This window comes from Mus caroli, unplaced genomic scaffold, assembly GCF_978045245.1.
Source record: "Mus caroli unplaced genomic scaffold, Mus_caroli_1 scaffold_4, whole genome shotgun sequence".
Classification (NCBI taxonomy): domain Eukaryota; kingdom Metazoa; phylum Chordata; class Mammalia; order Rodentia; family Muridae; genus Mus; species Mus caroli.
In genome coordinates, this window is record NW_028227259.1 from 119,454,961 (window position 1) to 119,524,589 (window position 69,629).

Here is a 69,629-nt window from a genome sequence, read left to right on the forward strand (position 1 = left end):
TACAAGCACACCTGACACCTGAGTTTTATTTATTTTTTAGACATAGTCATTATGTTGCCAGCGGGTTTCAAGCTCTGGGGCTGAAGCCATTCCCACGCTGCAGATCCCTAAGTAACAGGACAGCATGCAGCTAAGTGCATTTATCGTTTATACTTTCCAGTGTCACTCTCGATTTTCAGGGTGTATTTTTCTTGAGACAGACTCTCAAGGAGCCTAGACCAGTCTCCAACTTGTGACTCTCCTGCCAGCACCCTGAAAATGCTGCTGCATCGAGAGGAAGATTCTTAGGTGAAGTGCAAAACTTTTCCAAGGTTTTGCAAGTGCCTTGAAATTGAGAATGAAAATGTGTGTGGGACTTAGACATTTCTCCAAGGAGAGGAGCCATGGCTCCTCTAAGATTCACAATGGCCTGAACCCAAGGATGACAAATACCGGCCTCAGACACCTGACTGTTGAGGTGTGTGTGTGTGTGTGTGTGTGTGTGTGTGTGTGTGTGTTATTCAGTCAAGTGCGTGAAACTGGCCCATCACAGTGTGGTAACTCACTGTCTTCTAAATGCTAAATTCTCCTAAAAACCTTTATTTTTCTTGTCTTACCCCAGCATTTGTAACGAGAGGTCAGTCAGCAAGATTTCCTGGAGGATAGCTTTGGAGTCGGGTCTGAGAAAACCTAAGCTATGACCATTTCCAAGTTAGTCAACTTTGTTTAAGTTGCAAGTTATAAGATTATTTTTTAAATCACATTGTGTGTGTGTGTGTGTGTGCAATGCCACTACACAAGGAGACCAGAGGATAACTTTAAGGAGTTGGTTTTCTCCTTGTGCCATGTGGTACCCAGGCATCAAACTCAGGTGGTCAGGCTTGAGGGCAGGTTCCTCCCACACTGAGCCATCTTGCCAGCTCAGCCTCTAATTCTTCAATGAAGAAAAACAGCTTCCTCATATTCTGTGGCAAGGATTATATTAAAGTCTCTAAAGACCTGCTCCAGGACCAATAAATGATAGTTGCTGCCACTGCATGCTGAGACCTCACCCCGTGCCAAGCATTCTAGACCTGTGAGCCTGCTCGCTACACTGAGGTAAGAATCGTTTCCTCACACACAGAGGAGGAACATGAAGGTCAGAGAAGTGAAGTCCCTCACCTAAAGTCCCACACTAGGAAGTGACAGATCTCAGCCCGGAAACTGTGAACTGCCCACATTTCTAGACGTTCAGACACAGAAGACAATGGTGTCCTTGAAGATTCAAAGCATCCTGAGTCCTGGCACCAGTCCCTAAATAGATTGTTAGATAGATAGATGGAGACACCAGAAGATGATCTATCTGCTCTTCTGTTGGGGAGGCGGTAGTTGCCAGAACCGGAGCATGCTAAGCTAGGGCTGGAACAGTGAGCTACACGCTGGTCTTAGAATGGATCCTTCTAAGGGATTCAGGATCATCTCCTTAGCTGTGAGTACCCTGCACTTGCCTCAGTCCTTGACTGTCCTGATCTTCCCTGGACAGGAATGCCTTTCAGCCTTGGCCACCAGGCTTTCCAAGGACCTGGAAAGCCATCTCAGGTTGCCAAATCAGGTAAAGGAGTGGTTCTCAGCCTTCCTGATGCTGTGGCCCTTTAACACAGCTCCTCATGCTGTGCCGACCCCAACCAGATCATCGTCTCTTTGCTACTAATTTTGCTACTGTTATGAACTGTAATGTAAATACCTGATATGCAGGGTATTTGATACGTGACCCCTGAGAAAGGGCCATTGACCCCTAAAGGGGTGGAGACACACAGCTAACAGCCACCGAGGCAAACGGATTCCTCATTTCCTCACGTAACAGCTATTGCTGTCCTCAGACACACCAGAGGACAGCGGCCTGTCCCGACCTTCACCCACTGCTGGCCCAGAGGCACTGTTCCCAGCCCTCGGCAGCCAGTTCCCTTCAAGCTTGTGAGACATGGAGCCCTTTGTTGGGTCATGAATTCCTTGACCAACCTAACAGCTTACTCCTCCCTCACCTGAAGAAAGTATAAAGTGACCTTGTGGTTCCAGTGTTGATTCAGAGACACTTCCCAGAAAGGACAGGCCTCATGGGAGAGATTGCAATGTCTGGGTATGAGGAATGTGTGTTGGTATGTAGAGGCTGGCACTGGCCTGGGGCTGGCATGGGAGCTGAGCTTCAGAGCTGAGGACTGGGCTGCAGTGCAGGAGGATCGAGGCTAAGACAACTCAGGAGGAATAGCCTCCCCACTAGCCACTAACTAAGCATCAGCCGCGTAAGTGTAAGAGGACGGACCGCTGTTCATGGGGAAGTCGGGCATATGCAGAGATACCTAATAGCCCCTCAGTTCCTGTCAGTGGGCAAAGCAGCCCACAGTAGGTGAAAAGGATGGGCTGAGGACAGCCTTGTGTGTACATCCCAACTTGGCTTCCTCTGCTATTTTCTACAGCAAGCTAGTCTGCCCCTCTGCCTCTCACATTTTTTTGTTTTTGGAGACAGGGTATCTCTGTGTACCCCTAGCTGTCCTTGAACTCAGGAAGTTACCTGCCTCTGCCTCCCAAGTGCTGGGATTAAAGGCCTGTGCCACCACTGCCCAGCTCCCATCGTTCTTTAAAGGAACCATGATGGGAAAGGGAGATTGCCCATTTGGCCATCATGAGGACCTGCGTTCAGATCCTCCAGCACCTTCATAAAATCAGATAGAAGTAAACCCAGCACTGGGGAGGTGGAGCTGTGCAGATCCCTGGAGCCCATTGATCAGCTAATCTAGTAAAATTGATCAACTACAAGTTCAGTGAGAGATTTTTTTTTTTTTTGGTTTTTCGAGACAGGGTTTCTCTGTGTAGCCCTGGCTGTCCTGGAACTCACTCTGTAGACCAGGCTGGCCTCAAACTCAGAAATCCTCCTGCCTCTGCCTCCCAAGTGCTGGGATAAAAGGCATACGCCACCACACCCGGCTTCAGTGAGAGATCTTGTCTCAAAGGCTGGAGAAGGGCCAGGGCTTTAGCTCAGCGGTAGAACACTTGCCTAGCAAGTGCCAGGTCCTGGGTTTGGTCCTCAGCTCAAAAGCAAACCATGTGCACACAAATAGGATTTCATTTCCCTGAGTTTGACTGTGTAGCTCTATCCTGGAACTCACTCTGTAGACCAGGCTGGCCTCGAACTCAGAAGATCCACCTGCCTCTACTGCCCTGGTGCTGGAAGTGAAGTTGTGTGCCTCTCTGCCTGGCTAGGAAAAAAAAAAGTCTTAAAGCCAGGCATGGTGGTAGCATGATAGAAACCCTAGCACTGATGAGGCAGAGAGAGAAGGATCAGGAGTTTAAGGACAGTCTGAGCTATGTGAAACCTTGTCTCCAAAATCACTCTGCAGGGTGTGGACTGAGTGTGAATGTCTCTGGATGTTAGAGATCTCACACTCTGTGCCCCATGAACAGGCTGCAGAGCAGGCAGGCTGCTCCAGTTTAATTTCTGTTGCTGAGGTGAAGTAACAGGTTATCAGAAACAGGGTGTATTCATCTTACAATTCCAGGGAATCAGGCAGAACTTGAAGTGGTCACATCAAATCTACAGTCAAGAGCAGAGAAAAGTGTGTACACATTTGCTTGGGTAACTGGAACTCTGGCCCCTGCCTAAGTTACTGCCCACCACAGCCCCCACAAGAGAAGCATGGTCAGTAGTCACGTGAGCAATGGCTCAAGCTTCTGACCTTCAGGCTAAACTCCTCCCCAGTTACCTAGCTACAGTGAAAACCATAAAAAGGGGCTGTTAGGCCCCCACCTCACTCTCTTACTCTCACTCCTTTGTCCTCTCACTTCTCTCTCCTCTTCCCTTTCTCTTTGTCCTCTCCTCCTCTCTCTTTCTCTCTAGCCTTTCCTTCCTGTCTCTCTCTCCCTCTCCTCTCTCTCTCTCTCTCTCTCTCTCTCTCCCTCCCTCCCTCCATCCCTCCCTCCCTCCCTCCCTCCCTCCCCTCTTTCCCTTGCATTTCTATAATAAAGCTCTAAAATCATAGAGTGTCTCAGCTCCATTAAGACCTGCTGCACACTCTGGTCAGTGTTGGGAACTCCTTCCCTCATCCCTCTCTCCTACAACCCTGGGGCTTTAGCAAGGTAGCTCCAGGGTCCCCAGTCGGGGGCTGCCCCTTTTCCCTCCCCAGCTGTGTGGGTCAGGCATGCCCACCTGAGTGGAAAAGCGTCCAGCAGCTCTGCCTGCGTCTGCCTGCCCAGAGCACAGGAACTCTGGCCGGATGTTAGGCCCCTTTTCCTCCCCCACCTTTCCCCAGGGCCCCCCCTTTATTTTGTTCCCAACAGGTAACTGTTTCAGCTTGAAACCTCACGGCTCAGCTCCAGACCCCTGTGTAGGGAATGGTGTTGCCCAGAGTAGGCTGGGTCTTCTCACTTAAGACAACGCCTAGATCATAATAACTCCAGTACTGAAGATGGAAAGGACCTGTAATCTCCCCTAAGAGCCTGGGGACTCAGATGACCTAATAGATGACCTCAGTATTACTCTGTAATTAGATGCAAAGTGGTCTTTAGTCAACCTAATTATTCTAGGACCCTAAACAAAAGAATAAGTACTTGGAGTTTGATTCCAGCATCTTCATTCTGACTCACTGAAACAATCTGCCTCTAGAATTTAATAGTTCCTAAGACCTTCTATCAGGATGACTGGGATGTGTCTAGAGAGAGCTTGGTACCTGGCACTATCCTCTGTGCTGCAGAAATGCAAGAGACCTGCTGGACATGGTGGCTGGTGCCATCATTGCAGGACCTGGGAAGCCAAGGCAGGAAGGGTATCCATAACTCTGAAGTACACTTAAATCAACAAAGGGGAAATAAGTCAAGTGATAGCGTGTGTTACCGTTGTCGCACGTATGAGGCCCTGGGAAGCAAAAACTCTCTCCTCCAGCCTGTAGTCTAGTAGGAGAATATAGACAATAAAAACATACAGACTTGGAGGTCCTGAGTTCAATTCTCAGCACACACATGGTAGTTCGCAACCATCTATAATGGGGTCTGGTGGCCTCTTCTGGCAGTCAAGCATATGTACAGATAGAGCATATAAAATAAATTTAAAGAAAACAAAACAGACTCAGGGCTGGAGAGAGATCAATGGTTAAAATCACATACTCCTCCTGTAGGAGATGTGGGTTCAGTTCCCGGCACTTTATCAGGTGGCTCATCACCGCCATATCTCCAGCTCTAGGGATACCTTCATAGCCTCTGCCAGCACCTGTACATGCAGCTACCCCTCAACCCAAACAGGCACATAACTCTAAAAAACAAACAGACTTGGATAATAGAAAGTAGAAAGAGTGAGGGTGTGTCTGTAATTCTCGTACTTGGAGAGGTTGAGGCAAGAGATCATGGTCAACTGTCCAGCCTTTGGGGCCAGCCAGCCTGAGCTAACAAAACAAGAGGTAATGAAGGCTTGGACCAGAACAGCAGTGACTATGGGGATGAGAGGCGGTTACACTTTGGCTGTCCTCTGAAGATGGGGCTGGTGGCTGATAAGCTGTGGTGTGTGCAGAATACAAGGGGAACAGACATCAAAAATTCCAGCTGGGCATGCCGGTTCACACCCATAGTCCCAGCTGCTAAAGCCGGCAAGAGGCTCACTCGTGCCCACCATGAGTTTGAGACTAGCCTGGGTACCCTAGTAAAAGCCCATCTCAAAATGGCTTTAGGCTCGTGGCCTCAGCAATAAGGAAGGAAGCAAGATGGGGAGGGTTGGCAGAGGAAACCCTTTTGCTGCGCTAAGTCTCAGATGCTTCCTAGAGCTCCGCAGTAAGTGTCAAGTGTGTAGTTGGAAGTGTGAGTCCTGGGAAGACGTCCATGCTAGAGCTGCAATCTAGGGAGTCACCAGTTTACAGGTGACATTTAAAGCCACGAGCTTGGATGAGGTCACCACCAAGGGAGGGGTCCTTGTAGACAGAGGACATGCTGCTGAGTCAGTAGTCCCTAATAGCTCAGACAAGGCCCCTGAGGAAGCAAGCGAGCGAGCGCACAATATGGCTGAACTTCACTTGGAACCCATCCAAAAGAAACCTCACTCCTTTCTGGTTCCTCCCTGCCTGCCTAAATGCCATCTTATCTAGATGACAGACCTTCAGAGTGGCCCTGCCACTTAGTCCTTCCACTCCTTGAATTCCTGCCAGCGCTTCTGGAAATTGGACCCAGGGCTTCCTGCAGGAAGGCAAGTGTTGAACACTGGGCTCTACTCCCCAGTAACTCAAACTGGCCTGAACTCTGTGAACCCTCCACGTAGAGCAGCACTGATCGAGACAGGGTTTCTCTGAATAGCCCTGGCTATCCTGGAACTCACTTTGTAGACCAGGCTGGCCTCGAACTCAGAAATCCGCTTGCCTCTGCCTCCCGAGTGCTGGGATTAAAGGCGTGCGCCACCACGCCTGGCGATCTTTTAATTCTTTATTTATTCTTGAGATGGTTTCACTAGGTAACTCTGGTTAGTCTCAACTCACCCTACAGACTAGGCTGGCTTTGAACTCAGAGACATTCTCCTGTCTCTGCACATGTTAAGAGGTCAGACAACAGGTTTGATTCTCTTTCTACCATGTCCGGATGAAACTCCAGAAGTCAGGCCTGGTAGCAGGCACCTTTACAGCTGGGGTGTGTGTCTCAGCCTTTAACTCTTTATCTCCCTGCCTCCACCCCCTAACTGCTGCAATTACGCACCCTCGACACCACACCCAGCTCTATGAATTCTTTCCAACATCTCTTAAGCACTTACTCCGTATAAGCTTCCCACCTAGGCATCCAGATCGTGAAGGGACAAGACAGGACAGTTCCTTCAGTAGGGAGGGAGCAGCAACTGAACGTAGGTGTGACCGGATGTGGTCGGGCTCTGAGGGAGGCAGAGAACAGGCCAGAGGAAAGCTCCACCCTGGGAGGTAAGGGAGGTTGCTGTAGGAAGTCCCTCCTGAGAAGCAATCAAAGGCCGCCCTGGGCTGAAGGGGAGTACACAGAGCCTTCAGTACTGAACAGCACACCCCAGGGCCTGAAGGGAAAGGAGGGGGAGGGAGAGCCGAATAATATGAATTAACTCCCGTGGGGCGGGGGTTGAGAGAGATGAAGGCAGAGGGGAGGACATCAGTGAGTCCTGGTATCTCGAGCCTGGATAAGAGATGTGGCCTCCTTCTGGCTGGTGAGATGGCTCAGTGGGTAAGAGCACCCGACTGCTCTTCCGAAGGTCCAGAGTTCAAATCCCAGCAACCACATGGTGGCTCACAACCATCCGTAACGAGATCTGGCACCCTCTTCTGGAGTGTCTGAAGACAGCTACAGTGTACTTACATATAATAAATAAATCTTAAAAAAAAAAAAAAAAGATGTGGCCTCCATCCTGAACTACCAACCATCCTAAGAGGCCACAGCTGTGAGGAGAGGAGACTGTGCCATTAGAGTTCAGGTGGGCAGCCACTATGCCACGGAAGTTTTCTCTCAGTTCATATTTATTTTACTTAATTTTTTTTTTAAAAAACATCTTGCTCATCTGGTGTAAGCTACCCTAATACTGGGTGGCAATAAGGTCTTTAAGACATAGGATGTTTTAGGGGGAGGTGAGCTATTCTATCCTGCAGGGAATTCCTTAAACTCAAAGCTTCAGGAAATCCTTAAAAGGGACCGGATTCATTGGGTCATATGTTTTCCAAGCTGTGAGAGGCGCGGGCAGTGGTGGCGCAGGCCTTTAATCCCAGCACTCGGGAGGCAGAGGCAGAGGCAGAGGCAAGCAAATCTCTGAGTTCAAGACCGGCCCGGTTCACAGAGTGAGTTCCAGGACAGCTAAAGCTACACAGAGAAACCCCATCTTGGAGAAACTAATAAAATAAAAAATAAAAGCTGTAAGGACAGCCGAGATAGATTCTCAGGTGAGCTGAGCTCAGCTGTGTGTAACAGACTGAAAACAACTGGGCTACCTGGAAAAAACAAACAAAAACCTACCCACTGACTTGCCAAGCTGCCCGCAGGGTGTGCATGCACACCGGTGGGTTCCCAGCTTTGACTGGTTGTCCTAGCCCTTGCTGGAAGGGACTTCGGTGGTGCAGCTGTCTGAGTTGGTTCCACTCCTGTAAATACCCCTCACCTGTACTTTTGTGAGTAAAGCTTACTTTACAGTAAAGTAACACCAGGTTGGGCTTTGGTGGAGGTCTTCCTTTGGTCTGGGGTTGGCTCCCAATGGGGTGGCTGCTTGTACCTCCCCAGCAGCAGTGTCACAAACTACCTCCAGCCCGAGGACCCCCCCTGCTTTATCAAGATGGAGTTCGTCTATCTTGAGCATCTGTCTATAGAGTCCCAGTTCTCTCCAAGAGGTAAGAAAGGGGGTACATGAAATTGTCCTGTCAAAGTTGTAGTCTCCTGTGGTACCTTCAAAATGTCATCTGGCCAAACCAAACGTCAGGGTCTCGCCTGAGACAGGAACCGTAGTTAGGAGCGTGAAGTAGAAACCACGGAGGAATACTGCTACCTCATTCTTTTGTTTTGTTTCGAGACAGGGTTTCTCTGTGTAGCCCTGGCTGTCCTGGAACTTACTCTGTAGTCCAGGCTGGCCTCAAACTCAGAAATCTGCCTGCCTCTGCCTCCCGAGTGCTGGGATTAAAGGCAGCTACCTCACTCTTTAACGCTTAGCTAACTTCCATATACAACCCAGGGCTACCTGCCAGGGGAATGACGCCACCAACAGTGGGCAGGATCTTCCTATTCAAGACAACCAAGACATACCTGAGGCTAACAAGGCCCAGTGGTTAAGGGGCATGAACTTGGGTTCGATTCTGTAGCTCACACGTGGCTCTAAGTTCAGTTCCACTACATGATCTTGTGCTCATGTAATGCTTATACACACATTCAGGCACATTTGCATATAAAATTAACAGATACCCCTTTTATTATTTTATATATGTATTGGCGTTTTACCTACATGTATGTCTGTGTGAGGTGATCAGATCCTGGAGTTACAGATGGTTGTGAGTTGCTATGTGGGTGTTGGGAATTGAGCATGGGTCCTCTGAAAGAGCAGTCAGTGCTCTTAACTGCTGAGCCATCTTTCCAACCCAACAAATAGTTTCTTGTTTGTTTGTTTGTTTTGAGACAGGGTTTCTCTGTATAGCCCTGGCTGTCCTGGAACTCACTTTGTAGACCAGGTTGGCCTGGAACTCAGAAATCCACCTGCCTCTGCCTCCCGAGTGCTGGGATTAAAGGTGTGCACCACCATGCCTGGCACAAATAGTTTCTTAAAAGAGGACAATCCCTTAGAGACATGTCCATAGACCAAACTGACAAAATCAAGTTACTCAAGACTTTTTCTTGGACTGTGTCAAGTGGGTAGTTCATGCTAACTAGGACACTAGGCATACAAGGTGCTGGGGGTTAAAGCCAGGGTTCTATGCATGCTAAACAAGCTTTCTACTAACTGAGCCACACTCTCCAAACCCCTAGACCTTTAACAAGGAAAGCAACTGGACATGAGCCAATTAAGATTGTTAAGGGCTGGAGACGTGGCTCAGGGATTAAGAACACTTGCTACTCTTGAAGATGATTGGGGTTCAGTGCTCAGCACCCACATAGTGTCTCAAAACCATTCATCACTTTAGTTCCAGGGAATTTGATGCCCTCTTAGGCACAAGAGACAAACTCAGTACTTAGACATAAATGTTGGCAAAACACACATACAGGAGATCTTAAAACAAAAGAATTTTAAGGATTGTTAAATTATAATTTTTTTCTTTTGAGAATACAATGATATATATATTACCAAGTTTCTGGATGGAAAGGCCAAATGTTGCAAAGAAAAATTTCAGTCTAAAGTTACAGGGTTTTTTGTTTTGTTTGTTTTGGTGGGTTTTTGTTTGTTTGTTTGTTTGTTTGTTTGTTTTATTTTTTTGAGACAGGGTTTCTCTGTGTAGCCTTGGCTGTCCTAGAACTCACTTTGTAGACCAGGCTGGCCTCGAACTCAGAAATCTGCCTGCCTCTGCTTCCCAAGTGCTGGGATTTAAGGTGTGAGCAACCACTGCCTGGCAAGTTACAGGTTTTACACGTGTACAAGAGCATACATGTACATCTCTGCTCGTGTCTGTGTGCAGCTAGTATGTGGAGGTCAGAGGACGACCTTGAGTGTTGTCCCTCGGGCTTTCCCACAGGACTGGATCTTCCACAAGCACACTGGGGCCAGCCAGTGAGCTCCAGGGATCCACTGTGTCTTCTCTCCTCAGACAGGGCTGGCACCTAGGGTTTAAAAGTTTGTAATTATGTGTTCTGTGGATGTGAGTGCAGGCTACCCACAGAGGCTCAGAGGGAGTTGTGAGCTGTCTGATGAGGGTGCTAGGAATCTAATCAGGTCCTCCAGAGAAACAGTAAGCAGTAAGCATTTGGAACCACTGAGTGAGCTCTCCAGCCTCCTCATTTGGCTCACTCTTATGGCTCCAGGACATCATGGGAGGTACTCACTGAGCAATCCTGGCAACCTATAATTCAGAGTGTTTGTTAGTTTGTTTTTGCAGTGTTAGGCATTGAACCCATGGCTTTAGGCGTTGCTGAGTAAGCCCTCTATACCAACCTATGTGTGCACCTCTAATTTAAGATAGGGTCTCATCTAGTCCAGGTTATATCATCTAGGCTGGTTTTAAATCCTGGTCTCTAGCCTCCAATGTGCTGGGATTACAAGCTTATGCCATTAACCCCGGCTTTCTTGCTTTTTAAAGAGACAAGGCTTTGCCTTGAAGTCACCATGGTCCTGTCATAGCCTCCAAAGTGGCAGGAATACTCCCCACCACTACCACTGTGCCCAACTCGCAGTCTGTATATTTAACATAATATCAACAAAATGCAACAGGGAACCCTGTTAGGATAGAGTGTTTCAGAGAGACCAGCGGGCAGAAATACTCAGGGCAGTAAAGGTACAGAGCCTCTGGAGGGTGAGCTTAAAGGGAAATTACAGAGTGGACCACGCAGGTCTGCTTCCCTCTAACCTCACAAAGAGAGCTCAGGTAGATAGGGAAGCGGGAGGCCTGGGAGCCGAGAGAGAAAACAGCCCATGCAGAGGCCCAGAAGGAAGGCCCAGGCTCCAGCAGAGTCATCTGGGGTAGCCGGGAGGGAGGGGCTGGCAAGGAGGGGAAAGCTGCTGGAGGCAACTCCTGAATCCCAAGGCAAAAACGTCTGGAGGTAGATGGGGCCCTCAGCAGGCAGCAGGCCCTCTGTCTCCTCTACTGGGTCTCTAGCAGCTAGCATAGTGCATGAGACGTCCATAAATACAAGGAACATCTTTTCACGTGAGTGTGCGTGTGTGGCCTGGGTCCTTTGGAGGAGCACACCCCTCCCATTGACCAAGCCCTCTCCTAAGGTTTCTTTCAGTTTGGAGTACATCACAGTTATTAATGTGACTACCGACCACCGACAGCACTGAGCTCCTACAGCCTAGACTTTTGGTCGGTCTGATCTTGCTCGCTTTCTGGCTTCTAACAATACTCTCTTGCTATTCCGCTCTCTCCGCAGACTCTCTGAGGCCAGACTCCCGACCGACCGGCTCCTCCCACCTCCACACCTCCAGCCTGGTATCAAGGCCGCTTTACAATCATCCTATTCAGAGACACACAATAAACATTTGTATGGTAAAGGCAACTGATGCTGACTTCTGCAGAGACTCAAGACTTACACATGTATTCTAATCCAGCGCGGTTCTCAGTTACCTTAAACATCGCACCCTAAATTATGTGTGTCTCTTTTTTTTGTTTTTTGTTTTTTGTTTTTTTTTTTTTTTTTGGTTTTTCGAGACAGGGTTTCTCTGTGTAGCCTTGGCTGTCCTGGAACTCACTTTGTAGACCAGGCTGACCTCGAACTCAGAAATCCGCCTGCCTCTGCCTCCCGAGTGCTGGGATTAAAGGCCTGCGCCACCACGCCCGGCTTTTTTTTGTTTTTTTTGTTTTTTTGTTTTTTTTTGAATGTGTCTCTTAAGAAACAACCATTACCCACCTCCACCCCGCAACTGTGTAGCGCCTTAGGGCATCAGGCTATCTCCCGAGTCTCATCCGGAGTCTTCCTTTGTGTCTGTTTTCTTTCTCTCTGGAAAGCCTTTTCCCTCTCCCCTCATTTCCTGCCTGACACCATCTGGTTGTTCTGGTCTCCACTTAGAAGCCACGCCCTCTGGGAAGTCTTTCCCTGACAGCTGCCTGCAGCCCTGCGGCGGAAGACCTGCAGACCTTGTGTTTCTTGTAATGACTACCTGCTCCAGTTGACTTTCTAATGTACTACATGTGAGTTTGGAGACTTCTCGGTGTTACCTCCCTTTGAAATGTTGGATTACCCATGAGGACGATACAGAGCTCAGAACACTTCAGCCATTGGGAAGTTCTAGGCTGGGGATACAGGGATGCAGTTTACTCTGTAGGGGGCTCGCCAAGCAGGTACAAAACATGGGGTTCAATCCCTAGCACCTCATAACCCAGGTGTGGTGACACACACCTGCAATTCCAGCCCTTGGGAGGTGGAGACTCTAGGATCAGGGGGTTCAAATTCAACCTCAAGTATCTATGACGTTGAAGACCGGCCTGAGTTACAAGAGGACCTGTACAGTTATAGCGGAGTCAATGAGGTGGCTCAGCGGGTAAAGGTTCTGGAGGCCCCTGCTGCATAGGCATGGGGTATAAATTCAATCCTTAGAACCCACAAAAAGGCGGAGGGAGGGAGACAAGAGACTGCACAAAGCTGTCCTCTGACTTCCACGTGTGTTTATTTTAAATAATTAAAATAAATAAGGCTGGGCTCAGCGGCAGCACACAGGCTTTTAACCTCAGTACTCCGGGAGGCTGATGTATCCTGTAGGTGAAGCCATAGCTATTTATTGTTTGTATCTGATCTGTCTAATGAGTTCCAGGCCAGCCAGAGTTACATAGTAAGTCTCTGTCTAAAAAGTAAATAAAAGATGCCTGGGGAGATGGGGGGGGGGAGGGTTGGGGAGGGAAGGGAAGGTGACAGAAAGGGGGGGGCACCTTTAATCACATTTGGGAGGCAGAGGCAGATGGATCTTTGTGAGTTTAAGGCCAGCCTGGTATATAGAATAAGTTCCAGGACAGCCAGGACTACACAGAGAAACTGTCTTGAAAAAACTAACTAACAGGCATGGTGACCTATACCTTTAATCCAGGCACTCCTGAGGCAGGAGCTGGTAGGTCTCTGTGAGCTACAAGCCAGGCTGGTCAACATATTGAATTCCAGTCAAGGGTACATAGTGAGGCCCTATCTCAAATAAACCTTAGGTATATTGAGGACCCTATCTGCTTATAACAAATTAGCAAACACAAGGCTCAGGGCTGCTACAAACCTTGCTTTAAATAACCTCATACAAAACCAGGCTCTCTCCCCACCTGTTTGGCCATATGCAAAGAAACTGCAGTTCCTTCCTTTGCTATCCTGTAATAATTGAAAACCATGGTCTCTCTCTCTCTCTCTCTCTCTCTCTCTCTCTCTCTCTCTCTCTCTCTCTGCTGTCTCTTTAGAAAACACCAGAGGAGAATTATGTTCACAACAGACTGCAAACCTTCTTGAATTTTCTCCCCCTTCTGTCTTCTCGTCTTCCCACGCTTGGCACTTGCATTCCTCAAACTGCCGGCTCCCCCCCCCCCCCCCCCGTTCCTAACTCTCTCTAAAATCTCCTAATTTAGCTGCGCTGCAGGCTCTTCCCAGCCTCCCCTGCGTGGCTCATGGCTCACAAGCACACAGCTCTCCAGAAATCAACACTTCCATCCCCCCTACACCTCATTAAACTCCGGGCTTCATGCATGTTTGGCGAGTGCTCTAGCGCAGAGTGAGCGACAGTCATGGACCCATCTCACAAACATACTGGACGGGGTCGTGACGGACAGCAAGCTCCCGGGCTGTCCAGACCAACAACACATTCCAGTGACCCAGCCCACAACTCCAGAGGAGCGCTAGCCGAGACCGAGACCGAGTCAAGTCCCAGTCTCTGGGATGACTCATTTTCCCACCAACTGTCTCCTTATCTCTCGCTCCCCCTCCTGCCTACTGGGAGAAGTTCATGACTGAGAGCTTTCACACAGAAGGAAACATTTTACTGCAATGCCAGAGGGGACTGATGTCACGGGAAAGGGGAGAGAGAGAGAAGAGAAGAGAAGAGGGAGAGGGAGAGGGAGAGGGAGAAAGAGGGAAGAGGGAAGAGGAGGGAAGAGGGAAGAAGGAGAGAGAAGAGGGAGAGAAGAGAAAGAGTTTGAAGATATGCCTTTTGTATTTAATTGGACACTGCCCTACTCTCTGACAGAAAAATTGCTTGCTGCGGGAAGGGCATTCATCATTCACTGAGGTAGGGTCTCCATAGGTACTCAAGGCTGGCCTCAAACACAGCTCCTCTTGCGGCAGGGCAGGTGCTCTGCCAACTTAGCTGCGTCCCGTCCATTTGATTCTGTTTTTTGTTTTTTTCCAGACTAGGTCTCAGTGGGCCTGGAACTGGCTACGTGGTCCGAGTTGGCATCAAACAAGAGATCTTCTCGTCTTGGCATCCTGGGATGCCAACTTGTTGGAGTGCTGGGATTACTTACAGGCCTGTGCCTTGAATCATAACATCCTTATTATCATCACTGTCTTAGGGTTTTACTGCTGTGAACAGACACCATGACCAAGGAAAGTCTTATCAAGGACAACATTTAATTGGAGCTGGGTTACAGGTTCAGAGGTTCAGTCTATTGTTATCATCAAAGCGGGAACATGGCAGCATCCTGGCAGGCATGGTGCAGGAGGAGCTGAGAGTTCTACATCTTCCTCTGAAGGCTGCTAGAAGACTGGCTTCCAGGGAGCTAGGAGGAGGGTCTTAAAGCCCACTCCTACAGAGACATGCCCACTCCAGCAAGGACACGCCCACTCCAACAAGGCCACACCTCCAAACAGTACCACTCTCTGGGCCAAGCATGTTCAAACCATGACAATTATAATATTGCAATGAGTATTTATCAAACTACCCTTTTATTTATTTTTTTTAGTGTGTGTGTGTGATGTGTGCTTGTCACGATGCATATGGTCTGCGGGGGCTTTTAGGGTCCCACTTGAGGTTTAATAATAAAGACACGGAGACATCTATATAGTTTGGAGCTGTTGGCCTGTTTGCTGGGGCAGTCTCTCGGCTTCTCCACGTAACTGAATGCGACTTCTCTGCCCCTGAGTCTCTCCACGTGGTTCTCAGTGTCCTACATCCTTCCCACCAGCTTCTCTCCTCCCGGTCTTCCTGGTCCTCCTGCCCCAGCCTCAGCCACCAGCTCCTTATTCTACAAAAAGCCACATTTATTCATCCTTATTCACCCAGTCTGAACCGACCAGCAACAGGACATCACCTGGTTCATCTCTCTGTGTCGCCCTTTGGCATAGCAGGTTACTCAACCTTTACCGCCATGGCTGCTTGCTTTTTGTTTGTTTGTTTGTTTTGAGACATGGTCTCATGTAGCCTTGGCTAATCTTTTTTTTTTTTTTAAAGATTTATTTATTGATTATATGTAAGTACACTGTAGCTGTCTTCAGACACTCCAGAAAAGGGAGTCAGATCTCGTTATGGATGGTTGTGAGCCATCATGTGGTTGCTGGGATTTGAACTCCGGACCTTCGGAGGAGCAGACGGGTGCTCTTACCCACTGAGCCATCTCACCAGCCCGGCTGCTTGCTTTTTTAACATAATTAATTGCAGGGGATTGTCCTTTGGACAGGTGAGGAAGGACAAGCAATTACTTATAGAAAGCAGGTGATGGGTGAGAGAAATGGTAATACCAAATATCCTGCCAGCACATGGCTCTACCTGCATAGCAATTAACAACTGAAAACACGGGGGCAGACCTACATAGTCATGTGATAAAATGTGTGTGTGTGTGTGTGTAGGGGGTTAGATTACCCCAACATCCAGGGTAGGTCAGGCCAGAAACTGGTGGGGGCTGGTTCTTTCTTTTCACCATGTGAGTCTGGGGAAATAAATTCAAGTTGTTGGAGCGGGCAGCAAGCACCTCCACCCCGAGCCATCTTGGTAGCCTAAGATCCTCTTTTTAAAAAAGTTTATGCCTTTGTACTGTCCATGTGTGTACATGTTTCTATGCATATGCACATGTGTGTGGGTACATGTATGACTGGCTGCTGGGAGCCCTTGGCCCACCTGTCTCGACTCTCCACCCCTACCCCCCTACCCCCTCAGTGGCTTTCACTGTAGCTCTTCACTTAAGGCTCTAGAAGCTGAGCCTGGGTTTTATGCTCGAATGGCAAGCATTTTACCACTTAAGCCAACTCTCCAGAGGCTCCCCTCAGGGGCTCTTAAACATGGGAGGCAGCACCCCAAGGTGGTCTCAAGCGTCTTAACCTTCACTAAACTACTTTACCTGACTGCTTCAGAGCAACTGCCTGGTCAGAAAACACGGCCTAGTTTAAATCCAAAGATGGTGACTAACGAGATCGATAGATGTTTCCCTGTCTACAATCTGTGCCTTAGCAGAGTGTGAACAGGAAGCCGGGATTTGGTCTGATTTGTGTGGGAATCTACAAAAAGTCAGTATCTGGCTTTACAGGAACAAAATCCTCCACCTTTAAGTTCCACACCGGGTCCTAACTGTCTCCTAACAATTTAGCCAATCCTAAGTAGCTTTTCCATCTGGAGTCCTTCCTATCAGCTGACTCCTCTCTCTCCCTAGGATATTACCCAGTTTTCTCCAATAGCAAAACCAGAAATCTTTGCAATACTACATGGAAATGATAATTGAGAAACATATTAATACATCTAAGTATACTCTGAAAAATGTAGTTTAATGCCTTTTTTTTTTGAGACAGTATCTCATTATATAGCCTCGGCTGGCCTTGAACTCACTATGTAGAGCATCCTGCCTCTGTTTCCCAAGTACAGAAATGAAGGGTGTGTGTCACCATGCCCTCTGGAGAAAGCCTTAAAAACATACACTTACATTCAAGATCCCATCTGGCCAGGAGTCTTCCCAGTTTGCCTCTTGGGCCTGATAAGAGCAGTCAGAAGCGTTGTATATCCCAGACGGAAGACGCAGTCATATCTGAGAGGCCATTTATTGCATTTTATTCTACTTATAAAACCGACTACAGGATAATTACAATTTGGTAAACACAGAAAAGTACAAAAATAGAGGATTGTTGCCATCAGCAGATGTCTTACCCAAATATAGGAGAGGCGAATGCAAGGAGGTGGCTCCACAGAGAAAGCAAGGAGGTGGCTCCACAGAGAGAAGGAGGGTCTTACTTTTACGCTGACATCTTAGCATTTAGTTAGGTTTTTGTTTTGTTTTGCTTTTCTGATGTAGGCTGGGTTGCCCTCAAACTCCATGTATTGCTGAAGGTGACCGTCTCCACCCACATCCTTTGAAAAGTTTCTATGCTTTTGGGTGATAAGCAATACCTAGTTATATTTTGTGTTTTTGGGTTTTGTTTTTGTTTTTTCCAGACAGGGTTTCTCTGTGTAGCCCTGGTTGTCCTGGAACTCACTCTGTAGACCAGGCTGGCCTCGAATTCAGAAATCCGCCTGCCTCTGCCTCCTGAGTGCTGGGATTAAAGGTGTGCGCCACCACTACCACCGGCTTTTTTTTTCCCTTGGATATTTTCTTCACTTACATTTCAAATGCTATCCCAAAAGTCCCCTATACACCCCCCCACCCCCGCTTTTTATTTTTTTAAAGACAGTTTTTCTCTGTGCATCCTTGGCTGTCTTGGGATTAGCTCTGCATACTTGGCTGGCCTCAAATTCAGAGTTCCACCTGTCCTTTTTTTTTTTTCTTTCTTTAACTACACAGAATTCAAGGATAAACATAAATATATGTAATTTGAGGCTTTTGGGTTTTTTTGTTTCTAAAGATTTATTATATGTGCATCGGTGTTTTTGCCTATATGTCTGTCTGTGTGAGAATGTCAGTCTCCTGGCACTGGAGTTACAGACAGCTGTGAGCTGCCATGTAGGTACTGGGTATTGAACTCAGGTCCTTTGGAAAAGCAGCCAAGGCTCTTAATCACTGGCGCCATCTCTCCAGCCTCTGGACATATTGTTTTATGGTGTAGCCTTAGGCTGGGATCCAAAATCTTACAGAGAACAAGTGAAACAACCACCGAGGGAACACACACTGCCTAGGGTTACAGCTCTCTATCATCTTGCTAGCTTTGCCTTATATCCCTCCAGGCATCTAGGTTTAAATAGTTTTTCAGGGCAGGATCTCAGTAAGTTGTTGTCAAGGCTAGCCTAGAATTTTTAAGTCTCCTACCTTAGCCTCAGGAGAGTGAGATTTACCAGCATGCATCCCCACTCACTGTTTTGTTTTGTGAGGATGTTCTATAGTTCAGAATGCACAGATAGGCAAACTCTACAGGGATGCTTGTGATTATATGAAATAATACATGTGTATCCTCCACAGATTCTCTTTTCTCTCTCTTTCTTGGAGACAGGGTAGCTGTGAAATTTCAAACCCGGGACGATCCGCTCAGGTGCCTATTTAAGATACCAAAGCAGACCTGGTCTCCAGCTTCTGGCATCCACCAGTCTTTATCTGCTACACGGTTTGGCTCACATACCCCGCCCTCCAGGCCAGGGGCTAGGCTGCCCTTCCCCTAGAGGCTTTTCCTTATATAATCCAGACATCTTGACTACCTACCTCTTTTTACACCTTCTGACCTCCTGGCTGCTGGATCGTTTTCCCCTCTCCTTCCCGCCTCTCCTCACAGGGTCCAGCCTGGTCACGTCCCCTTCTGGACTCTCCTAGACGGCCTTCCTCTGAGTATAGAATGCTCTCCCACATACCTACAATAAACCTTCTTCCCCACTATACCTTTTCTTTCTCTATGTAAACCAGGCTGGCCTTGAACTCATGGAGATAGATCCTCCTCCTCTGTCCGGGTTCGGAGTGTTGGAACGAAAGGTTTGCGCATCCACTCTCCATAAACTCGGACAACCAAGCTTTGGCGACCATCCCAGGCTTACACCTCGGGTCTAAGGGACGACTACAGACCTCAGACCGAGGGCCAGGATAGCCCAGCGCTGGGCAGCCTGAGGGCTTCTGTGGGGTCGGCGTCCTTCTCCTCAGAAGGACAGCCCCACGCTCACCTAGGCTCAGTGACCTCCCAGCTTAGGGGGCGCTCGGTTCCCACCGCCAGGAACCTTCCGCTCGCATCTCTAGGGAGAGACCCCGCCCTCTGCGCAAGCGCACCTCGCGGCGGCGGCGGCTGCCCCTTTAAGATCGCTTTAAAAATCCTCCGACTGCCGCCCCCCTCCCGCCCCCGCTTCCTCACGGCTTCCGCGCCGCGTTCCCACAATGCAGTGCGGCTGAGCGCCTCGGGAGCCCGCGGGGGAGGTTGCGGCGGGGGGCCCCGGGCTGAGGAGGCGGCGGCGGCGGAGGCGGCTGCGACGGGACGTGGGCTGCGGCGGGCCCGCGGCGTCGGCCGGTGCGGATGTCGTCGGGCTGGGCGGACGAGCGCGGCGGCGAGGGCGACGGGCGCATCTACGTGGGCAACCTTCCGTCCGACGTGCGCGAGAAGGACCTCGAGGACCTGTTCTATAAGTACGGCCGCATCCGCGAGATCGAGCTCAAGAACCGGCACGGCCTCGTGCCCTTCGCCTTCGTGCGCTTCGAGGACCCGCGGTGAGGATTTCCCCCGGCGGCTCGTCCCATCTCCGCCGGGCCCGGCCTCCCCTCCCCTCCCCTTCCCCCCCCCCCCAGCGCCTTCCCCTCCCCCAGCGCCTTCCCCTCCCCCTCCCCGCCGTGCCGACCCCTCACGGCGCCCCCCGGCTGGAGGCGGCTTTGCCTGGTGTCACTTCCTTCAATCGGAAGGCTCCAGCCCGCCCGACTTGCCCCCGAGGAGGGTAAAAACCAGCGCGCTCTGCCCAGCCCTCGAGTTTGAGAAAGGCACCCTAACGGGAAGCACCCCGAAATGAGGGAAGACTTCTGTTAAGTCCCCCTCCTCCCGAATCCGGGTTCGGGTCTGGGGGTGGGGGTGGCCCTCGCCGTTACCGGGGAACAGACGGCGTCGGCGGGGACCACAGGTTGCTTTGCGCGGCTGGAAAGCGGGGTGTCTGGGGCCAGTCCCTACTTGGGCGCTCCACCGTGCCTAGTTCTAGTAAAGGGGGATCGGATTAAACCAGCGGGAGAGAGGGGTGGGGGGGTTAGCATCTCTGATTTCATTACCTTCTAACGAGGGAAGTTAATCCCCCGCCAGAAGCCAGAAGTTAATCGTAGCAAGGATGTGGAAAAGCTAGGTTCCCCCAAACCCGCGCCGAAGGATCTTTGATTTTTTTATTATTATTTTTTTTATTTTTTTGTGCAAATGTCGTGAGCCCTGGGTCAGGAAGAGGCCGGAAAGTATGCTTTAGTTTTGAGATCTCTGCGCCGTTGGCGGTCGTCCCCTTGGGAGGGTCAGTAAGGACCTGTTCCCTGTCTTCTCAGCCTCGTTGGGAGGAGAGCTTCATCTCTGCCTATCGACCCGGTGTCTCGCCGGCCTGGGTTGGAGATTACGGATTCACAGTAGAAGTACTCCGGACTTCGATGGTTGAAGACTAACCCAGCTTATCCCCTAAGTGTCTTGCAGTTTGCCTCAAAAATAGACTGAAGCTTTTTTTTTTTCTACTTTTTTTAAAAACAAATGAACGTGAGAAAAATTATGGCTCTAATGAACAGTGCCATTGTGTCTTTAATAGTCAAGTTCTGTGTCAAGTGCCATGCCGCGTGTAGTTAGCGTTTTCAATAGCCCCTGAAGCAGAGGATGCTGACCATATTTCACACAAAATGTGGATTGTTTAATGCAAGAGGTTAGTAAAGGGATAACAATTGGTAGGTGTTTGGAGAGGATCTAGGTAGGATTTGTACCCCGTTACTTGGTGTGACACTATCCTGTTTTTCCTTTAGTCTTAACAGAAGACCTATATTCTGCTCTATTTGGGAAGTTTCAAAGAAAGCACTTAAGATTTGATAACTGTTGGGTAGGCAGTTATAAATTAACTATAATTTCTCAATTAGAGTTATAAAAGCTTCAAGAGGTAACTTATATCCTTTACTTACAAATTCTGCTTTTAATCCTTAATACGCTTGACCCTTCCAGTCCATTGTAATTCACTCCAGCAGTCAAGGTGCCGTGGTCGTGTTCCTTGATGCCTTTTTTTGTGTGTGTGTGTTTTAGACAGGATCTTATACTATAGCTCTGACTGGCCAGAATTCGAACTCACAGAGATCGTTTGCCTCTGGCTCCCGTAGCTGGTGTTAAAGACGTGAGTCACAGAACCTAGACCTCTTATCTTTTTCTTTTCTTTTTTTTAAAATTTAATTTATTTATTATTTATTAAGATGTGTGTGTGTGTGTTACCTGGCTATATTTGCTCCATGTGCATGCCTGTTGCCCAAGGAAGTCAGAAGAGGTGGTTGGCTCCCCTGGGACTGGAGTTACTGATGGTTGGGAACTGTCCTGTGGGTGCTGACGGGCCCTCCTCTCATTAGTCTTTAATTTAATTTTGCAGTGACTTTTTGAGGCAGTCTTTCTTTGTCCACCACGGTGGTCTCAGAACTCCCTGCCTCAGCCTCCCGGATGCCTGGCTTTTGGGAACATTAAAGTGTCTCCTGCTCAGTAAGCTTTGTCTTGTGGAAGACTGTTACGGGGCCTATTGTAGGATGTTTCCAAGCTGTCGGTGGGCGTTCTCAACCTTCCTGCAATACAGTTAGTTCTCCATGTTGTAGTGACCTCCAATCATAGAATTATTTCCCTTGCTACTTCATAGCTAATTTTGCTACTGCTATGGATAGTCATATAGACATAAAGGTTTGCCAGAGGGGTGGTGACAGGTTGAGAATCCCTGCTTTAGAGAATATGCTTGCCATGTTTTGATAAATTTGGTTTATTGACAAAATGAGTTATCTGTCAACAATTATTTTAATCCTACGGATCAGCCTCCCCCCAAAACTGATTTGTGTGTGTATATGCACCCAGTATGTCAGATGCATAGTGGGGGTCATAGGACAAAAGAAACACAGGATCCCCTTGAACTGGAGTTGCAGACTGTTACGAGCTTCTGTGTGGGTGCTGAGGACCGAAGCCCTGTCCCACGGAAGAACAGTGAGCTCTCTTAGCGGTGGAGCCGTCTCCAGTCCCTGAGTCAGCACCGTCCAAGTACTCTGTTTATCTGCATTTCTCATCCCTGGAGAACCATGTGCTTGACAACCGGAGCTGTGCGTTCAGAATAATGAGTTTGTTGTGCTGCCTCCATGCATACATGTCACATCTTGAGCTCATATTCAAACCCCTCCATTAATTGTCAAGTTGGTTTTTGGTTGGTTTGTGTGTATTTTTCAGTTTCTGGGTATATTTTGCACTTTCAGTTTCTTAACATATTTTGCACTTCAGAGTGTGTGCATGCCCTGGCTGAGCCATCTTGCTGTCCCAGCTGTCAATAATGTGAACGGCCCTCCACCTGAGCGCAAGTGTGGCAAGCTTGTGTCTGGTGTCCATCTCCCTGTTCCCTCCGGCTGACTTCCCTCCCCGCTCAGTGACTCTCGCCCTCCATGGAGAAGTCACCCAGCCTGTGGGGCAGCACTGATCTCAGTCTTTGCCTTGCAGAGATGCTGAGGATGCGATCTATGGAAGAAACGGTTACGATTATGGCCAGTGTCGACTCCGTGTGGAGTTCCCCAGGACTTATGGAGGTCGGGGTGGGTGGCCCCGTGGTGCGAGGAATGGGCCTCCTACAAGACGGTCAGATTTCCGAGTTCTTGTTTCAGGTATGTTCTCACCACTTTGCTGAACGAGAGTCTAGCCTTCAAGGAAGTGTGTGGCTTAGTGTTGAGGACTTGGGACATGCTGGCTTCTCAGGAGCCAGTGCACCTGGGCAGCGGAAAGCTCTGCTCTGGTTAGTCAGGGAGGCAGACATTGTACGGATGAAACCGTGCAAGTAATGCAGCCTATGTGGGACGGAAACCTACTGCTCTTTTTGTTCTGAACCGGTCTCTGGGTAGTCTTAAAACTTACTCTGTAGACCAGGCTGTCCTAGAACTCAGAGATCTCCCTGCCTCTGCCTCCTGAGCACTGTGATTAAAGGCGTACGCCACCATGGTCTGAGAAACACGTTTCTTAGAGTGCTTTCTTACTGGTGAGAGGCCAAGATGATGGGAGAGCACTTTGTCTGCAGACCTTTCCTCTGGGAATGTTCCTTCACAGACATCACAGGAGCCAGCTGCACACAACCTAGAATCGTGGGGATTGCATTGGGAGGGATAGAGCTTTTATTTATAACTGGTGTCACCAGATGATGTGCCAAGTGCTCAGCTCAGCTGTGTCTTTAAAATATCAGTGCTGTGCTAAGACCCTGGGCAGGGTCCTCTGCATGTCACAGGGCGGTTGAAGGGCCCTTTTAAAGTGTGACAGTCCCACAATCATAGTCATGTGTACGAGTGATGGAATCTGTCTCCCTGTGTTCCTCTGTAGTTTTTAACCCTAGGACTCCACTCCCTCCTTCAAGTTGTCATACATTATCTTTTTTTCTCTCCATGCTGCTCTGAACTCCTGCTTAGAAAACTATTAGGAAATGGCTGCAGTCCCGAGCTGTGCGCAGCAAACACAGCCTTTGAGAGCAGGAGCACATTTCCCTTTCATGACACCAGGTAGGGTCGTATGACTCCAACTAGCTTTAGCGTGAGTGTTCCTTCCCCACCGTAGTGAGGACTGTGGGTCTCTTAACGAGGTATTCTGTGCTCTGTCAGCCAGTCACGCTGTAAAGAAACAAACACGGACTCTTGTGCTGTTCCCTTGGCTGCACTTGGCTTTTTTCAAAACTCATGTCTTGGGAAAAATAAGTTCAGCAAGAAATACTTGGTACTAATAAGTTTCATAATGGATAAAACCTGGAACTAGGTTTGGGGAGTGTCACATTGATTGTGAAGCACAGAGTGGTAAATTCTCAGAGGTTGGAAGCCTGTGACAGGCAGATTTGTTTGCTTAGTTGAGAGGCTTTGGTCTCTGGACAGTTACCTTAGACCAGCTTCTCACAGTGGCTTACCATATATACTTCAATATAGTTCTCTGGTTCTCTGCCCCATATGCTTTGTGACTTGGGAACCCTTAAGAATTAAGTGATCACAGAGCGTAGACCATCATAGGCATAGCCAGCTCTCGTAGGGCAGTTAGCACAGCTGAGGTTGTGGTCCTCTCTTCCATTCTCTGCCAGGACTTCCTCCATCAGGCAGCTGGCAGGACCTGAAAGATCACATGCGAGAAGCTGGGGATGTCTGTTATGCAGACGTACAGAAGGACGGAATGGGGATGGTTGAATATTTGAGAAAAGAGGACATGGAATATGCTCTGCGTAAACTGGATGACACCAAATTCCGCTCTCACGAGGTGGGTTCATGCCTTCCGTTGAGTCTAATTGACCATCAATAGCAGCGGGTCGTACTTTTTTCATTTGATGATGTCACTCTACCTTAAAGCCTGTCTAGAGTGAACAGAGCCACGGGGGTTGCTCTGCTTATAGCCTCCGTTTGAAACGGAGAGGGCGGGTACCCACCTCCATGTGACAGTGAACGTTGAGAGAGGTGACAGTGCCAGGCACACAGTGAGTGCCGGGGCTGGGCTTTGCTCGTGCCTCTGGGTCTTCACTCTTCCCTTCTGTTTGTTTGGATTTTAGGGTGAGACTTCCTACATCCGAGTGTATCCTGAGAGAAGCACCAGCTATGGCTACTCACGGTCGCGGTCCGGGTCCAGGGGCCGCGACTCGCCATACCAAAGCCGGGGCTCGCCACACTACTTCTCTCCTTTCAGGCCCTACTGAGGGGGTGGGAAGGAAGGGTCTCTTCAGTTTTTTAGATGAGCTGGGCTACTTTGTGCTCAGAGTCTACATTCCAGATTGATTAGAGTCTTAGGACATTTTTTTTCTTTTCTTTTTATTTTTTTTTTATTGTAAGGAACTACATAATTTCGGCTAGAGCCACCATACTAGCAGTGACCTGTTAGGCTGCAGAGAGAAGGTGTGGCTGTGGTTCAGGAACAAGCTGTATATTTCTCACCCTGACTATGGGTCGGAAACCAGTGCTGCATCTTCATGGGCTGCTCTGCTCAGAGACGGCAGTCACGACGACCAAGGGGCCCGTTTTGTTCAGAAATATATTTTAAATGTTTAGTACTTGCGTGCAGTTGTCTTTGATTGAGTATGTAGGTTTCATACTACATACTCAGGTACTGACCAAAGAGAACCATCGTTTGAGTTGTCATGGTAGTTTGTAAGGAGCAGAAACTCATCACTCTGCCAGAGTAATGGTGGCGATTGTAAAAAATCAACACCAAAGGCAGACTCTGGTTTTTTATTTTAATTTTTTATTTTAAAGGTTGGTTTTTATTTACATGTTTATGCCATGTGTGTGTTAGTGCCTACAGAGGCCAGAAAGACAGCATCAACTCCTGTGGAGCTGCAAATGCAGGAGGTCATGGGTCACCTTGAGTTGAGGTGGGTACCAGAGCCCAACTCAGCTCAGGCTGAAGAACAGGAAGTGCTGGAGTTTTGTTTCTTTGGTTTGATGTCTTTCTTTCTTTACATTTTCTTTTCCAGAGAGGGTTTCTCAGAATAATTCTGGCTCTGTAGACCAGGCTGGCCTTGAACTCAGGGATCTGTTGGCCTCTGCCTCCCAAGTGTTGGAATGAAATGAAAGACTCAGAGCCACCACACCTGGGATAGGAAGTTCTCTGAATGACTGAGGGATCTCTGACCCAGATTCGGAGTTCTTACAATTCAGACCTGGCATTGTAAACTGAACTCTCTGTAATAGTAGTTCACTGAGGTGGCTCAGGCCTCCAACCTCTGTGCTTGGGAGGCCGTAGCGGGAAGATAGCTGTGTGCTCAAGGCCAGCCTGATGTACAGAGAGGCCTATCTGAGCAACAAGAAAAGGGTGTGTGGGGGACACAGACATTGCAGATAAAGGGAAGAGAAAGAATGAAGACGGGCCCAGGGCTATTTTTAACGAGTTCTCTTTTCAGAAAGGAACTATTTGGCTGGTGTTCATATTGCATGGTATGTGTCTGGGGGTTGGGTGTTCACGTATACTGTTTGTGTGTGTGTGTTGTTGTATGTATGTTGTTCATGGACACTTGAGTGCAAGGTGGAGGTTGGATAGCTCTCTGAGAAAGAAAGATAGTTCTGAATTAGGAGTTCCAGGCTGTAGTTTACTTTGATACTATTCAAACTTATCCAGAAAACGAGCCCTCTGGTAGGAATAAGGTAGGTACCCAGAAACAGATGGTGATGTGCTGGCTCTGAAGCCAGTGGGAAAGCAACTAAAAAGAACTGGTTTGTCTCTTCATCCCAGGTCATCTGTCTCTTACACCTAAACAGAAGAGTCCGCCTAGATATATTTTGGCAAGGTGGTGTTTTTAGGGCAGAGGAGGGAGGAGGTTGTTTTTCAGACAGAATGAGTCTGAGTATTTGATCCATTCCCTTGGAAGCAGGCTTGTGGTTCTCTGCTAGCTGGGTGTTGTCCAGTTCTGTCTTCGGATCAATTACCAAGAAACTGTAAATCCAGTTTATACTAGATAGAGTTCACAGAAGCAAATGACCACCCTTGTGAGTCCACCATGTTGACAGGGTGCCCCTTCCCCAGAATAGCTACTCTGCTGTGGAAGAAGGAATCTTGTTTACCATGTCTGGCAAGGAAATATTACCTGTTTGAAAAATAAGAAGAACATTAGAGTTGAGCCTGATGTCCAGCTGGCTCTCCTAAACTAACTGGTCACATGGATTTCACGGAGAACTGGAAGTAAGTATTGATGCCGTCCTTCTTCCTAACTCTCAAGCATCAGTTAACGGTTCAGAGTGAAGCCAGATCCGTGCTGTTCAGTGCATACAGGCAAGGAACAGATGCAGGTAAGAGTGAAAGACAGACCAAACCTCTGTCAGGAGCAAGGTCCTGTCTGCAGTGTGATCCCTTGGTACATGTCATGAAATGAAGTAGGAGGAACTACTGGCCCTGCCACTGTAAGGATCTTTAGCCAGCCAAGGCAAACAGCATGGTTAGCATAGAGTTCCGTCCTCCCGCTCACAGGGTTTATTGCTGACTGCCTGGCAGCTCTGAGAACTCATGCACAGGAGACAACAAGTTCTAAACTGTGTACAGTGAGCCTGGAAACGCAAGTTGCTATATTAGGGATTACAAACCATGGCTGACATACTTACAGGTATGTTTCAGCTGGCCTGTGTGGCACTGTTAAGTCTTATTTGAATTGATTGCCAATAAAGCTGAGGAAATGCCAGACAGATGTCATATACTTAATTTCCCAAGCAAATAGGCTTGGGTTACTCTGTATGGAGGAGCCAGTTGTGCCTGTAGACAGGCTTCCAGGCGCAGAGATGTGCAGTCTGCTGTGCATACCCCTTAATCCTGCACTTCTCTTTCAGTGTGACTGGACCCTAAAGGTGAATATGACTCCTGGATACTTGTCATTTACAATGCCACCACTTGTGTGCAGTTTGTCCTTTTGCATTCAGATAGTATTTGTCTCCAGCAAGAATGTCTGAGCCACTCTGGGTATCACATACCTGGGGGGGCCACAAAGTATTCCTCCACAACGTGATTGGAATTCTGTAGTAGTTCTTCAGCACAGCTGCCTTCTGCAACATTGTCAGATCTCAAGTAGAGACATCTGTAAAAAGCAAATGCCAGAGTTTACAGTTTGAGAGACTTGAAGCTTCCAGAGTACAGAGAGACAGGACCCCTAAGGAGGCTGTAGAGGGGCAGAACAGTCTTTGCTGTGGCTGCTGTGCCTAGTTAGGAGTGCTGTAGTAAAAGTAGACCAGAGAGCTGTAGCAGTAGGTCAGAAGTTCAATGAGTGCTGCTTGTATGTGAGGCTCTTAAATTAAATCCCTAACACAGAAGGGAGAGAAGAAAAAAAAAAACAACAAAAACTGCTGCACCACGCAAAGGTGGCTGGTCTTTCTGGGACTTAGGGTTCTGTTGGAGGATCCCTAAGAGCATAGATCTTAAGTCAGCTGACTTCAAGTCCTAATACAACAAGTTACTTATCACCCCTGTATTTTAAGTTTTCTTTATAAACATCAAATGTAATTTAAGTTTTTATTATTTATGTATGTGTATGTCTATGTGGGTATGTGCGCATGAGTACAGGTGCTCATGGAAGCCAAAGGCATCAGATCCTCTGGAGTCAGAGTGAGAGACAGTTGTGACCTGCCTGGCTGGTTTGGGTGCTGGGTACTCTGCATGAACAGTTCTCATTCTTAACCACTGAGCCATCTATTCAGCCTCAAAATGTTTGCTTGACTAAAGAAAACAAAGTGGAGTAGTGGAAAAGGATCCAGCAAAGGTGATGTTTGGTTCTTAGGATGCAAATGAAAGAGATGCAGTTCCCCTCCACACATGCGCTGTGACACTCTCATACCCATCTTCAATAAATGCAGTACAAACAGAAGCATCAGGCAGGTTTGGTGGCACATACTGACATGAGGCTAAGGCTGGTGTACCACAAGTGAAAGGCAGATGACTGCTGAATGAAAATTTCCCAGGAAGACTAATATCTATTCATTGACAGATCCAAGTCTAGCTTGGTGAAGCAATGGATTACTTGTAGGATCACGAACTTTATGAGCAGTTACAACACTGGAAAGAAAAATACCTCTCCCACCAACTGTTAACTGGTGGTAAATCTTGGGGAGGGGTAGGGCCTTTTGAACTCCTTCCTTCAAAACAGTCAAGGAGCCTGAGGTGGGCAAGTCTTTGGATAGTTTGACCTGCTGACAGCTCAGGACAGCAGCAGCCACATCATACTGTTAGTGTTCCACAACAAACACAGATCCTGTCTTACGGTGCGGTGGTGGCGCGTGCCTTTAAACCCAGCACTTGGGAGGCAGAGGCAGGCAGATTTCTTGAGTTCGAGGCCAGCCTGGTCTACAGAGTGAGTTTCAGGACAGCCAGGGCTACACAGAGAAACCCTGTCTTGAAAAAGCAAAGTGAAAAAGGGAAATGCAAACACTGGCGCCACAGTGCTGGGCCAGCGTTCTTGCAGCAACAAGAATCTAAAGTGCTAACAGGCCTGGCTGGGGTTGAGGAAGGGACAGTTTTGTTTGGCTTTGGTAGTGCTGAGGAACCAGCCAAGGACTTCATGCTTACTGGCTTTGGGGCATTCATCTATGAGATTTTTATTTTACATGATTGGAGGTTTCCCCTGTGTGTGTGTACCCATAGAGGCTAGAAGAAGGCATTGGATTCCCTTGTAATTAGAATTACAGAGAATTGTTAGCTACCATGTGGGTGCTGGGAATCGAACCTAGGTCCTCTGGAAAGGCAGTTAGTGCTCCTAACCCCTGAGCCATCTTCTCCAGCCCCAGAAGGTTTTTCAAAAATAGTTTTTAGTTTTAATATGTGAGGGGGTCTGAGTGCCCTTGCCTTGAGAGACCCTGGATCTGGAATTGTGGGTGTCTATGAGCCACCTAACGTGGGTGTTGGGACTCAATCTGGGGGACCTCGTTGCAAGAGCTGCAGCATATGTTCTTAACTAAGTCATCTCCAGCCTCTGTCTGTTTTTTGGGAAACATGGTCTCTTTTAATCATTGACGAAACTCAAAGCTTGCATCAGTCTTGCTGGAGCATCCCAAGTCCTACAATTATGGGTTTGAGCCACCATGGGCAGTTTCAGGCCAGTTGTTTACTAAGTACCTGTCGTCTTTACCAGGATTCTTCACAGTGAGTTTTAATGCTCTTTAAGATATCTATCCATTTCCATAACCTTGGCATCTAGGCTAACATAAGCTGTGCACTTTCCTGTGAGGAATGAAAACATTCTTTCTGTATCCTAGTCCCAATGAGGAATCCTGGTTGAAAAGGGGTTACGAACTACTTATCACCTATGATAACTGTGGACAGCGATTTACCCCAGTAACAGGAAGTTCTTAGCAGCAGAGAGAGGAGGGACTTTGCTTCTGATCTTGAACCGTACAACAGTTGGTTCACTTTGCTTCGGTGACTCCCTGGTTGCTTTGCACTACAACTTGTATCTGCAAAACTTTCCCCTCCCATTTCTGTTTTCACTTTGCTACAGACTTAGAATGAGAGCTTGGTTGACTTATTCCAGACATTAGGGAGCTAGAGTTACAGCTCAAAGGTAGAATACTTCCTTTGCAAAAGGCTTGATGAGGCTGGAGAGATGGCTCAGAGGTTAAGAGCACTGACTCCTCTTCCAGAGGTCCTGAGTTCAATTCCCAGCAACCACATGGTGGCTCAAAACCATCTGTAATGGGATCCGATGCCCTTTTCTGGTGTGTCTGAAGACAGCTACAGTGTACTTACATAAAATAAAAAAAATTTTTAAAAAGAAAAACTTGTTTTTAAAATGTGTGTGTGTGTGTACAGTGCATATATGGAGATCTGGACAACTTGGAAGAGTCGGTTCTCTCCTTCCACCATGTGATGTGGGACTCGGGGTTTGAACTCCGATCATCAGGCTTGGCAGCAGGTGCCTTTATCCACAGAGCCATCTAGTTTTTGTTTTAATAAAGTGTTGAAGTATTTGGCTGCAGTGAGATGTTAGTGAAGCCGGTCTCTGGATTTGCTAAGACGGCAAAAGGGGTATTTAGGAGTTACTACCTGGCCTGTCGCAGCATTACTTGAGAGTTACAGGGTTGAGTCCCAGGTCCTGGCTTTTCCTGTGAAATTCTAAGCCTGCTTCTTGTATGAAATGTCACTCTACCTCAGAAGTCATATAAGATAACTGGACACAAACTCCTAGCCCAAGGCACTGGCACACTAAGGCTTTGTAGATCAACCCAAACAATACATTGTTAATGTGTAGACAGACTTCTACTAGCCAGTCAGGGCTTCGGCTGTAATCATGGCTGTTGCCTAAGACTACTGATCACCTATGGATCACTAGGATGCTTTGAGTTCAGACAAGCATTTAAAACACTCAAGTCACCGGGCGTGGTGGCGCACACCTTTAATCCCAGCACTTGGGAGGCAGAGGCAGGTGGATTTCTGAGTTCGAGGACAGCCTGATCTACAAAGTGAGTTCCAGAACAGCCAGGGCTATGCAGAGAAACCCTGCCTACAAACAAAAAAGTCGGGCTCAAGAGATGGCTCATGAGGGAAGAGCATTTAGCTATTACAGAGGGCCTGGGTTTCGTTCCTTGTACCAACATGGAAGTTCACACTGCCTGAAACTGCTCCGGGAGCTCTCACAGGCAGCCACTTCCAACCTGTGGATTCCTGCACACATAAGGCATAGGCTCACGGGCACATACACTTAAAGATTAAAAGCTCATTCAAGTCTGGCCTGAGATGCTGGGATTCATGAGGCCTATTTTTTTGAAGTCCTACAAATGTCATATTAAAATGACTTGTCCGGTTCATTAACCTAAAACAACATAATTTATGGGAAGAAATTCAGGCCACTGAATGACAAGCTCAAATTTGAGCCACACCATGACAAAAATACTTCTTGTCTTTTTTTGTTTGTTTTTGACTCCTCCCTTTGTAGGAACTGCATTTCTTTAGTTTCTCCTAGAAGACAGGAAATCCTGACTCTTGAAAAAAATTACAATTCTAAAATTTTGTATGTGGCAGAGGTATGTACTATGGTGTGCCTGGGGAGGTCAGAGGAAAACTTGTTAGAGTCAAGTTTCTGCTTCCACCATACGGGTCTTCAGGAACAGACTAAGACCATCGGAATTGGTAGCAATTGCCCTTACCCGCTGAACCACCACCACCACCACCACCACTGCTGATTCTGTAATTCTATTCTCTCCACCAAATAAATTAATGAGATGTTTATTTGAGCATTTCCCAAGTATTTACTCAGTGCTAGACAAAAGAAAAAAAATCCAAACATGATTCATGCTATTTGGATAAACAGAAGGGGGGAAGGCAGAGAACTAACATTTAAGTGATTAACAGCGCTTTTGAATACCAGTAGAACCATAAAAAATATACTGTATAAAGGAATAAAAGAATTAATGGCAGTCGACAACTTAAGAGAGGAGAAGTAGGTGGGATAAGGAGCTGGTAAAAAGCAAGGACTGAAAATTGTGGGAAAAAAAGTAACAGGGAAGGAGAAGTCAAGAAGCTGAAAGAACTTGACAGTGCTAGCTTGGAGAGATGGGGAGGGGCTGTGACAGCCGAGGACCTGAGGACCTGAAGACCATGGGCACGTGTCCTGAAGATCTTGGGTGGGAAATGACATCAGGTATCTGATGTGAATTACTGGGTAATGTTAGGCAAATAGTGTTAACCTCTCTGGATCTGTGCAGCAGATCAAAGACCCGAAGGTGAGAAGGACAGGAGACTAACAAGATTTAAACTTTGCAAAGCATTTCAGTGACTTTATGAAACCAATGCTATGGGTGGTAAATACAGGCCTATAAATATCACTAAGGAAACAGCAAGATAACCTTGGGTTCAAAGCCATTCCTCGAAATTTTAGCCAGATTCTGTCTCAAAAAAAAAAAAAAAAAAAAAAAAAAAAAAAGATGAGGCATAACTTAATTGTTATTTGGATATCCCGTAATTAGCATATGAACTGACTTGAGGTTATACATATAGTGTTTGACTTCTTCAGATATTTAATCAGATGCTCAGGTAGGCAAGTGAAAACACTCTAAGGAAATAAACGTGGTTTGTAAACCAGTCTAGGCTGGAGGGTACTGAGGGGACAGCACACCCGAGAGGGCGGGTAACGGCTCTTTGAAGTAGGGGATTCTCGGACTTGGTTCCTATTTACATCGAGACTGGGAAGGCTAAAAGGGTTCTAAGCGAGAGTGACAGGATCAATAATGAACTAGGGGAAGAGTGAAGCCATCCTCGCGGTGACTGGACAAATTTCCAATTATGCAAAGGACCTGAAACAGCCTCAAAGGTCCGAGACCGCAGCCGGGAGTTTACCTGTCCTCCAGTACCGACTCCAGAGGCTCCACACCGTCGGTGTCCACGGCGTGCAGCTGATCCGCAAAGGCGATGGCTTTCTCTAGCCGGTCCACCGCCTCGCGGCTGCCGAAGTTCACCAGCGCCAGCCGCTCCAGATGCTCGATTACCGCGGGGGATACGCGACCGTTGCCCTGGGGAACGAGGCGTGGAGCCTGGGTCCCCAGCCCCGCCGCCTGGATCTTTCCCTGTGGACCCGCTTTGGAAGCAAAGCTTCGGCCCGCGTCCAGCGGGGCCCGAAATCGCACACTCGCGGCCCGTGACCACATTTCTTTTGCTTCTCGGCCCCCGTAGCGACAGACGGTAGGGCGGCGCGCGCGCGGGGTGGGGGTGACGACATCAGAATGCGTCGCCGTCACCGCAGCTGCCATCACCGCCATGAACAGCGTCGGGGAGGCTTGCACTGACATGAAGCGCGAGTACGACCAGTGCTTCAACCGCTGGTTTGCTGAGAAGTTCCTCAAAGGGGACGGCTCCGGGGACCCGTGCACCGACCTCTTCAAACGCTACCAGCAGTGTGTGCAGGTGAGCCTCGCCCGGCCCCGCCGTAGCAGCCAGCCCTCCTCGGCTATCCCCGAAACCGCCCGGCTGTCTCCACTTGACACACCGGGATGCCTTTGCGGTGCTTTGCTTTATACAGATTACATTAGTATTTTGTTGTTGCTGCTCATTTATTTGGGATTCATTCCAAACGTGCAAGTAGCTATCATCCGTATCTTTAAAAAATTGGCGTGTTCGGGGGGAGGTGGCGCACACCTTTAATGTCCTAGCGCACGGGAGGCAGAGGCAGGCGGATCTCTGAGTTCGAGGCCAGTCTGGTCTACAGAGTGAGTTCTAGGACAGCCAGGGCTATACAGAAAAACCCTGTCTCGGGGGGGGGGGGGGAATGTGTTCCCGGCTGCGATAAGGGCGGAGACAACTTCCGGGAGTCAGATTACTCCTTTCACATTTATGTGGGTTCTGGGAATAAAGTTCAGGTCACAAGTCTTGGTGACAAGATGTTCTATTATCTATCTATCTATTTTTTTCTATTATCTATATTTTACACATGGAAAAACTAGTAGTCAGAAATAGGAAGTGAATGGTTCAAAGGAACTAGAGTCTGATGACCTTGCTTATTTTGGTGGTGCGTCATTTCATTGTTATTAGGAGTGGATGGTGTTCACTGTTTTCTAGACCGGTAAGGCATTGCAGAAGTCACCTGTTTTGTTGTGATCTTTTCATTGCTCTGTTTTCCTCCACAATTACCAGTTGTAGCCAGTAAGGTTTGATTTCGAACCAGCACTGCAAACTTAACCTAAAACAACCTCTCCATTCTAGAAGCTACCTTTAGCCAGTTCTCAGACAGGGACGGTAACTCAAGGTCACAGAGCCGATTCGGAGTGAACACTGTCACTAAGATAGAGATAGGCACCTGAACTGATCTTCGGGCCTCACCTCCCAAGAGCAGGTGTGCATACCACACAGGACTTACATTACAGTCTGTACAGTGGCACTGCTTTGTTTTTTTTTTTTTTTTTTTTTTTTTGGTTTTTCGAGACAGGGTTTCTCTGTGTAGCCCTGGCTGTCCTGGCACTCACTTTGTAGACCAGGCTGGCCTCAAACTCAGAAATCCGCCTGCCTCTGCCTCCCGAGTGCTGGGATTAAAGGCGTGGGCCACCACGCCCGGCTTGGCACTGCTTTGTTAAAACAGGGCTAAACCGTACTCACTTTTAATCCCAGGATTCAGAGGCAGGCAGGGTGTGTGGGTTCCAGAGTAGCCAGAGCTACAGAATGAGACCTTGTCTCAAAAAAAGGGTGCCCAGCTGGGCGGTGGTGGTGCTCGCCTTTAATCCCAGCACTTGGGAGGCAGAGGCAGGCGGATTTCTGAGTTCCAGGATAGCCAGGGCTACAGAGTGAGTTCCAGGACAGCCAGGGCTATGCAGAGAAACCCTGTCTCAAACCAACAAACAAACAAAAAACCAACAACAAAAGGGTTCCCCTTGAATGGTGGCTTTCAAGCCCTTCTAGTTCAGTGTGGTTTACCTCTGTACCATTACACCTCATTCACAAAACATGGACTGCAAGCTGTCGTGGACTGATAGTGCATTTTCTTCCTCCTTTAGAAAGCAATCAAGGAGAAAGAGATTCCTATTGAAGGCCTGGAGTTCATGGGCCATGGCAAAGAAAAGCCTGAAAACTCCTCTTGACCTGCCTGCCACTTGGAAGACATCAGTAAAGTGAGAGGCTTCTGGATTCTGTCAGCGAAGGCTGTGAAGCTAGCATGGGATTCCAAGATGTTAAAGGTGTTCTCCTCCATTCGGAAGCTGTCATTCCTGCTTTGAGGCAACTTCACTTTTGCTGGCATCCTGAGGAACTCCTCGTGCCACAGCAGAACAGCTTCTTGGGGTTATGGTTGCAAACTATGGTCTGGCATCAGCTTTAACTGGTCCTTGGATGTGGGTATGGTAAACTGGTCAGGATTAAGGCTGGCAGCGTTTGCTGCAGAGGACCTGGGTGGACTATGGGAGGCATTGCTCACGGGGGTCGGTCAGGACCTCTTTTTCCTCTCAGGGATGCTCTGAAAAGGGATGCGGACACAACCGGTTCAATCACTGCTTGGAAACATGATTGTAATTTTATAGTAACGCTTCCGACTGCTGGTGGCCTGGGTTATGGAAGAAGACAGCTTTGCGGAGCTCTTGCCTTAACGAGGTGTCAGCTTACCATTCAGAATCTTCAGAAATGACATAAACACCAACTTTGGAGCTCACAGCGTTGCTGCTCACAACTCCAACCCCTGGGGTGGCCGTGCAAGAGTCATCTGCGTCCCAGGTTTGCTGTTGCTAACTTTCAACTCCATGAGTTCAAGTCAGTGTGCAGATCACATAAAAGGCGACTGTGTCCGGCTATGTGGGGAAAGGTGCTTACTGATTTTTGTTTGCCTACCATGCCCTAAGTCTGTAATCATGAAATGAAATAAATCCTAAAATTCAAACTTTACTCTTTGCTCCCGAAACCCTGCACTTTATTGAGCATTTATGTCCCGTGCCCCAGGCATCTCATTTCGTTGCAGAGCCGGCTTTGCCTCGTAACTTGATTTGTTTAATTAAGTCTAGGTTAGCACTTAGATTAGAAATCTGACTTTAAGGCCTGCCTCTGCGGACGACCTGCTGGATTCCACATGCTCACCTGTATAAACGGCTCCTTTAAATGTTATGTATTGTGGTCTCCGAACAATGTTAGGTGGTCCTCACAGCTGTCTACCTTGACCAGGACTTAGTATATCCGTAAAGAGGTGAGTGCTACTGACCCAGGATTTCCTGCACTCCAGCGTTTATCACCTGAGCTACATCCCAGGACCATTTTTGTTCAAGGCAAGGTTTCATGTAGGCCAGGCTGATGAACTCTTGATCCTCTGCCTCCACCTCCCAAGATTATAGGTGTGTGCTGCCACACTGTGGGGGGGCCTCAGTTACTTTTCTTTTTTTTTTTTTTTTTGGTTTTTCGAGACAGGGTTTCTCTGTATAGCTCTGGCTGTCCTGGAACTCACTTTGTAGACCAGGCTGGCCTCGAACTCAGAAATCCGCCTGCCTCTGCCTCCCGAGTGCTGGGATTAAAGGCGTGCGCCACCACGCCCGGCTCTCAGTTACTTTTCTATTGCTATGAAGACACAGTCACTAAGGCCACTTGTAAAAGTTTGAGACTCACAGCTCTATGATCATGTCAGGGAAATGGCAGCAGACAGGCAGGCATGAAGCTGGAACAGTAGCTGAGGACTTCAGTGCTGATCCATAGACACAAGGCCAGCGAATGAGCGGATTGAGAATGGACTGTTTGAAACTTCAGGGCCTGCCTGCCTGCCTGCCTGCCTGCCCCCAGTGACTTATCTCCAGCAAGCCCATGCTTCCCAGATAGTCCTACCAACCAGGGATTTAAACCTATGTACTGATGAGGCCATTCTCATTCCAATCACACTGGGGTAGCAGTCTTTATTCACGTGTGCACACATCAGTCCCTCCCCTCCTTCCAGTGTGCACTTCCTGGGCATCAAACTCCCTCCGGCCATCAGGCTCAGTAGCAAGCACTACCACAGGCTGAGCCAGCGTGACTTTGAACTGTGGCCCTCCTCTGGCATCCTCTGGCCTCAGATTACTCTTCTCAAGTACCAGAGGTCTTTTGTGGGAATGGTGGGTGGTGTGGGTGGCAATCATTTTCAGCTATTGTGAGAAAGACTTAACCTTTCAGAATAGACTTGAGAGTCACTGAAATAATGGCACTGCGCACACCTTGACCTGGCTACTGCCCATGGTGAAGGTGTGGCAACAGCCTAGGAGTTCAAGAGCAGCTACTCAGACTCCTTGCTTTACACTGCACCCGACACTAGAACTGCTCAGACTCCTTGCTTTACACTGCACCCGACACTAGAACTGCTCAGACTCCTTGCTTTACACTGCACCCGACACTAGAACTGCTCAGACTCCTTGCTTTACACTGCATCCGACACTAGAACTGCTCAGACTCCTTGCTTTACACTGCATCCGACACTAGAACTGCTCAGAGTAGCATGATCACTCATCCTGACTTCAGCCTCTTAAAGGTCTTCCATTTGATGGGCAACTGATGGCGATGCTGTTGTCTGGTAACTACCACTGCTGTGTTGTTGGTTTTCCTAGACAGGGTTTCCCTTGTAGCCCTGGCTGGCCTGGAATTCGCTGTGTAGACCATGCTGTCCTTGAACCTGGAGCTCTGCCTGCCTCTGCCTCCTAAGTGCTGGAATTAAAGCACGCACCATCACTGTCTGCCTGAGAAATTCTTTCCTAGAGGTAAGAACTCAGCTCCTTTTGTAGATTGCAACAGGAGCTTCTATGACCAGAAGAGCTGACTAAAGCTCATGTACTTTGTTCAGGGTCTGTGCAGCCTGGACTGACCTGAAACCTGCTATGCAGCCCAGTCTTTGAAGTTGTCCCGCATGTGTTACAGATGGTAATCAGCGGCAATTCTATTGATCATCCACTGTCTGTCAGGGAGCCCATCTCAATGATAACTCTACCTCTCTCTGCTCTTAGTCACCTTGCTCTCTACCCACCCTAACCACAAGAAACCAGCAGGGAGCCAGCTAGAAACGGTATTGGGTCAGCTAAACCAGATCTGAACCACTGCAAAACAGCAAAGCAATGTCAGTGTCTGAGAATAAAATCGCACCATCCAGCTCATGGACAATCTGAGTTTAAGTTATTTATTTAAGCCATCTCCTCTTACAAGCAAAGGGATGGAAGATCAGAGTAATGGTCACCATCTAAGAAAAGGAAAGATGAGCTTAGCATCCAATGGGCTTTCGTGGTCCACACACAGAGTAAGGGTCCAAAACCAGTGCTGTGGTCCCTTGATGCCTGGGGGAGGCCAGGTTCTCTTTACTCATCTTCATAGCCGGTCGGAAGTGGGTTCACATGAGGGTTGTGGAAGAGCGTATGGTTACCATCTCCCCAGGGGAAGGGCTGTGGAGCGAAGATGTCAATTAGTTATTTCCAGAAAATGCTCAGAATTGAAAGAGATAATACATAAAATCAAAATGAAAATGTGCCTTTACTGGCATAAATTTACTGACATAAAAATTTCAACTTTCCCAGAGCTTTTTCTTATTTTTAAATTTTTTATGTAATTTTAATTTATTTCTGTAATTATGTATAAGCACTCTGTCTTCACAAAAGAACGATTCAGATCCCATTACAGATGGTTATGAGCTGCCATGTGGTTGCTGGGAATTGAACTCAGGACCCCTGGAGAAGCAGCCAGTGCTCTAACACCACTGAGCCATTTCTCCTTTGAAGTAGATGGTAAGACAAGCAAGCCCAAGGTAGCTCCCAGGGAAAGGGATGGCTCAGCAGGTAAGAGCGTGTGCTGTTCTGCTGTTCTGCACGTGACTATCACCCACCCACGGCAATTGGCTCACATCTGCTACTACTCCAGCCCTAGGCGATCTGAAGCCCTCTTCGGCTTCCTTGGGCGCGTGCGTGCACACACACACACACACAAATAATTTAAAAGAAAATAAATCTTAACATAGATTTTGGAAAGGTGGCTCAGTGGATAAGATCTGTTCCTTCAAAATTCTCCCAGACTTCAGATGAGGTGATTCACAACTGTGGCTTACAACGCTCCAGGGAACTCACACCTCGGACACAAACACCTGCACTCACGTGCACATATGCGTGTGCACACACACACTGACTGCTCTTCCAGAGCTCCTAGAAGAACAGAGGTTGCAGAAGGACTAGAAAACTGCAACCTAAATTCAATCCTTTTGCTCGCTACCTTTTTTTTTTTTAAAGATTTATTTATTTATTATATGTAAGTACACTGTAGCTGTCTTCAGACACACCAGAAGAGGGCATCAGATCTCATTACAGGTTGTTGTGAGCCACCATGTGGTTGCTGGGATTTGAACTTCGGACCTTTGGAAGAGCAGTCGGGTGCTCTTACCCACTGAGCCATCTCACCAGCCCAGCTCGCTACCTTCTTAAAAAAAAAGACCAACTCAGGCTAGAGAGATGACTTAGCAGCTAAGAGCACTGGCTGCTCTTCCAAAGGTCCTGAGTTCAATTCCCATCAACCACATGATGGCTCACAACCATCTGTGATGGGATCTCATAAAAATAAATCTTAGCCAGGCAGTGGTGGCGCACACCTTTAATCCCAGCACTTGGGAGGCAGAGGCAGGCAGATTTCTGAGTTTGAGGCCAGCCTGGTCTACAGAGTGAGTTCCAGGACAGCCAGGGCTACACAGAGAAACCCTGTCTCAAAAAACAAAAAACAAAAAAAGAAGTAGTAGTTCTGGGGCTGGTGAGATGGCTCAGTGGGTAAGAGCACCTGACTGCTCTTCCAAAGGTCCAGAGTTCAAATCCCAGCAACCACATGGTGGCTCACAACCATCTTGTAACAAGATCTGACTTCCTCTTCTGGAGTGTCTGAAGACAGCTACAGTGTACTTACATATAATAAATAAATAAATCTTTAAAAAAAAAAAAGGGCTGGTGAGATGGCTCAGTGGGTAAGAGCACCCGACTGCTCTTCCGAAGGTCCAGAGTTCAAATCCCAGCAACCACATGGTGGCTCACAACCATCCGTAACGAGATCTGGCACCCTCTTCTGGAGTGTCTGAAGACAGCTACAGTGTACTTACATATAATAAATAAATAAATCTTTAAAAAAAAAAAAAGAAGTAGTAGTTCTGTCCTTCTATAGAGTGGATCCCAGAGATTGGCTCTCACTGGCAGGCTTGGTAGCAAGGTCTTTTACCTGCTGAGCACCTTTGAAGCCCTGCTTTGTTTTTGTTGAAACAGGGTTTCCTTATCTAGCTAACCTGGAACACTAAATAGAACAGTCTAATCAAAAACTTACAACGCTCCTCTTGCCTCTGCCTGCAGTGCTGGGATTACAGCATGTATGACTCTGCCAATCATAGTTTTGTCTGATTTTGAGACAGGGTCTCTTTATGTAGCCCTGGATGTCCTAGAATGTGCTATGTTGACCAGAGATCCACCTGCCTCTGCCAGCATGAATATTATTCTGTGTACATCTCTGTGGGTATATGCAGGAGTGTGTACACAGAGACCAAAGGTATCATCCCCGCCTGCAGCTGGAGCTAAAGAACGTTGTGAGCCACCCACGGGGGCACCGGAAACTAGGCTCTTCTGTAAGAGCAGCAGCACTCTACACCACTGAGCCCTCTCTCCTGTCCCTTCCCCCCATGTTTGAAAAGCATTGCTCTTGGTCAATAGCTCACAGTCATTTTTGGCTTTCTGTGGTAACCCCATTTAGCCCAAGCTCATTTCCATTTCATAACGTGGCAGAGAATAACCAGCAGCTACTACTGATAGACACTTACTGATAGCTACTATTGAGAAAACTCTTGTTTTCTGACTCCAAGTGCCAGGGGCGGGATATGGGAGCACTATCTAGAGGCGTTAGGAGGGGGTGCTACTGCCATCTAGTGGGCAGAGCCCCAAGGCAAGACTGCTGTCAAACACCTTTTCTTTTTCTGAGAAAGTCTCCCCCTTGGCTGTCCTGGAGCTCACTATGTAGACCAGACTGGCCTTGAACTCAAGGCATTGGCTCTCTTTGGCCTCCCAAGTGCTGAGTCCTTACGGGAACGGCATGGAGCCTCCTGGGTTGTAAAATTGAAGTCTAGAATAAGTTTCTGCAAGGCCAGTCTTAGGTGAATTAGGTGATACAGTCTTTAAGGAGCTAGAAGACGGCCTTGTTAAAAATACATCATGAGGGCTGGAGAGATGGCTCAGTAGTTAAGAGCACTGACTGCTTTTCCATAGGTACCAAGTTCAAATCCCAGCAACCACATGGTGGCTCACAACCATCTGCAATGAGATCTGACACCCCCTCTGGGGTGTCTGAAGACAACTATGTACTCATATACATAAAATAAATAAATTAAAAAAAAAACATCATGAGACATTATAACTGTCTTTTCTTTTCTTTCTTTTTTTTTTTTTTCGAGACAGGGTTTCTACACAAAGAGCCAAGGCACAGAACTGATAAAACGACGGGCACTGTGAGAACCAACCGGCAGTCTGTGCTTAAGCCTATGCTAATCGCCCGGATCACCTTCAGGATTTGCGGCTATAAAGGGACACCCCAAACCTCCAAGCTTCCCCGCAGGAAACTAATGAAGTGCACCATTGGACAAAAGGTGACAAGTCGGGGGAGCTGAAAACCCGCAGGCATTTACTGGGTGGCCTTTTAAGAAAACCGAGCCACGACCTACAAACTGGCTTCCCTTCCGTCAAACGAAGAGTAAATAAAATATTCTATTTGCACGGACGGACAGGCAGCCAAGATCCTAAAACTCCCTCAAGGGCTGAGTCAGAGGAGTGGACAAACCCGCAATAACGGACGCCTGGAGGACGGACGGACAGACGGACAGTAAAGGCGCAGCGCCTACCTTGGTCCTGATGCGGAGGTGCGGGTAGGCAACGAACGGGGGTCTTTCGTGCTCTTCGTGCCGCGACTTGAGGAACACGTTGAGCATGCTCACTCCCACCCCGGGCAGCGCCACGAAGTAGGTGAGGGCCTTCCACATCCGAGCTGCGGCGGGGGGCCACAACGTCAGCCTCGGCCGCTCCCTCCCGCCAAGGTCACCGCCACGCCACGCCGCCGCACGCCACCCGCCGAGACCCCACGCCCACCCGAGAGCCCCCGGGTACCTGAACCCTCCTCGCCGTGGGCGCCACTCGACATGGGCCGCCCCAACCCCGGGAGGGCCCGGCCCAGCGGCCGAGAGACCCGAGACGCAGACAGCACCGCCGACGCCATCATGGAACTACACCGGCGCGCCGGAAGCGGAAATGGGGACGGAGCGAAGGGGGCGGGACAAAGACGCCGAACGACGTTTCTATTGGGCAACGCCTTCTCAGACCTGGCTAGGAACTCTAGCGCCTGCGCACTTTATCCGTCCCTGGGGCGGCGGGAGCGAGAGAGCGCACGCGCCCCGTGCCTGTGCCCCACCTCCCTGCTGTCAGCGCCTAGATGAGGATGTCCGCGGAACTGAACTTTTGCGGGCTTTTCTGGCTTTAATCGCTCCCTTCTTTGGAGTCCCTGGACAGGATCTGAAGTGCGGAGAACAAATCACGTTAGTGGAGGCGCCATTCTCTTGCCTCGCTCGCTGCCTTCTAATTCCGCGATTTCCCAGGCCCTCGACACCCCAGTCCTTGTCGTTATCAGTCGTTGTCCCTATCGCTCTTCAAGACCGTTGTTATTCTCTTCCGTGATGCCCTACATAGACTGTAAAGTCCGCAGTGCTTAGATTTTTACCAGCGCTGCATTCCGAGAGTTACCCGAAATCTTGCATGGCAAGTAGCAGGTGCTTTATGCAATTTAATGAATGAATGTATGAAACCGTGTATTAATGAGTCAAGGAACAGACCCTGGAACCAGTAAGGACCCTGGAATTGGTGCCAGAAAATCTGGACTTTGTTTAGCTCCATATGCTCAGCGTTTGCCCAATGGTCTTGCTCCCGCTTCGAATTCTACACACATCTGTTAAATTTTGTCTGTAGAACTTTACAAATATCTCCTTTTTTTTTTTTTTTTTTGTCTAAAAGCCTTTTTAAAGATAAAAGTTAAAAAGTTGGGATGCCAGGTGTGGTGGCACGCATCTTTAATGCTAGCATCTACGAAAAAGACTTAGATGGAACTGACCCCAGGCCAGCCTCCTCTACAGAGTTCTAGGCTATCCATAGGCTGCATAGTGAGACCCTGTCTCCAAAAAAACAAAAACAACAAAACACACGCTAAGCGAGGTGGCTCATAATCCCAGCAAGAGTGAGATGGGGCAGGAAGATTGCTGTGAGTTAGAGACTAGCCTGGGCTGTGGAATGCGACCCTGTCTGTGCTCACACACCCCCAAGTTTAAAATGTTTGTGTATATGGTACTGTTTTGAGAGATGGCAGGGAATCTCTAGTTAGAGGCCAGCCTGGACCACGTCTAGAGTCTGAGATTAGCCTTGCCTATATTGTAAGAGCCTATCTCAAAATAACAAAAGGAGGTAGAGGCAGCAGCAGACTCATGCATTTTAAAACATCCTTAACTGCTTGATGAATTCAAGACCAGACTGAACTATGTGAGCAATTAAAAAAAAAAAAAATAGCCGGGGTGGCACATACCTTTAATCCCAGCACTTGGAAGACAGAGGCAGACAAATTTCTGAGTTTGAGGTCAGCCTGGTCTACAGAGTGAGTTCTAGGACAGCCAGGGCTATACAAAGAAACCCTGTCTCGAAAAAAAAAAAAAAAAAAAAAAAGATATATTGTTGCTGGATGGTGGTGGTGGTACACACCTTTAATCCCAGCACTCGGGAGGCAGAGGCAGGTGGATCTCTGAATTGGAGATCAGCCTGATCTACAAAGAGAGTTCCAAGACACTCAGGGCTACACAGAAAAACCCTGTCTCAAAAACAAAAAAAAAAAAAAAATCACATATACACACAGCAAAAAGATGAATCGTTTAATTATGTACTGGATTGTGTGTGTGTGTGTGTGTGTGTGTCCTCAGAGGAAGAAGGTACCAGATCCCCTAGAGCTGGTGTTACAAAGGAATGTAAGTTGCCACACTTGGGTGCTGGGTACCAAACTGGATCTCTGCAAGAGCAGCAAGGTCCCTTCACCCCTGGCCATCGCTCCAGTTGCAAGTATTTAATAGTTTAGAATAGTTTCAGTTCTAGCACCTTTTAGGAATATAGTGATATCTTTGAACTAGTTTTTTAAAAAAGATTTAACTAAATATTTATGTGTATTAGTACTGGTTCATCCTATCTGCAAGAATGGGCATAGTGTGTGTGCAGTACCCTTAGAGGCCAAAAGAGGGTGACAGAACTTCTGAAACGGATACAAACAGTTGTGAGCTGTCATGTGGATGCTGGGAATCAAACTCCCCCTGTCTCTAACTCTCACTGGGATCAAAGGCATACACTACCACCACCTGGCTGCTGCTGCTGCTGCTGCTGCTGCTGTTCTATTGAGTGTCTTACTATGTAGCCCTGTCTGGCCTGGAACTCACTACATAACCCAGGCTGGCCTCAAAGTCACAATAACCAACTGTGTCTGCCTCAAGGGTTGGGATTAAAGGAGTGATTTATCACACTTATTGATTGTGTAATATTTTGAGCACTCATCTTGTGATTAAACCTATAGTAAACATTAAAAATTTTTATTTTGTTTTGGGCAGGGTCTCAGGTATCCCAGGCCAGCATCAAATTCTCTGTCACCAGCCTCGGATGCTTCTGCTAGCACTGCCTGCTCTCCTCTGACAACCCTATTCTTGTCACACTCCATGTAATCCTTGTTACTCCATCACTCACTCCATATATATTTAAAATCATATTTATTTGTGTGTGTCCGTGTCCACGTCTACTAAACTCAGATTTGCCTCGTCGTGAGATTTGTGGATTGATCTCAGCAGGTCAGCCCTGCACATAAATGCCTCTACTGTTCAGTCTGCCAATGAATCCAACCAGCTTTGCCTTCAGCTGCGCATGGAGTCAGATCTCTTCTCTATACTACACTAGATCCTTTATGTCTTTGTCAATATTCCAGGGAGGATTTTTGCCTAAGGACCTTTACATATGCTTATTCCTCTGCCTGCAAGAGCTCTGCCCTTAGATAATCTTATTAATTGGTCCCTATTAAACTCAGGACTTGGGGGACGGTGCATGAGTGGAGATCAGAGGTCAAGGTTTCTTCCATGGTTCTCCACCTTATTTATTATCGAGAGAGGGTCTTACTGATGCTTGGTGTTTCAGCTAGCTCACTATGCAGCCCCTGGATCTTCTTAGCAGTGTCTCTTCGCTCTGGGGTTATAATGGCTTGAAGTGGAAACTCAGTTGTGTCACATGATGTCTTCTTTCTGGAAGCTGACTTGTGAGAGCATGACAGATGCCGGAGAGAACATGTGATGTTTGGGAGGGCCTCCCAATGTCTTTTTGGGGAAATGGAACCCCATAAACAGTGAGAGGTCACTCTTATTTTTTTCTTTTAAGATTTATTTATTTTATGTTTGTCCATTACAGATGGTTGTGTGGTTGCTGGGAATTGAACTCAGGACCTCTAGAAGAACAGTCAGTGCTCTTAACCTCTGAGCCATCTCTCCAGCCAAGAGATCACTCTTGCATTGTGACACCATGCAACGCTTCCGTGGTCTCTCCTGGTCTCCACTTCACAGAGAAGTGCACCAAAGAACTTCTTGTAGTATTCTGGCTGAGTGCTGCCGCTTCTGTTGACTCTTGCCAATTCAGCAGAATCGTACGTTCCTGCTGGATCCAGCGCTGCTACTGATTCCCGTGTGGTGTTTGCTATTGGACTGGACTGCTGGTATCCTGACAACGAAGAGCTGAGTTGCCCAAAAAACTAAAATGTCTACAACTCCCTTTTCCTATTAACCTTCTACCCCACCCCCAACCTCCAGTCGGCGGCTTAGAAGGGCGGTTGACGTGTTCAAGAACCCTAAATAAAGTAGGATTAGAAAATAATCTAAGGGCTGGTGAGATGGCTCAGTGGGTAAGAGCACCTGACTGCTCTTCCAAAGGTCCAGAGTTCAAATCCCAGCAACCACATGGTGGCTCACAACCATCCATAAAGAGATCTGACTCCCTCTTCTGGAGTGTCTGAAGACAGCTGCAGTGTACTTACATATAATAAATAAATAAATAAATCTTTAAAAAAAAAAAAAAGAAAAGAAAAGAATCTAAAAGCCAGGCAGGGTGGCCTTTAATCCCAGTACTCAGGAGGCAGAGGCAGGCAGATTTCCGAGTTCAAGGCCAGCCTGGTCTACAGAGTGAGTTCCAGGACAACTAGGACTATACAGAGAAACCCTGTCTCAAATAAAAATAGATATGGATATACACATACATAATATATATGTTATATATTTATATACATAATATATACTATATGTGTGTGTATATATGTATGTATGTATATACATACACACATATACATATACACACACATGTATACACACACACACGTTGTTGCTGACTTTGCGTTTGAGACAGGGTCACACGCTACAGCCTCCATAGTGTTCAGTCTCCCAAGTGCAGGGATTATAGGTGTGTGCTACCCACCTTCCCTGTTCCTGCGAGCATCTTATCAGAGAGGCCTTCCTTGACCATCCCTAAGCAAAACAACTCCTTCCTACCCTCACACTCTGTCTTTCAGCGCCTCACATACTCGGTCACCCTTACCACCGTCTGTTATATTAAATATTTATACAATTAGTGTCTGCCTTCCTCCATTAAACACCATGGAAACCAGGACTTGGAGTTCTTTACTGGTGTGACCCCAGCACTTGTCACATGACGGGTGCTTGCTGATTATGTTAATCCCCACCTGGTAGATGCTGTTTTCATAAATGGAAACTTGAGACTTTCAGAGAATCACCCCAGACCTCAGTCTTAGCTAAGCGGTGGACCCAGGGAGGCTGGGTCCCACCTGTTCTCTTAGCCTCAGAGCCACACAGGGTTTGCTTTGGGGAACACAGTATCAATTTGACTTGTCCAAGCTTTGGCTGAGCTGATGTGCACATCGAAACAGGGAGGGATTAGCTAAATCAGTCACAGTAGCATGCGCCTATATTGCTGCAGCTCAGCAAGGCTGAGGCAGGAGGATGAGTTTAAGGGAAATATCGGTTACTAGCAACTGAGAAAGATGTGGGTTTTCAGAGGTGGTCGGGGATAAAGAGAGATTGATAGGGATAGAGAGATAGCGGTTAAGAGCACTGACTGCTCTTCCAGAGGTCCTGAGTTCAAGTCCCAGCAACTACATGGTGGCTCACAACCATCTGTAATGAGATCTGATGCCCTCGTCTGTTGTGTCTGAAGTCAGCTCCAGTGTATTTACACATAATAAATAAATAAATAAATAAATAAATCTTTGGGCCAGAGCGAGCAGGGTGAGAGAGAGCGAGAGAGAGAGCGAGAGAGCGAGAGAGAGAGAGAGAGAGAGCCCCCAATGGAGGAGCTAGAGAAAGTACCCAAGGAGCTAAAGGGGTCTGCAACTCTATAGGTGGAACAACAATATGAACTAACCAGTACTCCCGGAGTTCGTGTCTCTAGCTGCATATGTAGCAGAAGATGGCCTAGTCGGCCATCATTGGGAAGAGAGGCCCCTTGGTCTTGCAAACTTTATATGCCTCAATACAGGGGAACCAGGGCCAGGAGGTGGGAGTGGGTGGGTAGGGGAGTGGGGTGGGGGAGGGTCTGGGGGACTTTTGGGATAGCATTTGAAATGTAAATGAAGAAAATACCTAATTAAAAAAAATGGTTCTGACTTCTGCGGAAATATTTCAGGTCATCCTCGAGAATGAACCAGGCCATCAAATATCTTCTCAAGGAACCGAGGTGGCAGTTCTGCACCGGCTGCCTCTCGCTGCCTCCCCAGGGACTGCCTGGCCTCTCTGAGTACCTCCCAAGGCCAACTCCAGGCAGGCTCCGGTCTGACGTCATCCTCTCTAGCAGCCCGTGATGTTTACATCCAGGCTGGAGCCATGGCTTCTGCTGTCCTGTTTTCCGGAACAAGGATCCGGTAGGTGAAGAGCTCTGTAGTGGAGAAACTCACGTTGGTGGAAGAGGATGTTCGGGTGACCCTGGCTAAGAACAGCCCTCGCTTCGGAGGAAACCTTATGGGGGGCATCCTGCCTGCTACTTTAACTACAGTCTCTCCAAGCTAAGAGCACCTTTTAATTCCTGGACCAAAATACAGTTGTCTACCAGGAGACTGCTCCTGGAAGGTACCGAGGCGTCTTTCCAGCAGGTCCCCAGGGAAACAAGCAAGTTGTGACCAGCGCCTTCATCTTTGGCTGGTCACAGGACCCCAGGATTCCTCACGGTCTCAATATGACCCTTCAAATGGGGACCCAGCAGTGGCCAGTCCAGAAGGAGGTGCAAGTTAACGTGTTGTATTTTGCCGCGAGGAGGAGACAGGACCGCATGGATCACTGACATCAAGTTCAACTCTCAGGTCTGCCGCTTCTCTCTGTAATCATCCCTAAGGCACCTGGGAAAGCCCACTTGTGAGGCGAGGGTTTGCCCTGTAACAGGCTCGCCCCCTGCACTGATCTCACAGTTGCAACACTTCGACAACCGGTGTTATGCTGATCCCCATTCTGCAGATGGGGCAACTGAGGTCCCACGTGGTTAAGTCATTTGCCCAAGCTTCACCCTTTATACGATAAAGCCGGTATTCGAATCCGGAAGTTTGGTATTCGAATCCGGAAGTTTGGCCCCAATGCTTTCCACGTTGAAGCGCCACGAAATGCAGCACCAGGGGCTGGAGAGATGTTTGCTCAGCCAGTGAGAGCACTTGTGGTCAAGTCCGGACTTCTTAACCAACAAGCCTGGTGTCCATAAACACCTGCAACTGCACAGCCAAGGGCTTTGACACCCCCTTCTGCCTGCCCACTGGCACACTTGCACACAGCGAAGCAGACTTGTACACATACAGATACTGTTTCTAATGATTAGAACTGGAATGGTTGGGGGGGGTATTGGGGGGAGGGTAAGGTGCTTTCTACCAATCCTGATGACTGAGTTTGATAACTGGGACTCACTCCATGGAAGGGAGAGAAACTAGTCCTGAAAATTGTCCTCTCGTCTCCACAACGTCTCCACATTCGTGCTGTGGACATATGTGCATGTGTGTGCCCACAAATAAAAATATATGTTATTTTAAAAGTGCCTTAAAGGGGGGCTGGTGAGATGGCTCAGTGGGTAAGAGCACCCGATTGCTCTTCCAAAGGTCCGGAGTTCAAATCCCAGCAACCACATGGTGGCTCACAACCATCCGTAATGAGATCTGACTCCCTCTTCTGGAGTGTCTGAAGACAACTACAGTGTACTTACATATAATCAATAAATAAATCTTAAAAAAAAAAAAAAAAAAAGTGCCTTAAAGAAACATTACAAAGCCAGGCGTGGTGGCGCATGCCTTTAATCCCAGCACTTGGGAGGCAGAGGCAGGCGGATTTCTGAGTTCGAGGCCAGCCTGTCTACAAGGTGAGCTCCAGGACAGCCAGGGCTATACAGAGAAACCCTGTCTCGAAAAACAAAAACAAAAACAAGGAAACAACAACAACAAAAACACTACAGCGATAACTCAAGGAACCACGGGAGTGTGTCTGGCAAGAGCTTAAACTTGTGTGAGTTCAAGGCCAACCCACACCATATAGCAAGAACCCACTTCTTCTCTCAAAAGAATGAATAAATAAATAAATAAAGTAAACAGGGTGTGGTAGTGAGCGCCTCTACCGGTAACAGAGGCAGGTGGATCTCTCTGAGTTTGAGGCTAGCCTGGTCTACTTAACGAGTTCCAGGACAACCAGGGCTACACAGTGAGACCCTGTCTTGCTCGGCCATTTTTCCTTCCCCGTCTAGATCATTATGCTTGTCCACTCCTGACTTCCCTCAGGCTGCTCTGGAAGGGTTCTTAATACTCCATACCTCACCTCTGTCTGCTCTTCCCAGCCAGTCCCCAGCTCCCCACCTCCTACAGGCAGCCTCTCCCGATTAATTCCTACCCTCCCTCTGGCTTCTGGTCCTCCAGTGATGTCTCTGTGCTCCTGAGTTCCCTGGGGGCGTGGGGGTGGGGCTGGCACAGAGCAGAGCAGAGCATGTTATACTGTATGTATAACACACAGGGATGAAAGTTCTGAGATGGAATTGGATTTAGATCCTGGGTCTGCTACTTTTGTTGAATAAAATCATTTATCTGGGCCTTAGTGTTCTCAGGACTGAGTGTGGTTTATGTGGAACACTTACTATCTTGCTCCGTAAATGACAGCAGTTATTTTTGTTGTTTTGTTTTGTTTTGTTTTGTTTTTTGAGGCAGGGTTTCTCTGTATAGCCCTGGCTGTCCTGGAACTCACTTTGTAGACCAGGCTGGCCTCGAACTCAGAAATTCGCCTGCCTCTGCCTCCCGAGTGATGGAATTAAAGGCGTGTGCCACCACGCCCGGCTACAGCAGTTATTTTTTATTTTCTTTTTTTTTTTTTCCTGGTGCTGGTATTTTATTTCTTTGTGTACATTAGGCCATGAATTCGTATGGAATGGGCTCCAACAGCTCAGGCTCTTTTCCGTTAGTCCTCACAAAGTGTGCTTCTCTGGGTGGCGCAGGCTAGCGCTTCAGCTGTACCCAGGTGCCCTTCTCTTTGGCTTCCTTTTTCTTCTGGTCGTTCTCCTTCACCCGCTTCAGGAAGCTGTCCCTGCTCTTTGAGTGCTTGATGTGCTCAATCCGCACATTGATCCTCTTGGCCAGAATTTTGCCCTTAACCTGCTTGTTGACAATGATGCCCACGGCATGCTGGGTGACATTGTAGACTCTTCCGGTTTTGCCATGGTAGCACTTATGGGGCATTCCTTTTTGAACAGTGCCCATTCCCTTGATGTCTACAATATCACCCTTCTTGTAGATTCGCATATATGTGGCCAAAGGAACAATGCCATGTTTCCTAAAAGGCCTAGAGAACATATACCGGGTGCCTCTCCTCTTTCCCTTCGTGTTCGTCATTTTGGCGAGTGACTGAAAGATGGCTGCGGCCTATTTTTTATTTTCTTTGTCTTGTTTGTTTGTTTGTTTGGTTTTTGAGACAGAGCCTCACTGTGTAGCTCTGGCTATCCTGGAACTTGATATGTAGACCAGGCTGTCCCGAAATCAGAGATGCAATCCCTCTTGCCTCCCCAGTGCTAGGATTAGATGTTGTGCCACGACTGCCCCATGAATACAGGATCTCATTCTGTAGCCCAGGCTGACCTAGAATAACTATGTGTAGTTCAGGCTGGCTTCTGACTGAGCTAGTATTGATCATCCGCAGTTTCATTCAGTGAAAAAACGAGGCAGGTTCGGGATGTGGCTCAGCAGGTTGAGTGTTTGTCTGTCATGTAGGAAGCACTGATTTTGGCCCCCAAGCCCCTACTATACCTGGGCATCAAGGTGGACAGCAGCAACCCCAGCACTCCAGGAGTTAAGATGCTCCAAAAGGCAAGGTCATCCTGTGCTACACGGCTAGCCTCACCTACATGAGATCTTGTCTCAGAAAGAAAACAAAATCGAATCTGCTGGGCGGTGGTGGTGCACATCTTTAATCCCAGCACTTGGGAGGCAGAGGCAGCCGGATTTCTGAGTTCGAGGCCAGCCTGGTCTACAGAGTGAGTTCCAGGACAGCCAGGGCTACACAGAGAAACCCTGTCTCGAAAAAAACCACACACACAAAGAAAATTGAATCTACGGCATGTGAGGATGTGTTTTGCAGCGCTGTGGTGCTGCTCACTGGTGGAGACCACTTTCTGCTCTGGCAGAGGATAATAAAGGGCCCAGAACCCACATAGTGGGTCAGAACTTTACATAATTCCAGTTCCAGGGAATCCAACATGCTCTTCTGGTCCCCATGGGCACCGGAAATGCACACGGTACATGTAGGCAAAACACTCATATCGATAAAATTAATAATGATGTAAAAAATATGGTCGCCAGACAGTGGTGGCGCACGCCTATAATCCCAGCACTCAGGAGGCAGAGGCAGGTGGATCTCTTGAGTTCGAGACTAGCCTGGTCTACAGAGTGAGTTCCAGGACAGCCAAGGCTACACAGAGAAACCCTGTCTCAAAAAAACCAAAAAAAAAAAAAAAAAGTCTATGAAAATACATTAAATGAGTCCCTACCACATTGTATTTAAACATTTTTTAAACGGAAAGGCTGCCTACAGTTTGTGTAGCTGCTATGCACATGTGTGAGGAAAGCTATATCTGGGCTTTTTTTCTTTTTAAATATTCGGCTATGAATGTATAATATTTGTGTTGTTTTAAAAAATCCTCCCATCCAAAAAAAAAAAAAAGAGAGAGAGAGAGAGAGAGATCCAAGGCTGTTCAGCTGCTACCGGGATTTCTGTCGCTCTTGTCAGTTCCATAGACTGTAAGTCACATGAGGACAAGAACCCTTTGGGCAGAGTTAAATCAGGCAAAGGATTGGGTAGGGGGTGGGTCTCCAGCACCTGCGCCTGCAGTACCGCTCGCTCCCAGTGGGTGGCAGGCTCCTCCTAGGCGGGCGCCGCCCAAAAGCCTGGGCCAGGGAAGTCCTGCCTTCGACCTTCAACGTGGCTGGTCTCCTCTCAGGTTCCTGGAAGAAGAGATGGAGGGAGGTGAAACTTGAGAAAGGAATACAGGGAGAGAGGCCGGCTCAACCCCAGGGACTCTTTCTTCCGGCCTTCTTCTGAAGCTTCTCATCTTCCTCACATTGGTACAAGAAATCTTCAAGGTAGGCATGGTGGTGTTCCCCCCACCCCCACCCCCATTATCCCAGCACCAGGGAAACTAAGGCAGGAGAATGAAGAATTCCAGGCCAAAACACATGCCTTTCATCCCAGAACTGGGGAGGCAGAGACAGGAGAATCTCTGTCAGTTTGAAGCCAGCGGGGTCTGTCACTATGTATAGTAAATCCCTGGGTGTGTCAGGGATGGGGATCTTCAGTTAGTCTATTCAGGCCTGTTATTCCAACGACTCTATTCTGGAGCAAAAAGATCACAAGTTCAAGGCCAGCTCCAGGCTGTAGATTGAGTGCCAGGCCAGTGTGGGCAACTGGTAAGATCTGTCTCAAAACAAGAAGTAAAAGCTAGGCATGCACTTTTAAACGCAGCAATAGAAGACAGAGGCAGAAAGGACATTGCAAACCCAGGGCCAGCTGGGGCTTCATGGTAAGAACCCGTATCAAAAACAAGACATGGACAAATTACAATTAAGAAGGCTGGGGATGTAGCTCAGCAGTCCGGCAACTGCCTAGCATGCCTGAGGCCCTGGGTTCAATCTCCAGCACCGCAAACAAAATTTAACAATCAAACAAATAAATAAGTTAGAAAAGAAAAGGAGAAAGGAATTGGGACAAAGCTCAGTTGGCAAAGAGCTTACCTAACTGCACAAGGCCTGCAGGCCTGCGCTCTGTCTGTCCCTAGCACTGTGATAAAAACAGCTGTGTTAATAAATGCCTGCTATCCCAATATTCAGGAGGCGGGGGCAGGAGAATCAGAGGCTCAAGGTCATTACATAGCAAAACCAAGGCCAGCCTGGGCTACAGGAGATCCAGTCAGAGAGCTCTGGGAATCCTCCTTTTCTGTAGGAGTGGGAGTAGATAAGAAATAGGAAAAGACCCGTCCCTCCCCCTGGAACTGGGCACAGAGCAGAAGGCAGGAACCTTTCCTGAAAATCTGCATAACTCAGAACTCAGCTGACAGTTGATTTATTGCCCTGCTTGGGATCCCCTTTGATCTTCAGGTGGTGGTGAGTTGTCTGAAATGGGGGGCAGGGACACACACACACACCCGCGGTTCTCTAACAGAGCAGCGGGCCCTGAGCCACCTCCTCAGCTTTTGGTTTGTTTGGTGCTTCGTTGGTTGGTTGGTCTTTTCTTTTAATGACTTCTTTGTTTTTATTTCGTGTGAACTGGTGTTCTGCCTAAGTGTGTGTCTGTGTGAGGGCGTTGGACCCTGTGGAATTGCAGGCAGTTGTGAGCTGCTATACGGGTGCTGGGGATTGAACTCTGGTCCTTTGGAAGAGCAGCCAGGGCTCTAACCACTGAGCAGTCGCCCCAGCCCTGTTTGTTTTTAAGTCAGGGTCTCACTATATAGCTCAGGCTGGCCTTGAATTCCCACTCTTCTGCCCTAGCCTCCTGAGTCTCTTCCTCTTCCTCCTCCTCTTCCTCTTCCTCCTCTTCCACCTAGTTTTTTTCCTAACTTTTATTTACCGTCTCTGGTAAGAAAGAGCGAGAGAGCAAGAGAGTTCAATAGTCAGTGCAAGCGGAGGTCAGAGGATGGCTTTCAGGAGTTGGTCGTCTCTCCCATCACAGGTCTTAGGGAACTGAGCTAAGATTTTTAGGTTTGCTGTTTAGCACCTTAGCCAATGAGCCGCCTCACCCCTCTGTCTTCTTTAGGTCAGGGATCGGGCAGTAGCTCAGTTAATAAAGTGCTGCTTGCCTTACAAGCGTTCAGACCCCGGGTTCAATTCGTAGAACCCATGTGGAGAAAATAAAAATAAAATAAAATAATTTAATAAAAAAAGAAAGAAAAGGAGGAAAAGTGAAAACATAATCCCAGCGCTTGGGAAATGAGACCAGAGGACTCCTAGGGCTCGACAGCCAGTCTAGCCTAGTTGGTGAGGTTCGTGAGATTCAGGCCTATCAAAGAAAAAGCCCCAGTCTTTAAAGAACAGTACCAAGGTTATTCTCAGGCTTCTACCTACACGCGTATACACACACACACACACACACACACACACACGCCTGTGCACCTGCACACACACATCTGTGTAATCCCTCCACCTGTGCACCTGCATACACCTGTGTATCCTCACACACCCACACATGCACACTAATTGTAGATAAGACAGTATATAGTTAAAATTAAGAAAAGAAAGACAGGGCCGGGCAATGGTGGCGCATGCCTTTAATTCCAGCACTTAGGAGGCAGAGGCAGGCGGATTTCTGAGTTCAAGGCCAGCCTGGACTACAGAGCAAGTTCCAGGACAATCAGGGCTACACAGAAAAAAACCTGTCTAGAAAACAAGCAAACAAACAGACAAGTTTGAGGCCATCTCCAGTTACAGGAGACCCTGCCTCAAAACAAACAAAAACAAAAACAAACAAAAACAAATCCAAACCAAACCTAGCAATCAAAACCTTAGAGATAGGAGGAGGGCTAGAGAGATGGCCCAGTGGTTATTCCCAGTGGGGCCGCTCACGACCTGGAAATGCTTTCAGTTCTGCAGGTGGTGCATGGATACATACACATGTGCAGGCAAAACATTCACACACAGATAAGCAATTAAAAAAAAAGACCCAGAAAAATAAGACCAAAGAGCAACAATGGAGGTGGGAGGGTAGGGAGGGAGGGAGGGAGAGAGAGAGAGAGAGAGAGAGAGAGAGAGAGAGAGAGGGAGGGAGACAGGGCAAGGGGAGGGAGGGAGAGAGGGGCAGAAGGAGGGAGAAGGGGGAGGGGAGGGAGAGAAAGTAGGAGCAGGGGGAGGGGAAGAATGGGAAGGGAGAGGGGAGGGAGGGAGAGAGAAAGGAAAGCAAGGCCGGAACACCCACTTCACTGCTCACCCTCTGGATGAGAGGGGCCACATTTACATCTGCTAGAGCCAAGAGTCATTGTCGCTTCCCTCTACTGAACCCTTGGGTTGTCATTCAGGGACTCCCAGGGCCACTGTCACTCACTCTGTCTCACCCACGTTGTAGACTCATCCTCCCAGCTCCTTGTCTCCAGCGTCTCTGCAACGCGGCCTCATCTACTGAACTCCCCTTACCCCTCCTAGGGCCCATGCCGACATCTTTCTCACATTTCTTGGTGCCGTGTGTACGCAGTTTTCCCCTCAATTATTAGCCCTGGGCATCTCTTGCCCGTCCCTTTGATGGTTTTCTAACGGCGGCGCCAGTGCCGGCCAGTCCACCTTCCAGCATCCAGGGACCAGTGTTTCCTTCCTCTCTCACCAGGATCTCATCCAAGTCCTCCGCATTTCTTTACCCCGGTGTCTCTCAGCTCTTTCCCGCCCACCTCTGTTGAATCGCGGCTAGGCTAGCCGGTGTTCCTCTGCTGGGACCATGGCAGTGGTTTCCAGGCTGTTCTCCCTCCTTGGAGCCTCACCCCTTCCCATCTGCTCTCTCTGCGGCAGCCACCGGGATCTTTCTAAAGCGCAGAGCTGATGGTGAAACCCTTCAGAGACTGCCTGTTGCCCTTAGGATAAACCCCAAACTCTGACCTCCAAGTCCTGACCTGTAAGCGCTCCCCAGTCCCGTCCATCACTGCCTAGGATACTCTGTTACCTTCTGCGGTAGCTTTCCTCCTGTTTCTAAAGCCTTCCCAAGCCTTTCCAACCCCAGGGCCTTTGTTCATGCTGTAATCTCAGTCAAGAGTGGTCTTACCTTCTCTTCCTCCTCCCCCTCCTTTTTTCCTCCCACTTCTCCTTCTCTTCCCCCCTTTCTCCTTCCTTTCCTCCTTCTTCCCTTCCTCCTCCTTCTCCTCTTCTCCCCAGCAACCTACCACTGGGCTAAATCCCATCCATCACTGACTTACAAAAAGCCCAGAAGTCCTCCCTCCCACCCTCCGCCCCAGAGCAGAATCACACCACGCTTTGCTTATCTCTGTTATCCCATACCAAACACAGCCTCTCACCCAAAACCATGGTTTTGAGTATTTTAATGGCATTTTGCTGTTCCCTTTCTTCTTGTGACAAAAGAAAAACTGTCTGCCCGCCGTGCTAGCACATACCTGTAGTCTCAGCACTCAGGAGTAGGAGTCAGGATTAAGATTTTTGTTTGCTTGTTTGTTTGTATGTTTGTTTGTTTTTGAGACAGGGTTTCTCTGTATAGTCCTGGCTGTCCTGGAACTCACTCTTGTAGACCAGGCTGGCCTCAAACTCAGAAATCCGCCTGCCTCTGCCTCCCGAGTGCTGGGATTAAAGTCGTGCGCCACCAAGCCCAGCTGTTTGCTTATTTTTGACTCAGTTCAAACAAATAAAGGTTTAGCCTTGACAACGGAGATAGTACCTACGCTAGCAGGAAGCCCCCTTCAGTCAGCTGATGCCTGTACTAGATGCTTTTATGTCAGCTGATCCAAGCTAGAGTCGTGAGAGAGAGGAAGGAGATTCAATTAAGAAAATATCTCCAGGGGCTGGAGAGATGGCTCAGTGGTTAAGAGCACTGACTGTTCTTCCAAAGGTCCTGAGTTCAAATCCCAGCAACCACATGTTGGCTCACAACCATCCGTAATGAGATCTGATGCCCTCTTCTGGTGAGTCTGAAGACAGCTACAGTGTACTTATGTATAATAATAAAAAATACATCTTTAAAAAAAAAAAAATCTCCAAAACAGCAAGCTGTAGGCAAGCCTGAAGGGCATTTTCTTAATTAGTGATTGATGGGGGATGGCCCCGCCCATTGTGGGTGAGGCTTGCCTACTGTGGGCAGGAACATCTCTGGACAAGTGCTCCTAGATTCTATGAGAAAGCAAGCTGAAAAGCTATGGGAGCAAGCTAGTCAGCAGCACCCCTCCCCTCCATAGCCCCTACATCAGCTCCTGCCACCAGGTTCCTGCCCTGTTTGAGTTCCTGACCTGACTTCCTTCAGTGATGGACCATGGTATGGCAGTGTAACCCAAACAAACCCTTTCCTCATGGTGTTTCATCAGAGCAACAGAACCCCTAACTAAAACACAATGGCTACCAGGGTAATGGGGTACTGCTGTGACAGACCTGATCGTGTGTTTTGGGGAGGACCGGGGAAGGACTTTGAACTAGAAAAGCTGTGTGGAGAGCTCCATGGGCTGTTCTGCAGGAGCCTGGACTATGAGACCGTTGAGAGCATCCAGCCAGCAGTGGCTCACACCTTTGATCCTAATGCCTGGGAGGCAGAGGCAGGCAGATCTCTCTGAGGCCAACCTGCTCTACAGCGTGAGTTCCAGGACAGCCAGGGCTACACAGAGAAACCCTGTCTCAGAAAAATAAAAACAAAAAAGTTCTCAAACAGTGCACATGATGGAGGCCTGGCTTATGGTGTTTCAGAGGGAAGTTTAAAGACTCTACTGTGGCCAGTTGTTATTTAAATGAGGATTCTGTGGTTCTAGTCAGCTGGATGCTGTGATTAACAAGAGACCAGCATCACTGAGGTGATGTCTTCTGGGAAGGGTTTCCTCAGAGCTGGCACACAGAAGCTGTGTTCCAGAGATGGACAAGGTTGTACTATCTCCTGCTGGCAGCTGGACTTAAGAGTCACCAAGGTGGTCCTGGTTTTGAAGGCATGGAAGGGTCATGGAGAACAGCTGAGGCTTGGCACTTTGTGGTGGCCGGAGTCCCTGAAGAGAGCCCAGGAGAGGCTGTTGGTGAAGGTGCAGCCCAGTTGCAGCAAGGGACCCCAGGATTTTGGAGATGCCAGTACCATGCAACGACCACCAAGAACAGCAGCAGCAGTGGAGGGGAGGGGAGCCGGAGCCTAGAAGACAAGCTGAGTGTGCTGCAGAGGGCGGAGCCAGAGAAGTGACCCAAGCCCTTCGGAGGAGCCCAGAAGACCTTGAGTTGATTCGGACTTTGGATGCTGAGTTATTTGATTATCGTTGGAGTTTGTTTTTGCTTTGATTCGATTGTGAGTACGCCCTGGTTCTTCTCTCATGGAGTAAGAAAGTATTTAATTTATTTATTTTTTTTAATTTACAAGAGCCCACAGTTGAGAGACTGAATTATTGAAGAGATTTTAGGACCTAAAAGACTCTTTGCAGTTAAATAGACTGAATTTTAAACTGTTTGAACTTGTAAAGACTGTGGGAGTTTTCAGACTTGGAATATTTGACATTGTGATCATGTTCATGTGGAGGGGAACAGGAAAGGAGAGGTTAGGGCTTAACAGCGATGAGTTTGTGTGTCAAGGTGGCAAGGGGTCAGTTGTGCAGGATAGTTTTACATCAACTTGACACAAGTTAGAGGCATCAGAGAAGAGGGAACTTCAACTGAGAAAATGCCTCCATGAGATTGGGCTGCAGGCAAGCCTGTAGGATATTTTCTTAATTAGATTGATGTGGGTGGGGCCATCCCTAGGCTGTTGGTCCTGGGTTCTATAAGAATATGGACTGGAGAGATGGCTAGCAACCACATGGTGGCCTACAACCATCTGTAATGGGTTCTGATACCCTTTTCTGGTGTGTCTGAAGAGAGCTACAGTGTACTCACATATATAAAATGAATAAATCTTTTAAAAAGGAAGGAAAGGAGCCGGGCATGGTGGCGTACGCCTTTAATCCCAGCACTTGGGAGGCAGAGGCAGGCAGATTTCTGAGTTCGAGGCCAGCCTGGTCTACAAAGTGAGTTTCAAGACAGCCAGGGCTACACAGAGAAACCCTGTCTCGAAAAACAAAAAGAAAAGGGGACTTATTAGAGTGGCTTACAGGCTGTGATTCCAGGAGCCCAACAGTGACTGTCTCCAGCAGAAAGTCCAAGGATCTGGTAGCTGTTCAGTAAGGAGACTGGACGTCTCAGTGGTCCAAATCGAGTCCTGGAGGCCCAGAGAAATCCTAGCGAGCTGCTGATCTTCAGTTCACATTGGCATCCTGAAGAAATAGGGTCTGATACCAGCAAAGGAATGCCTCTGTAACAGGATAGATGAGCTTGCCAGCAAGAGGGAGGGCAAGCAGGCCAAGAGCAAAAGCATTTGTGTGACCCTGCTTGCCCTGGAACTGTCTCTGTAGACCAGGCTGGCCTTGAACTCACAGAGACCCACCTACCTCTGGCTCCCCAGTGCTGAAATCAAAGGCATGAGCCATGACAGCGTCCACCATCCATGCCCTTTTATGTGGGCTGCCACCGTAAGATGGGGCCCAGATTGAGGGTGGGTCTTCTCAAATGATCGGGTCCAAAACGACGATGACGACGATGACAACAACAAAATCCTTCATGGGGTGCCCAACTGCTTGGGTTTCAGTTGATTTCAGATAACAGTAAAGCTAATAACCAAGATCAGCCATGCCAGGCTGGCCGTGTGTGTGTGTGTGTGTGTGTGTGTGTTTGTGTACTGCATGAGGCCAGAAAAGAGCATTAGATCTTCTGGAACTGGAGGTATTGGTGAGCTGCTATGTGGGTGCTGGGAATTGAACCCTTGTCCTTTGGAAGAGCTGTCAGCACTCTTAACCCCCGAAGTCATCTCTCCAACTCCCAAGTTTTTCTCAGGTGTGTGTGTGTGTGTGTGTGTGTGTGTGTGTGTGGCCAGAGCTCACCTTCGGGTGGCGTTCCTCAGTAACGATCCGCCTCGAGTTTGTTTTCATTCTTCTTCTTGAGACATGGGCTCATGGAGCCCAGGTTTGCCTTAAATTTGCTATGTAGCCAAGGATAGCCTAGAGCTTCCTATCCCTCTGCCTTCCCCTCTGAAGTGCTGTGGTGGGCATGCACTGCCACACAGGGTTTGTGTGGTACTGGGAATTGAACCTAGGGCTTTGACCATGCTAGGTGAGCACTCTAGCAACTGAGCTACCATGTGTGGGTTGGTTTGTTTGTTTGTTTGTTTGTAGACAAGAGCTCTTGCTGGGGACTTGGGCTTGAAGATGAAGCTATATTGGCTGGCTAAGTGAGCCCTGGGTTGGGAGCTGTCTGTTAAATACTTCCTCAATCCTGGGGTTATGAGACTGCTTAGATCCTCCTACCTCACCCCTAACACAAGGCTCTGTAGACCAGGCTGGCCCCCAACTCAGAGATCGTCCTGCTTCTGCCTCCTGAGTGCTGGGATTAGAGGTATGTGCTACCACAGTCTAGCGGTGTGGTACATCCTGTGGCACTGGGCAAACACACATCCTGAGTGTGTGTGTACACGCAAGCCAGAGCAGGATATCACGTTTCCTGCTTTGTTCCCCTCAGGGCCCAGTGAATCTGGATCCCTACAGTCGGTCAACATGCTCAAGTGATCCTCCTGTCTCAGCGTCCCCCCCCCCTGCCCGCCCCCAGGCTCGGGTCGCAGGCACATGTGGCCGCTCCCAGGTTTTACATGGATACTGAGGAGTTTAACTCTGGTTCTCCTGCTCGCACAGCAAGCCCCCTTACCCCGGGGCTGGCCGGCCTCTGACCTTCACAAAGCATCCATTTGCAGAAATGTTCATTTTCTTTTCCTGATCATATCTCAGCAGTCTGTCATATACAGTTCCATGATTTAATAACAGGGACTGATAACAGCCCCAGTTCGGCTGATTACCAGTAAATACACAAAGCCTCATCCGAAATCAGCAGCTGCTCACACTGGAGATGAACCCATGAGCCCCCGTGAGCATCACGCCATCCCCAAGTGTACAGGATGCAGACAAGAGCCAGTGTGTGGTCTGACGTCGTAAGCAAGCGAGTTCTTTTTGTTGTTTTCTGCTTACATGTATTTCTTTGAGCACATGTACATGTGTGGAGGCACTGTGCCGTAGTATGCATGTTGGGGGCGGTTGCCTCTTCTTCCTACCATGTGGGTCCCAGAGTCTTCACTGAGGTCATCGGGCAATGCAGCAACTGTCTTAAGCACTGAGCCATCTCGCCAGCTCTGGTTTTGTTTTGGAGACAGGGTCTCCGGTAACCTGAAGTAGCCACCAGCTCTCTATGCTGTTGAGGCTAACCTGTTGCTTCCTACCTCCCAAGTACTGGTATTACACACTCTCTCTCTCACATTCTCACACATACATACACACTCACACAGTCACACACACTCACATGTACACACATATACACACTCACATCTACACACATATGCACATATATACACTGACATATACCTACACACATACAAACATATACATTCACATACATACATACATGCACAGTCATACACATATGCTCACATACACATACATCCACATCCACATATGCTCATGTATACCTACACACATATGCACACATATATACACATATACACTGACATATACCTATAGAGTTGTACACACATGCACAGACATATACATCTACACACATACACACTCTCATACACACATACATACATATATACACAGGCATACACATACACCCATATATACACAGGCATACACATACATACGCTCACACACACATACACACATATATACACAGGCATACACATACATACGCTCACACACACATACACACATATATACACAGGCACACAATACATACATACATATATACATACACACACAAAATCATGTCCAACTCCTGTGGACATGCAATTTGCAAACTTCTACTGTAGAAACACAAAGTTTTTGCCATGGGTAGTTGGAATGACCAGAGCTGGCTAATGGTCTGCCCTCCCTCCCTCCTTCCCCCTGCCCCTCTCTCCTGCCCTCCCTCCCTAACTCTTTTTCTTCCCCCTCCTACCCCCTCCTTCTCTTTCCCTTTTAGTATTAGGAATTGGACCTAGGGCCTGGGACATACTATTCAGACACTCTCCAGTAAGCTGTACTCTCCGGCCTTCTCTTATGTTTTTTTGTTGAGATAGGGCATCTCTGACTTGCCTAGGCAGGCCTTGAACTCTCTGTCCTCTTGCCTTAGCCTTCTGAGTAGCTGAGCTCACAGAACCGAGCCCCTGTGCCTGGTTATCCTTTAGTTACCAAGGTTATCAGCTCCGAGACTGAAATGTTCCTCTTGTCTCCGGCTCCTGAGAACCTAGGGCTACAATGTGCGTGCACGCCATCACCCCACCTTCTGCTCTTCCTGTATATCCTGTGGTTTTAGCTGATTTTTATTTTCCTGGTTTGTTGCTTGTTTGTTTGTTTGGAACACAGGGTGTCATGAAGCCCAGGCTAGCCTCGATCTCATTATGTCGCTGAGTTTGGCCTTGATTCCTGGCCATCCTATTTTTATCTCAAGGGCTGGGATTACATATAGGAAATGCCAGCCCACTGGGCTTACACACTTCCATATCTTTGTAACAGTTACACCTTTAAATTGGTGAGAGTTTTGCTGGGTGCTGGGGCTAGAAGTCAGGACACGTACACTTTACCCCAGCTCCTAGAGCAGCGGTTCTCAACCTGTGGGTTCCGACCCCCTTGGGAGTCAAACAACCCTTTCACATAGGCCACTTAAGACCATCAGAAAACACAGATATCTACTTTATACTTCGTAATAGTAGCGAAATGACAGTTATAAAGTAGCAACAAAAATAATTTTATTGGAAGGGTCCCAGCATTAGGGAGATTAAGAGCAACTCCCCTGAAGGTTTGGTTTTGTTCTTGTTTTTTCTCTTTCTGCTTTTCTTTGTAAAAGACTTTAAGGCTACAGGATCATAGAAGCTGAGCGCCAAAAGAATGAGAACAACCTTCCAATTCCAGAGTCCAGCCTCTCCTAACGGGCTGGGCAGGACACAGCCTGCCTAATTGGGATAATGACAGTGGGGAAGTCTTGGTGTCAGGCAATTCCCAGTATACCTTGGGCCAGCAACAGCAACATGACCTGGGAATTGGTGAGAAATATAAAATTGGGGGCTCCACCCCAGGCCTGCTTCCTCAAGCACTTTGGAGGGGAGTGAGCCCAGTCGGGTGTGTCCCAACATGCCCTCTGAGCGTTCTGGAGTGCTCTCAAGTTGATGGATGTTCATATCCGAGCCTTAGGTACCACTTAGGGGCTGCGTGAACTCGGACAGGTCTTTTTTTTTTTCTCTCTTTAAAGATTTATCCATTCATTCTATGTATATGAGTACTCTGTAGCTGTACAGATGGTTGTGAGCCATCATGTGGTTGCTGAGAATTGAACTCAGGACCACTGCTCACTCTGGCCCTGCTCACTCTGGCCCAAAGATTTATTTATTATTATATGTAAGTACACTGTCACTGTCTTCAGACACACCAGAAGAGGGCATCATAGCTCATTACGGGTGGTTGTGAGCCACCATGTGGTTGCTGGGATTTGAGCTCAGGACCTTCAGAAGAGCAGTCAGTGCCCTTAACCACTGAGCCATCTCACCAGCCCCTACCTGTTTCTTCTCTAGAAAATAATAACACACACAAAGACGGGCTATGCAAAGAGTGGGTGCACCCAGCTACAGGCTGGGGGGTGTTTACTCTTAGGAGTTTGGTACTGGCATCTGAATTTGGGCAGTAAACATTTGAAAGGAAAGGCGAAAGGTATTCGAGAGTTAGTGTAGTCTGGAGCAGCCATATTGGCATCATTCTATCTGCTAATGAATGTACCAGAGCAGAAGGCCCTGGGATAGAGTCACTGGCCACTTTATAGACTTAGACACGAGGGCTAACAGACAGCTGTGAAGCATCATGTCAGGGACCCATCCACACCCTGCGCCCCACCCCGCCCCCGTCTCCAGCAGATGCAGGCCGACTGTCTGCTCCCCAGGGCTCTCTCCAAACCATCTGCCCTGCAAAATCTGCCCGCCTCTGCCCCTCGCCTGGACTCTGCTAACCCAATTGCAGCGGGGTTGTTTCCGGGGCTCTAGAAGTCACAGGTCAGAGATGTCAAGCCTTTCATGGGGCTGACTGAGGCTTTCTTGGCAGACCGCTTGCCTGGCGCACACACAAAGCCCTGGGTCTGATGTAAACTAGGCAGGGTAGCTCATACCTGTAAACCAGCCCAGGGAGACTGAAGCAAAAGAATGAGGGGTTCAAGGTTAGCCTGGGCTATGTAGTGCTTTAGTACAAAGTTCAAAGCCAGCTTGAGCTCCACTGAATCTCTACTCTAGCAAAGCTATTGTTGGTGTCCGTATGTTTTAGAAAATGAGATTTTGAGAAATCTTTTTTTTTTTTCCTGAGTTTGACCCTCAAGACTCACACGCTAGAAAGACAACTGCAGGTTGTCTCTGGCCACCATACTCAAAGCTTGCATATATGCGCACATAAAACAGCATTATAAGTGTAGGAAGTTGAAGTTTTCAGGGCTGGGGGCAGCGGAGCTCAGTTGGTTGTGCTAGCAGGGGCTCGGTCCCTTGCACCATATAAACTGGGGGTGGTGTGACATACTTGTAGTCCTAGCATTGTAGGAGGTAGAGGCAGAAGGATCAGAAGTTCAAGGCCATCCTTAGTTATGTGGGGAATTTGAGGCTAGCCTGGGCTATGTGAGCTGAGCATAGCAATACACACACACACACAAAACCTCTCTCCCTCCCTCCTTCCCTCCTTCCTAGTCTTAGACAGTGGAGGCAAAAAGACCAGGAATTCAAAGGCAAGCCTAGTTATAGGAGACTCTGTCTTGAAAAAGAAAAAGAAAAGAAAAAGAAAGAAAAGAAAAGCTAAATAAAACACTTCATACAAAATTCTCAAAGAACAGGCCAGGTATGGGGAGAAGGCAGAGGCAGGCAGATTTCTGTGGGTTCAGGGCTAGCCTGATTTAATTCCAGAATAGCCAGGGCTAGGAAGAAGCCCTGTATAGGGAAAACAAAACACAATTTTTTTTTTATTTTTTATTTTTTTTTTTTGGTTTTTCGAGACAGGGTTTCTCTGTGTAGCCCTGGCTGTCCTGGAACTCACTCTGTAGACCAGGCTGGCCTCGAACTCAGAAATCCGCCTGCCTCTGCCTCCCGAGTGCTGGGATTAAAGGCGTGCGCCACCAACGCCCGGCACAAATTTTTAAAAAATACAGAAATAACCATAAAGGAAAAATAACCTAAATATAAACCCAGGGTTCTTGGAGTAGTGACCTTTAGATAAAGTAAAGTTTTTCCAGCCGGTGAACAGGTCTGCGGGTCACGTGACCCGTGAAGGCAGTCCCTCCCACTGCTGCTTCCACTTAGGAGCCTTAATTCTGTGGGTTATCTTGGGGAAATCTTCCTCTCCTTACTAGTTTCTGCATCTATAAACTGTGACCTCATTAACACAAGCACGCACACTAAATTTCATTTGTTTGTATGAGTTTGCGTGTACCCCAGGGTGGAAGCTAGAACACAACTTTTGGGAGTCAGTTCTGATCCCCTGCTTCTAACCTGTGCGTTCTCTGGGACATAAACAAGCTTGCCAGAGGGCACCTCTGCCCACTGGGCTATCTCACCCACCTGGATGTTTCTGGATATTTATGCTTTCTCTAGTCTTCTTTCTAGTTTCTTGAAACTATTCCTAGTCAGTCTTTGTCTCTGTCTGTCTTCTCTCTCTCTCTCTCTCTCTCTCTCTCTCTCTCTCTCTCTCTCTCTCACACACACACACACACACACACACACACACACACACGCAGCACGCACGCACGCACAAAGGCATTTTTTGAAGCCTCTTGTTTCTCAGAGGTTTTATTTATAGGCCCGCTCCTCATTGTGAACGCGAAAGGGAGAAAGCGCAGCCCGGGGTAGACCTTTCATGTGTAAATCAGGCCGGCCGGGGAGCGCGGGGTCACCGGGAGCGGGATTTCACTCTTAATTACTCCGAGAGAAAGCAGCGGGGTGGGCGGGAGCCCCCTACTCGGCTCCCCTGGGCAGGGCGAGCCCCCGCCCTGAGCCTTGTTGTCTGGCTCTGGGCGAGCATGGCGCAGCTGCCCGGAGCGAGCTCCCAAGTGGCTTTCTTTGGGGGGCAAGAAGTTTGCAAGAGTGGGAGGTATCAATGAATGTTGCCAAGGAAAGGGGAGGAGGCGTGTGTATGTGTGTGTTAATTACTGTTTTGTTTGTTTGTTTAAAACCTCTCATTGTTTCTTTTCCGAAGTACAAATAACATGTTCTAAGGGGAAAAAATACATGGAAAGATTCCCACTGCACAGTTAGCGTCCTTGACCTCGGGGTGAATCTGGAAGAGCATCCTTTGAAATTTTTGATTTTAACCCGTTTTTCCTCTTTTTAAAAAATTATTCTTTTTTTTTTTAAGATTTATTTATTTATTATATATAAGTACACTGTAGCTGTCTTCAGACACTCCAGAAGAGGGTGCCAGATCTCGTTACGGATGGTTGTGAGCCACCATGTGGTTGCTGGGAGTTGAACTCTGGACCTTCGGAAGAGCAGTCGGGTGCTCTTACCCACTGAGCCATCTCGCCAGCCCCAAAAATTATTCTTTTTTCAGTGCTGGAGAAGGAACTTAGGGCTTCTGTCCTCCACCACTGAGCCACACTGCAATTCTTGCTGTTCCTCTTTTTTTTTTTTTTTAATTTAGTTGTCTTAATTTTTCTTTTCTCTTTAAGTTATACACGTGTGGGAGAGTGTCGTGCATGTGAGTGCAGGTGCCCTGTTTGGAGATGTCATGTTTCAAATGCTTCAAACCCTTTGCTACACGATTATATATCACAGCCTATTTGTGTCTTGTTTGTTTAAAACAGGGTCTTACCTTGGAGCCTTGGCCGGCTTGGAACTTGCTATTTAGGCCAGGCTGGCCTTGAACTCACAGAAATCCTGGCATTAGCTTCTGCTTCCAGAGTGCTGGGATGGCAGATATGGGCTACCATACCCACCTACTTTCCTTTTTAAAACTGGCAACATCATTATTAAAGGCAGTCTTGCTTTTTTATTTATTTTATTTTATTTTGGTTTTTCGAGACAGGGTTTCTCTGTGTAGCCCTGGCTGTCCTGGAACTCACTCTGTAGACCAGGCTGTCCTTGAACTCAGAAATCCGCCTGCCTCTGCCTCCCAAGTGCTGGGATTAAAGGCATGTGCCACCACGCCCGGCACTATTTAATTTTATTTTAAAGGCAGAGTCTTTAATGATAGAAAATAAGTAGCTGACCTCAGCTGTTAGGTGGTGGCTTTGGTGGTAGTCTTGTTTGCTGACTTGTTTTTGAGACAGACTGTATTAGCTCAGGCTGCCAAGCACGTGAGAGGCAGAGGCGGGCAGGTCTCTAATAAGTTCAAAGCTAGCCTAGTCTGTATAACAAGCTCCGTGCCAGCCAGGACTACATAGTGAGACCCTGTATAATAAAATAAAATAGTAAAGCAAAATAAAGATATCTCTGTCTACTTACTAATAGCAAGGAGTTTTCATTGCTAAGATTTTTATTTTATTATTATTATTATTATTTTGTTTATTGGTATTCTGGCCAAGTATGTCTGTATACCATGTGCCTGAAGTGATCTTGGGGGTCAGAAGAGGGTGTCAGATCACATGGAACTATCGTTGTAAGCAGCTATGTGAGTGCTGTAAGACCTGAACCCAGGTCCTCTGCAAGAGCAGCCAGTGCTCTGAACTGCTGAGCCATCTCTCCAGCCCCACAACTTTCCATTGTAGAGAGGGATCATGAACTTGTATCTGTTTTAGCAGCCCACTGCACTGCTCCACTTAACGACAGACACCAAAAGCTTCAGATGACGCCTGATGCTTCCTGGAGGAGCAAACAAAAAAAAACAAAAAAAAAAAAAACAAAAAAACCAGCCCTGGTTGAAAACACCACATTAGCGGGTTTTAAATATTAATCATAGTTATTTTAAGTTCCTACTAGCTAGAGAGTTGGGGAACTGTGTTGCTCTCCAGCCTTAGCAAGCTCCCACTTTTCCTAAGCCTTATAGTTTGTTGCAGGAAACCGCAGATCTCATTCAGAGCAGCTGCTCACAGAAAGGTCTCCGCTGTCCTCACAGGGAAGAGCAGCTTCCATTTCCCAAGCCATTTGTGCAAAGGATTTGTTTTGTGCTCACACCTGCTTTCCTCCTGGGACTCTGAAATTGTGGCCTGCACCAGGTGAGGCTGCCTGTGTGACCAGCCTCCAGTAAAAGCCCCGAGGAAAAGGGTGGCTAAGGAGAGCAACCAGTGGCAGGGGCTCACATCTCAGTGATGTCACAGCCATGGCTGGCAGAGTTGATGCCTTTATGCCTTAAGCCTGTGGGTCTTTGTTGTCCCTGGGTTTTGTCTTTTCTCTTTGTAGATGTTGCTTTGTGTCCTTTCACGGGGAGAGTCCCAGTGACTTATCAAGGCTTGGAGGCACAGGAGTTGATAGAGTAATAATTGAAGAAAATAAGGGTGTTTTTTGTTAAGGTTTATTTATTTATTTTTATGTATGTGAGTACCCTGTAGCTGTACAGATGGTTGTGAGCCTTTGTGTGGTTGTTGGAAATTGAATTTAGGACCCCTGCTCGCTCTGGTCAACCCTGCTCCCTCTGGCCCAAATATTTATTTATTATTATACATAAGTATACCGTAGCTGTCTTCAGACACACCAGAAGAAGGCGTCAGATCTCATTATGGGTGGTTGTGAGCCATTATGTGGTTGCTGCGATTTGAACTCAGGACCTTTGGGAAAGTAGTCAGTGCTCTTACCCACTGAGCCATCTCGCCAGCCTGAAAATAAGTTTTCTGCCTAGGTAGGCATACCTTCTGCAAAGCCTTGCATATGGGGTTGTAAGGTAGTTTAAGGACTTCGTGAGACAGAAGACTCTAGATTTACAAAGTGAGTCTGGCCATGTGTGGTGGTGCACAGATTTAATCCCAGTATTTAGGGGCAGAGGCAGGCAGATTTCTGTCAGTTGGAGGTCAGAGTTCTAGGTCTCTGGAGTTCTATAGAGAGAGTTCCTGGACAGCCAGGGCTATACAGAGAAGCCCTGTCTCAAAAAAAAAAAAAAACAAAATAAATAAATAAACAAATAAATAAAAGTAGATTGATGGGCTGGAGAGATGGCGGAAGAGCTGACTGCTCTTCCAGAGGTCCTGAGTTCAAATCCCAGCAACCCCATGGTGCCTCACGACCATCTGTAATGGAATCTATCTGAGACAGTGACAGTGTACTCATATACATTTAATAAATAATATTTAAATTTAAAAAGTAGACTGATCCAGGTGTGGTGGCGATGCGTGTTTTTAATCCC

General features: G+C 47.9%; 4 protein-coding genes across 4 annotated transcripts; 2 read left to right on the forward strand and 2 right to left on the reverse strand.

Annotated features, from left to right (window-relative positions):
- The first annotated feature begins 19,269 nt into the window (after positions 1-19,269).
- On the forward strand, positions 19,270-25,129 carry Srsf9 (serine and arginine rich splicing factor 9). Its single transcript, XM_021162391.2, has 4 exons — positions 19,270-19,613; positions 22,573-22,733; positions 24,176-24,348; positions 24,635-25,129. The coding sequence occupies exons 1-4, from the start codon at positions 19,423-19,425 to the stop codon at positions 24,776-24,778; spliced, it is 669 nt and encodes a 222-aa protein (XP_021018050.1). The 5' UTR covers positions 19,270-19,422; the 3' UTR covers positions 24,779-25,129.
- A 1,034-nt stretch (positions 25,130-26,163) lies between these two features.
- On the reverse strand, positions 26,164-33,227 carry Gatc (glutamyl-tRNA amidotransferase subunit C). Its single transcript, XM_021162392.3, has 3 exons — positions 32,881-33,227; positions 27,534-27,637; positions 26,164-26,659 (listed from the first exon to the last, which is right to left on the reverse strand). Exons 1-3 carry the CDS (start codon positions 33,186-33,188, stop codon positions 26,604-26,606), a joined length of 468 nt encoding a protein of 155 aa, XP_021018051.2. The 5' UTR covers positions 33,189-33,227; the 3' UTR covers positions 26,164-26,603.
- A 15-nt stretch (positions 33,228-33,242) lies between these two features.
- On the forward strand, positions 33,243-35,901 carry Triap1 (TP53 regulated inhibitor of apoptosis 1). The gene is made up of 2 exons (XM_021162393.3): positions 33,243-33,444; positions 35,025-35,901. The coding sequence occupies exons 1-2, from the start codon at positions 33,298-33,300 to the stop codon at positions 35,106-35,108; spliced, it is 231 nt and encodes a 76-aa protein (XP_021018052.1). The 5' UTR covers positions 33,243-33,297; the 3' UTR covers positions 35,109-35,901.
- Positions 35,902-38,123: 2,222 nt separating this feature from the next.
- Positions 38,124-42,278, reverse strand: Cox6a1 (cytochrome c oxidase subunit 6A1). Its single transcript, XM_021163059.2, has 3 exons — positions 42,120-42,278; positions 41,858-42,000; positions 38,124-38,396 (listed from the first exon to the last, which is right to left on the reverse strand). The coding sequence occupies exons 1-3, from the start codon at positions 42,229-42,231 to the stop codon at positions 38,313-38,315; spliced, it is 339 nt and encodes a 112-aa protein (XP_021018718.1). The 5' UTR covers positions 42,232-42,278; the 3' UTR covers positions 38,124-38,312.
- Positions 42,279-69,629: the final 27,351 nt, after the last annotated feature.

Coding starts and splice junctions, on each gene's coding strand:
- Gatc (XM_021162392.3), bottom strand. CDS start 33,188: ATGTGGTCACGGGCCGCGAGTGTGCGATTTCGGGCCCCGCTGGACGCG. Junction 27,638..32,880: donor GAGTCGGTACTGGAGGACAG/GTAAACTCCCGG, acceptor TGCTTTTTACAG/ATGTCTCTACTTGAGATCTG. Junction 26,660..27,533: donor ATACTTTGTGGCCCCCCCAG/GTATGTGATACC, acceptor TTTTTCAAACAG/GTAATATTTCCTTGCCAGAC.
- Cox6a1 (XM_021163059.2), bottom strand. CDS start 42,231: ATGATGGCGTCGGCGGTGCTGTCTGCGTCTCGGGTCTCTCGGCCGCTG. Junction 42,001..42,119: donor CCACGGCGAGGAGGGTTCAG/GTACCCGGGGGC, acceptor CCCCCGCCGCAG/CTCGGATGTGGAAGGCCCTC. Junction 38,397..41,857: donor ACCTCCGCATCAGGACCAAG/GTAGGCGCTGCG, acceptor TTCGCTCCACAG/CCCTTCCCCTGGGGAGATGG.
- Srsf9 (XM_021162391.2), top strand. CDS start 19,423: ATGTCGTCGGGCTGGGCGGACGAGCGCGGCGGCGAGGGCGACGGGCGC. Junction 19,614..22,572: donor GTGCGCTTCGAGGACCCGCG/GTGAGGATTTCC, acceptor TTTGCCTTGCAG/AGATGCTGAGGATGCGATCT. Junction 24,349..24,634: donor CCAAATTCCGCTCTCACGAG/GTGGGTTCATGC, acceptor TTTGGATTTTAG/GGTGAGACTTCCTACATCCG.
- Triap1 (XM_021162393.3), top strand. CDS start 33,298: ATGAACAGCGTCGGGGAGGCTTGCACTGACATGAAGCGCGAGTACGAC. Junction 33,445..35,024: donor GCTACCAGCAGTGTGTGCAG/GTGAGCCTCGCC, acceptor TTCCTCCTTTAG/AAAGCAATCAAGGAGAAAGA.